Below are 60948 nucleotides of genomic sequence, written 5' to 3'. Positions count from 1 at the left end.
CATGTCTTGTAGTTACTAATGCAATAGACAAATAGCAATTAGGGAAACACATAATGAATGGTTAAAAAATGGGGCCAAAACTTTGACAGAGGGACCCGCTGTCCGGATTGTGGTCGAGAGGCAGATCTGCTCTCCGATTCTAGATCTACTTCGCTGTTAATTGTATTGTATCAACTCTTACTATATCCGCGTTTTGAAAATCGGAAACCGGTTAGAAATGAGAGGTTTGCTGATTCTGTATCGGCTGTGAATCAGCAAAAACATTATTTTTTAAAGTAAACTGTATATGTACAATAATTACAAAGACGTTAAAGTATTTACAATATAATACAACAAGAAACAATGTGTGACATGTAGAACTCTTATGACGACCCGTGAATCCATTTGATTTCCCAATATTTGATAGAATTCATCCCGATTTTAACAACACTGCAATTGCAGTGCAGTGCATATACCAAATAGGAGAAAAAGGGACTAATGGTTCTCGGCCCGTCTCTACACCATATTTTCTCAACTGAAACCATGCATGATGCTCTTGGGGTCGAAAAGTAAAAGGTTATCTACCCATTCCCTTGAACTGAGGTCTTTGAAGATATATAGAAGGCGACAACATGATCCTTCTTGGGAACCTCTAACATTTAAGTTAGAACAATCAAATACAAAATTAAAGGACGCAAACAAATGATAAAGAACACAAAAATGAGTAAAAGGCAAAACAAGGTGAAAAATTTTAAGACCAAAGCATATAAATATGGTAGCTTGAATGGCATGTTTATTGATATTGAGTATGGAAAAACAATCAAAAAACGGGAAAATCGACTAAGAAGCGAAAACAGATCATTTCGGCGCGCCTTTCACATTCTGTAACCACACTGATCATCTGCTCACAAGGAAACTTACATACAGTTATGTTTCCTCAAGCTTCCATCTCTCAAGTTCTAAGCCCTCCGGCCCGGGAACTTGCTTATATATAGGGGTGTCAGTTTTCCGTTCAACTATATAGAAGTTTTCAGTAACTACGATCAAAATTTCAACAATTCCGTTCACACCTAAGGCTGCGGACTCATGGCGGCGATTCCATAATGCACTTCCATAGAGGTTTGCCATGTGTCTTTCTACCTCCTGTGCAAGTCAACCTTGTTAAATTTTCTTTTTCCAATTGTGAATGAGCCGAAGGGGACAACATCAAAGAAAATTAAGCTCACGCAGTACAAATAAAATGACGGAGATAAGACCTAATCTCGAGTCTTCATTCTTCATACTTAGATGTTGACATCAATGAGTTTCTCTTAATTTTTCTTTGTTTCGGTCTGCAATTGGATGAACGAGTTAACTGATTAGAAGTTTTGCGATGATGGTAGTCTGAAGTAGTGACAGTGGGTAGCCATGAAGGCGAATAAGAAACTTGCAGCAAGAAAACGGAGACGATATGAAACAATGCACGAGCGCTTTCATTAACGTATTAGAGAATTAATTGATCCTTCTTCCAACTTGATGAGGATATACGTCGGCCATCTGGACAAGGAAGAAGAAAGAAAAGTGAACGAAATTAAAGAAAGCGAAATCTGAATTATTTCATCAATCCAATCGATTACAAGCCCGGCACCAAACGGTTGCATCCATTTCCAACTGGTTCATAGAAACAAGACAAATGGGTTGAGCCCCCACTGCATAGAGCAAAATCTTGTACAAAGATTGTTGCTTAGTATGCATGTGAGAAACTAATATTGCATATCAAAGTGGGGCAACCAAAAGAACGCAGATTCATCACTCCATGTACGCACACAGGCCGGGGATTATACGTTGCCAGCTCTAAGTCCATCTGCAAAATCGCATTCTTGAGTGGATCTGACATCCTCTTCTTACAAACATGCTTGCTAAAGGTGTTCTTGTTCTGAAAATTAGAATTTTAAGAATCCAGACTATTGGATTTACGAAGGAAAAAAATGCCCATAATATTGTAGATTTAGATCATATTCTAGTGAGACTTCAACTTGAGTATATATCTAATTTGAAAATGACCGTGATATAGTTGAAGAAGTGATGCACAAGTGTGATTCTTGGGCGAATTTAAGATACGAGAATAGGTTCAGAAAAGCAACTACAGGGGAGATGGGGACAGGTAGGGTGCATGTTGGTCAATGGGGACATGCAAAGTCAGTCTGGATTATATGCTTTGTCGTGCATCCTCTCCCATCTGATTCGTTCTACAGGAAAATGATTTCAACACTGGCTTCCATTGTACACATGTTTGTGGGAAACTGCACTGGCAGCAACGGTGATACTGAAGAAAGAAGAGATATGTGGTGACTACAACAGAACCAACAGATGCAAGCGCCATATCGTGAATCGGATCTGATGGAGGTGGAGGCAAAATTTTAATTTGATGAGATCTAGAGGCATAGACATGTAAATTTTTGGTTGAGAAGGAAAACTGATGATACTCGGTGTGCAGTTTTACAACGATTAATGCACAACTGTAATGCTTAGCGTGAACTTAAGATATTTTTCTTGTTCTTTGATAACAAATCAAACCACACGGGCCTACCTATTCCTTGATGATCATAAACGTCGAGGGGCCTATCTTATATGTGAACTATGTGCTTGCGTACACAGAATCTTTGATAGAGGATAATAGATACTGATGTTGATGAGAATATTGTTCAACCGAATTGATATTATGCATGGCCAAATCCATCCTTACTAGCAGGAGGAGCATCACATAATTATGTCTTTGAAGACTTGAAGTTAAGGGACTACTGATCGAGCATTTTTGTTGGCTGTCTGTTAGAGCATCTTAAGCGGACTGCCATCTTGGTCATGATCAGGACAGCCCACCAAACACCGTCTATCCAAACAAGGGTTTGCCGGTCCTGCAATATTGGCAGCTGTGTTCGGTAAATTGTAAACGGATCAGATATATCTAATTACTGATTCTTTTCTTTTCTGAATTTGTTTAGCTACAAGAGATCCTGATTTTATATTGAATTTTCTGATGGTGTCCCACTCTCTACCCAGATCCCAAAATAGCCCTGGACCCTGGTGTAGGGAAAAGAAGGAGGAGGGGCTTCGACCTCTTCGGAGTAGTATCTCCCCTAATTCCAATTACTAGTAATCAGGCTGAAGCATAGTATGCAGTTCGATGACTGAATTCAAATCTGAGTTCGATGCCTGAGCAACTGAAATCTGATCGAATTACATACAAGTGTCAGTTCTTACTTGTTACATTTGTTGGACCGAACCAGTTCGAAAAAATACAGTCTGCAAAGAATCCGATTAGTTCGAACTTGGTAATAATACACATTTCAACTCATTGATCCGAAATGATAACCATCAAAATGTGGCTAAGTTTGAAGGAGGAAGAGGCCAAGGTTTGGAGATGAATCAATTGGTTGTTGGTGTTTATGGGGATGATTATGAAGGGGAGGGAAGAATTATTATGGGGACATGACAAGTCACACTTTGTTCTTATATGCATTGGTATTTCTCCCCCTCCCCTTCATTCAACATACTAATGATTCCCTTTATGACTTTTTGTTCCAACATAATTGGGGCTTTAATTTGTTGCTTGGGGTCTTTCATAGAAGCGCAATAACGATCCAAAAGGACAGTCAGTATCAGAGAAACACCTACGGTACATCCCATAACTATTGGAACCTCAAAACTTAAAAGGCGTTGAGCGTCTAGCTGGTGTGAAAAAGAGATTTCTTTTCTCGGCGGCAGTCAAAAGTTGCTCCTCTGCTCTTTCTCGCGTACTACTGAAAAGGTGTCTACTTTCTCTCTAAGCGAGTAAAAAATTTGATAGATTGGATGTAACACATTTAGGTTTTACCAATGTAGAAAATGTAAAAGCCATTGCAGGGGCGTGTATAAATCATGCATCAAATATCTGAACGAGTGAAGGACTGTAAATTTTGCTAGAATATCATCCATGTCACCTTTGTTGCGTATATCAGATCTATCCTTAGGTAATTCATTGCCAAGAGAGTCCTCATCCATGTTGTCAGTGATGAGTTTAGGGGCGGATTGGTAACTGTAACACATTGTCACGGTCCCATTAATCTCCAATAAAAAATAAGATAGATTCATGAAATACTGTAATATTGGATGGATCTGCTCCATTTTTTAGGGGCAGTTTCACGTGGCAGTGATGGTATGTTATTGAACACTCCCTTATGGAACAAATGTCTTCATTACATGAAAGATTTTAGCAACAGAATTGGTCCAGGATATTTGAGGTTTTAAGAGAAGTTGGTCAGAGACATAGATATTGGATAAAAATGAATGGGTTCTCATATAAGTTTCCTGAACTTGAATTCTGTTTCTTCTGATCCAGTTTGGTGATCCAAACAACTAAAAACAGTTCTCTTTCAGCCACTTAAGGTCCAGATCCAACATCAACAACAGCTGACCCATATTTCTTTTGAACAAATTGACTGTTCTTTGCATTAAATTATTGGTAGTTACTTGTTGGTACCTTTTCCTTTCAATTTCCCAAGCTTCAAGGGCGATCCCCCTATTGTATTCACTGCCTCAAAACCTGCTTCGTCAGTTGCCTTGGACTGCCACTATTCTAATTACCAGAAGCAGTGGCATATCTTGTGTGGGCAATGGCCCGCACCAATCCCACTTGAATTGTTTATTTATATAGAAATAATATCTCATGTCCTTTTACTTATTTACATGTGGACTGCCCTCTAAAGTTTGCAATTTAAAGTTTATTACCTCTCCTTCAGATATTTCAAGCTCCGGCATTGACTGGAAGCCCTTTGTCTTTGTTGCTATCTAATGGGCGAACTGTTTTTCAGGGAAAAGAACAGATGGTCGCTATTCCTCGGAAAGCAACTTCTAATAGTTCTATTCGAATCTTGACCGACAGATCATGTTAGCAGAAGCATTATGATTTTTAGGTTCTAAAGGGACAAAGTCATGGTAGGAATGATGGTGATGCATTATTAAGTACAAATTGAAGCATCATGTCTCTTCATAGTTTTCCAATGTTCTGTAACTGTAAATTGTTAGCGCGTAGCAATACGAAGGTGCTTACGTTTCATTTTCTTCTTATTTTTCTAATGTTTACTTGGTAAATAAATCCAAATGAGAGAGAGAGAGAGAGAGAGAGAGAGAGAGAGAGTTTTTAGCATGATATATTACAGTTACGGATCTTCAATAGCTCGTTGGCAACACATTCTCCGCTCAACTCTGTTCTGAAAGAGAGAATTCACGTAGTCGACCCGACTAATAAATCTCTTCCCATTAAAATTTAAGCATGCATGATACTGACCATCAAGCCTTACAAAAGAGAAGAAGTTTTACAACAAATAGCGCAACGTCGATATGTGTTCTCTGTGTTAATTTTAACATGCAAAGAGTGCGTACATATTTTTTAATTTGTTTCAAGGTATGTTCATGTTAATAAAAAAGGTAACTCTTTACTCTTTTAGTTTTGCCCCTATGAGTTTCTCTTTCCTTTGTTTCGGTTTAAGGGCATTTTCATCTTTTGCCCCCGTTACTTATTTGAATCTGCATTATATATGCAATTCAATATGTTTTGTACCCATGGATTGGCGTGCGTGGGCTCCTTCGTGTGTTTATTCCTAAAATTATGTGAATTATTTTTTTATTAACTTGTAAAAGTGATGACCCTTATGGGGCTCAAAAGAACAAATGGCGCTCATGACTGGACCAAAAACAATCAATGGGACTATAATAATAACGAAGAAAATTGTTCTACACGGCATTTGAACATGTCAAAGAAGCACTGGTACAAATAGTGTTGTCACCAACCATTTGAATAAAAGCCGAAACACCTTGATGTTAAAATATTTGAATGAGAATAACTCTTGATCAAGAAATAACCGAACATAAAGACTTTCGAAATATGTAGACTTAGCAAATATAAAGACTATGTAGATTGATTATGAGACGTACCACTTAATTGATATTCAACTATCAGCCAGCAGCCGCCTATGTACGATCACAAGACCACAGACTTTATCAAAAATGACTATGGAATAAACTAGCTTCACATTTATAATATCTGACCTTAACAATATCTGATCCATGAAACCTGAAAGAATAACAAATGAAGGAAACCCTAATATGTATAGATTTTGCGGCTTTTACCAAGCTGGATTCATTTTTATCTTGGATTCTTAGAAACATATCCCGACCTCGATGCTGAATTGAATCTGATCAGTATGGCTAATACGAATTGAAACTGAAAATGCACAAGACTAGTTTAGAATAGATAAGATGACCTTGATTTTACATAGATGCAGATTTGCCTGGGATTCTAGAGAAGAATTATATATGGTTCGGTCTCTGCCTCTCTCTCTCTCCCCTCCCAATTGAAACGACGGAAATGAAGAAAATGATGAAGCTGAGATTTTGGCACCTCGCCTTCTGGAATTTAACTGAAGAAGAAGTGGGATTCTATTTCGATCCATGCTGGCAACGGTATCACGTGGACTTGCTCCCTACCGTCTTCTTGCGGCAGCCCCTACTCCAGTACTGTATAAAAGGCCATGCAAGCCACCACCTTCATCCACAACCAACCTCAGCCTCTCCCTCTTTCTCTCTCAGTCTCTCTCTGATCTGTTCGCCGCTCCCCAATATACATCCCTCTCTCTAGATCTTTTACAATATGGGGAGCATCGCCGAACTCCCAATGGCAGAGAAGGCCAGCGGTGTGGCAACGGTGATGGCCATCGGCACCGCGTCGCCGACGCAGGTGGTCGACCAAAGCACCTACGCCGACAAGTACTTCAAGCTCACCGACTCCGATCATATGGTCGGCCTCAAGGACAAGTTCAAGAGACTCTGTAATTAATTTGACTCCACTTTCCCGGCTGCTTTAGACCTTATATATACAACTTTCCATTGCCAATTACTTACATAGACATGGTGCTCAACTGTTTGATCTCAGACAAGAGAAAAGTAGAAAAAAAACGATGCTGATGATGCATGCCATCTTTTAACTAAGTTAAATGGACTAAGAGAGACACTGCAGCAACTGATAATAATGTTCTCAATTGGCGTTCTGCTTTAGATTTATGCTTTTTTTTTCTTTTTTTTTATAGTGTGTGTGTGCATGCAGGTGAGAAATCGATGATCAAGAAGAGACACGTCTACATGAATGAAGAGATAGCGGAGAAGAACCCCAATGTTAGGGCCTACATGGCTCCCTCCCTGGATGCTCGTCACGATGTCATCATCCCGGAGGTGCCCCGGTTGGGGAAGGAGGCAGCTGTGAAGGCGATCGCCGAGTGGGGGCAGCCTGCCTCCAGCATCACCCACCTCATCTTTTGCGCCACCGGCGGCGTTGACCTTCCCGGCGCCGACTTCCATGTCTCCAGGATGCTGGGGCTGCAGCCCTCGGTCAAGCGTTACATGCTTTACCAGCAGGGCTGCTTTGCGGGGGGCACGGTGCTGCGGCTGGCGAAGGACCTAGCGGAGAACAACAAGGGTGCGAGGGTGCTGGTCATAAACTCCGAGCTCATCGCCCTCATCGCTTTCCGTGGACCCAGCCTCACTCACCTCGACAACCTGGTGGGTCAAGCCATGTTCGGCGATGGTGCTGCTGCGCTCATCGTGGGCGCTGACCCTGTCCCCACGCTCGAGAAACCCATCTTCGAGATCTCATGGACGGGGCAGACCATCCTGCCGGAGTGCAGCACTGCCATAAGGGCCCACCTGCGGGAGAGTGGGATGACCTTCCACCTTCGGCCGGAGGTGCCGGCGCTGATAGCAGGTGGCCTGGACAAGATCCTGACCGAGGCATTCCACCCGCTGGGCATCTCAGACTGGAACTCCATCTTCTGGATACCGCACCCAGGTGGCCCTGCCATCTTGGACCAGGTGCAGGAGACACTGAGGCTTAAGAACGAAAGGCTGAGCACCACGAGGGAGGTGCTGAGCCAGCACGGCAACATGTCCAGTGCCTCGGTGTTGTTCATCCTGGACGAGATGAGGAGGAAGTCGAAGAAGGAAGGGCTGCCCACCACCGGGGAAGGGCTCGACTACGGTGTCCTCTTTGGCTTCGGCCCCGGCATCACCGTGGAGACCGTCGTCCTACGCAGCATTCCCATCGACGCCTAGACGTATGCAGGAATCCCTACGTCGGTCTATATTAACCTGCCATGTGATATTCTCCCAAAAATAATGCCTCTAGGATTTCGTTGCGGTCTTCGAGTGCTCTGCCTGCTCCAAGATTTGGCTTCTTCCTTTTGAATTTGTTACAAGGGTTTGGTTTGGTTGGTTGTGTAACTACTTCTTGTGCTCAAGATCTCGTTTCTCTATATATATGTGTTGTTCATGGGTGCATCATTTGGTACATCTCCGTGAATGAATAAAATGGAAAGAAAAAAATTAAATTTTATAAAAATTTGCCAAGTTTTACTTCGATGGCCTGCTTCTTGAAATTCTCCGGTTGGATCGGCTTCTGTCTGGGAGCAAAACTAAATTCTCTTGGTTTTCATGACCTCTGACTTGAGAAAATGTTCTTGGCGCCAACAGGATGATAGGAGCTGGGAGCAGCTATGAATTAATTCGGGCCTGCAGCCAAAGGGATCGGCCAATTCGGCCATATATTGACCAGTATATCAATAACACAATGTTGGAAAATTAATTTCATTCAGTATAAAAAGTATCCAGTGATGAAATTTTGAAATGTTAAATAAAATCTTTGTAATTACAAATACACCCATCATCCATCCAAAAGAGGGGTTGGTGTAAGGGACAGGAAAGGGAATATACAGGAGATGCAGATGATCAGTTTCCGTCAACTTTGTTCTGCAAAAGTAAAAACATTGATATGCTAAGTTGAATAATTTAAGAGAGGCATCATCCTTAGTCAATGAAATCTTGTCTTCAATGGTATATTGATGCATGGAAAAGTGGGCCTTCTTTTTTCTTATCTTTATTGAGTGGTAGAATGAAATACTCGAGTGGTAGAATTAAATACTCTTACAAATACACCCATTCAACCCAGGTCCCTCAACATGTGCACTTTCTTTTTAGTTTATGGTTTTTTTCTTTAAATCTTTTTTAGGATAATTTTGTCATTCCAAAATAGTTTGAGCTTCACCAGTTTAATCCTGATATAGGAGTGCTTGTTCTGGCGTTCTTATGGATTGAACCAGCTGTAAAGCGACCAAGGATGCATAATCTTGCTGGCGTAAAATAAAGTAGAAAAAAAGATAGGTTTATTTATAATTTTCAAGGTCATTTGAGGCTTTTCGAGACAATTAATTTACTACTACCTCAAATAGTAAGTGTCAAAATGATACTTTGAACTTTTGCCGGACGAGGGAGGCCGTTTTCCATGTCAGGACAGTCAGCACTAGAACATTGAACTTTTGAAAGCAAGCTTAATATCCTTTCTTTGTGTACTTTACTTACGTACATCTTAGATTCATCTATAAATATGAGTCCTACGCAAGAATAATTCAATTGATGTGAAAATAAGGATATAAAAGAGCGTGTCATTAGAAGAGAAATTGTCCTAAATTGAAATGATCAAGTACTTAGCATTGAAATAAATTTTCTATGGTGTTTTGCTATGCTAGCATTTTGATATCCATGCACCTTTTAACAGGAGGAGTATGTTTGTCTTTTTATATGATCATTTTTTCTTGTTCTTTTGTTCTAATAAAAGGGTTCTCATTAAATTTTCATGTCTGATTCTGCTTATTGGGATCCAAACCCACACTGAAGTTAAAAAGATGGAGGCAATGTCTCGCCGGTGATTGCCCCAGATCACGCCGGGCCAACGAAAAAGTCCGCCATCCGCTTGCCGATGCCATCGAAGTCTTTTAGCAGCTTTTGGGGGAGATGTACTTAACTTGGGGTGGCGCCGTTCGTCCGGGTTAGGGTGGACTTAGTCGCCAGGGAGCGGACTCGACTTTCCGCCGTCTTGTTGTTAGCGGTTGAAAAAAAAAAAGGCAGGGGTTCTCTTAATTTCAGACGCACGCGCATCTCTCCGTTCCCCTTTGTATGTCGGTCTTACACCATGGAGCAGCCATCATCTTCTTGACGCTGTGAAGATTCATGCTTCAGCGACCTTTCATTGCAGACATCCACAGGTACAAACTTGACGCCGTTCTTTCACTCGCTCTCTCTCTCCCACTCTCTCGTTCCCCCTTATCTGTACCCAAAATGCACCGCTCCTGATATTGTAGCTCGATTTTTGCATGTTTGAAGTTGTGCTGATGTCTGCTTGTTTTTTTGGCCGTTTCTCTGTGTTCCTGCTTTCCCTTTTCCTCGTTCCAGGTTCATGCACAGAATGTGTTTTAACTGCCCATCCAAATCATTTGCCCTATGCGCTGCTTCTGCATTCCTTGAGCTTCTTATTAAATTCTCAGTGCTCACATCCTGCTGAATCAGGCAGCGTTTGATGTCTGGTTGCACCAAGCTTTTTCTTACCAAATTTTCTCTTGTTGACTGTCTAATCCCAGGATGTGTTCAACCTGCTTCCCAATTTGAATGCTAATGAGTTGATCAAGGCATTCTCCGTGAAGACAAATGATATGATGCTTGTGATCTACCTCTCATCCCTCATTCGACAAATTTAGGTTTATGACAGATTCTTTGGCCAGAACACGAGACAGCCGAAGATGTGAACCCTATGCCAATTCCTGCAGTAGCAGGAAGCTAAGCTGTTCAGCCTTAGTCTAGATGTGTTACTGTTATTTTCTGCAGCAAAGTGCTAGTCCACAATTGCATTTAGTGCCGAAGTTGGCTGCTGCATATTGGTGTTGGCTCTTGTGAGAATTTTGTATTGATCTTTACTTCAGAAACTACGCCCTCATGCAACTTGCCACCAGAACCAACATCTGAGTGCTTCGATGACTAGTTGATTCTATTAGAATCTTGACGCTTTTGGATGCCCTCTTGAGATATACTGGTGGTGGAAGTATGAATAAATGAATACAGGGATCACATGAGTTTATGGCTGTAATCCGGTTTGTATCTTCCTCTGCTAGACTGGCACGTGATACATGATAGATAAATGCTTTTAATGATCTTATGCAGGTTACTCTTTTCATTTTGAAGTTTCCACTTCTTTGTACTATAGTAAACAAGATGTTCTACTGAGTTGCTTTGATGTATGCAACAACAGAGTTTGGTACTTGGCTGACCAAGAAGTCTTTTGATATCCAGCTTTTGTTATGAAACCATGATAGGATATCATTTTCAATTTCAACAGAGGTTGGCGCAAAGAACATCAATGCAAAGGATTTCTTAACTATTTCACATGTTCCATATTAGTCTTGAGGCATTTATCCTTCTTTGCCCGAGAAAACCAATGGGTTTTAAATCTTTGGAATCTAGATTGCTGCTGAGACTGTCTTAGAGGACATGTAGTCAGTTTTTGGTACATAAGTCTGATTTGGATCAGATTTACATATGGCTTAAAAGTCATAAATCGGATTTGGGTGGATTATATAACTTAAAAGTCGGGCTCGAATATAACGTAAAAGTTGGATTCGGATACAGATGTAACTTAAAAGGCGGATTCGGATCAGATAGAGATATAACTTAAAAGTCGGATTCAGATTGAATTCGGATATAATTTAAAAGTCGGATTCGGATCGGATATAACTGAAAAATTAGATTCGGATCGGATTCAGATATAGATTTTAAAGCTGGATTCGGATATGATATAAATTTTTTTCATCCGAATATATAAATATCCAGAAAATCGGATATGGTAAAAGGTATATCTGATCCAAATCTAATTGGTTGACATCCCTACACGCCAGTACACCATTCTTCCTTTGTGAAAGAAACCCGACGAGTCAAGCTCGAGCCCATCTAGCTCATAACTCATGGTCTAATTGAGCTTGAGCTCACCCTGTGAAGCTCAACTTCAGCTCGAAACCGAGCAAAAATTATGTTCCAGCTAGAGCTCGACTTGGCTCATGTTCACGATAACATAACTAGTTGGACTGAAGGAGTGGGGATCCTGTTCGTGTGGGCGCTATTTCTCAGAATGCAAACCATATGAATGATGCTTAATGGCCAGGCCACCCAGGTTCCTCTGAAGTAGCCTTGAACCATGGGAGCTGATTCGAAGGGAGAGGGGCTTTGGCCTGCCCATCTCAAGCACTAAACTTTCTTTATATTTCTGTAGCTAAAGAGTGTATGTTAATAATGTTTGAGAAAAGCATAAGTCCATAAGTTCTTGGATAATGGAAAAGTTTTCTGAGGTCAGATTGGATCCAATGCATAAGTCCAATGTGTGTGTGTGTGCTGGGGGAGCTGGGCAACATGTTACTGAATCCCAGAAAACCGAATCAGAATAACAGAATCGTTTTTGAATGACCGGCGAATAGTCATTTTGATATTTATAAATCAAAAACAAAAGGGAAAAATAGATAATAACAATTTGAGAAGATTGAAAACAAATTGGGAAGACAATTGAAATGCCAAAGGCCACACGTGGCTCCCCATAAGAAAACCTCATTCATTTTTTTCCTTATTCTTTGTTTGTTAGGTGCAACAAGAGAGTCGATTATCAACCTAATGCATGTGTAAGACTCACCAAACAACATGATCACACCCTTTGAGTTTCCAATTATTTATGAACGCATCAATATCATATAAAGAACAAAATAGAATAACAAACAATTTATTAAATTATCCTGTGCCTGAATACATAACTGCCTGCCCATTTCCAGCTTCCGCCAAACTTTCTCTCAACCACACAATCTGGGGAACTTTCACCATCAAAGAAATACTCCCCAACTTCGTATAACTATACTTCTTTATCACAAGCCATGTGACTCGTTCTTGCACTCTCAACTTGCAAAGGCAAACAAGATATTATATTACCAAAAGGAGAAGAAAAATGAAGAACACGGACACACGAAAGAGAAAAATATAGACCAGGTCCGGTCCCCTCCGTTTCACATTTAGGCGCTGATTGGCACGCTGTGCAGGACGACCGTCTCGACCGTGAGCCCTGGTCCGAACCCAAAGAGAACACCCCACTCGAGCCCTTCCCCGGTCGTGGCCGCGCCCTCCTCTTTCGACTTCCTCCTCATCTCGTCCATTATGAACAGCACACAGGCGCTGGACATGTTCCCGTACTCGCTCAGCACGTGTCTGGTAGCTCGCATCTTCTCGGTCTTGAGCTTCAGCTTCTCCTCGACCTGGTCCAGGATGGCCGGACCGCCGGGGTGCGCGATCCAGAACAAGGAGTTCCAGTCCGAGATGCCGAGCGGGTCGAACGCCTCGACCAGGCTCTTCTCGATGTTCTTCGATATGAGCCCAGGCACGTCCTTGAGAAGGTGGAAGGTCAAGCCCACTTCCCGCAGGTGGCCGTCTATGGCCCCGTGGCTGTCTGGCAGGATGGTCTGCCCGGTCCAGACCAGCTCGAAAATGGGCCTCTCCACGTTAGGGACTGGATCCGCGCCGACGATGATCGCAGCCGCTCCGTCGCCGAAGAGCGCCTGACCGACAAGACTGTCGAGGTGGGCGTCGCTTGGGCCGCGGAACGTGACGGCGGTGATCTCGGAGCATATGACCAGCACCCTAGCACCCCTGTTGTTCTCCGCCAGGTCCTTGGCCACGCGGAGGACCGTGCCGCCGGCGAAGCAGCCCTGCTGGTACATCATCACCCGCTTGACCGAGGGGCGCAGGCCCAGGAGCTTGGTCACTTGGTAGTCGGCACCGGGCATGTCCACCCCGCTGGTGGTGCAGAAGATGAGGTGGGTGATCTTGGACTTGGGCTGCCCCCATTCCTTGATGGCCTTGGCCGCAGCCTCCTTCCCCAGCCGGGGCACCTCCACCACCACCATGTCCTGGCGTGCGTCCAGTGACGGGGCCATGTAGGCGCAGACGTTGGGGTTTTCCTTCAGTATCTCTTCCGTCAAGTACATGTACCTCTTCTTTATCATTGATTTCTCACCTGCACACCCACTTGCACGTCAGAGGACACATAATTGAAAAATATGTACATCTTCATTATGCATACATGAACAAGTTTGTACATTTGTGTATGACTTGAAAGTCTCACGGTTTATATTCTCAGATCTTTACCATATTGTATGTATCTATATGTTACAGATGCATCTCAGATATTAAATCAACTTCTCTAAAAGAGGAAAAGCGACCAACTCGAGTCCTTTCAGTCACTTGTAGGCACATTAACATACATACAAGAGGCCGAGAAGCTAAATTCCCTTCCCTAAGGCGTACGCAGATGGCAACCAGAGAGAGAAGTAGACCAAGTTGGCTACTGAACTCGGTTTAAATACTCGGCTAGAAAAGCGGGGAAGATGGGGGGCTTACACATTCTCGTGAACTTCTCCTTCAGTTCGGTCTTGTGCTCGCTGTTGGTGATCCTGAAGTAGTAGTCAGGGTACGTGCTCTGGTCGACTGCATTCGGCGGCGTGGCGGTTCCGATGGCGAGCACGGTGGCTGGACCCTCGGCCCTCTGTGCCCTTCGGATCTCCTCAACGCTCACCATCCTGTAGCTGTAGAGGCTCGGAAGCGAAGGGGGAGGCTGCCTCCGGAAACTGCAGGTGGTGGTGAAGAAGAAGAAGGAGCTGCTGCCTCAAGGTTGCTGTGAGAGTGAGGCTGAGGGCGTGCTATTTATAAAAGAGAGAAAGAGAGAAAGGGGTAGTTGTGTTGGAGGAAAGGTAAAATAGGGAGAAGGAGCGTAGTTGAGGTAGATGAGAGACCACGTGCTCAGCCAACTTAAATGTGCTCAACTAAGTGTGCAGCGTCGGCCACTTAAATGTGGTCTATGTGGGGCATTGGCTTCACGGAACCCATTTTTTGAAACTTTACTTTAGTATGGAAACTTGGTTTAATTATATGAGGTAGCTCCGTCAAATTCAAATTCAAATTAATGTTTTATAGTCAATTGATAATTTGTTAACTATATATTTAGTGCCCCATAAAAAATTTCGATTTCTGACCTTAACAAGAATAAATTATTTTCGGCTTTTACAAAGCCTGATCATATTTATCTTTGATAGACATGGCTGCATCATTTCGGTGCATCTTCATGAACCAACAAATGGAAAAAGAAAACTCAATTTCTGCAAAAAAGATCTGGCAACAAAACATAATTATCTTGGTTTCCTCTAACTTGTTCCTAACTTCAAATAATTGATCTTGTTATGCATACGTCGGTGATGTTTGCAAGTGCACCCGTCAGTCTGCCTACCATTTTCGCATTTGACTTCAGGTTGCAGCACCGGGTAACAAAATTCTTGTAATTAACGGAGAATTGACAAACGAAGGTGGCAGGCATTTTGATGTTAATATATTTGATTTGGATCAGATTTTTAAAATGACATCTGATTGGAATCAGATATACATAATAGATTCATCGGATTTAGTTTTAAATAAACATCTTATATTCAATGCTTTGAAAATCGATTTGGATAGAAAGATTTCAGTTTTGGATTCAGATATGACCTTTTGTTCATATTTGAATCTCAATTTAAATTCAAAGATGTGAATATACGCAAATACAGATATGGTTAAAGGTATATTTAATTTGAACCTCACATGTTGGAAGATGCAGCAGTTACCCTTATGTTCTAGAATTCAATAAATAAAATATTCAAATTTTACTTTCGTTCAGGTTGAGTAACCATTGAACGTGAGAAGCAACCCCCAGAATTCACAAAACCAGAAACTTGCATCCTTGATCGTTCGACCGTCCATTTCTATGACATCTCCAAACAGTTTTAGATCCAAGGTAAGGTTGGGCGCTGGGGCTGGTAGCCGGTGGGTACCAAGTAAAGGTTGAGCATTGGGCTGGGTGGCCGGTGGGTACTCGGTATCCAGCTCGACTCGGGCTCAGGCTCGGTCCCAAAAAAAAAGGCTCCAGACCGGCCTGATAATTTATTGGGCTGTCTCAGTTGGGTCGGATAAACTTGGGTGGGCTCGATAATTGTTTAAGTATTTATTTTATTAATTTATATATATATAATATTTTATTATAATTAATTACATTTATATATTATTTTATATTAAAAGTATATTTTTTAATTTAATCGAATCTTGCCGGAGTTTTAATGGTCGGACGAGCCCATGCCCAGGTTTCAAGTTCCGGCTCGAGGCAAGCTGGTTCAAGTTTCGGATGTACAGCTTCGAGCATGTAGAGAATATATATATATATATATATATATATATATATATATATATATCTAAATGGTGAGTCTTGAGCAGACATGGAAGATGCAGAGGGCTGAGAGTCCGGCAGGCGGGGTGGCCATTGGAACGGCCAACCCTCCCAATGTCATCGAGCAGAGCACGTATCCTCACTGCTACTTCAAGGTCACCAACTCAGAGCACATGACCGTGCCCAAGGAGAAGTTCACGAAAATATGTAAATTTTACATTGTTCTCTCACCATAACCCACTATATATCATATATATATATATATACCATTTCTACCAATGCGGTACGGATCAGACGAATAAACGAACGACGGCATTGAGTTTGTCCGATGATAGTAAAAAAGAAAAGTCCCCAAAAAAATGTGAGAATAAATGTGTTAAGTGTGTCATCTAAAAGTAGTTTAATAAGTCTCAGAATGAAATGTTAACCATCTATGGTGACTTCCTTTAATAATTTCATATGACTGACGATATAACTTTAAGAGTCGTTTGGTAGTTGGAATGTTTAGTGACTAGTTTAAGATTTGGGTCATAGAAGAATAAAACTCGGTGTCCATGAATTTGCTCCAATTTTTTTTAAACAAGAACATGAAAGTTTCTATTTACCAAATTTTTTTATTTTAACAAAGACGGTCATTTCTTTCTGAAATACATCTTTACTTGTAGAAAGATAGAAAATAAGAAAATTTCATATTTTCATATTTTATGTATGCTATTAGAAAATAGTCTGTAGATTAAGTATAAAAAAATTATGATCTTTCCCTACAGTCTACAACCTCTTCTGCTCTTTTCTTCTTCCAATCTCTGTTTCCAATCACTGTGAAGACTAAGCCATGTCGATAAAAAGAATGTCCATAAACGTCGGTAAAACTTCTTCCAAACATCTGTGAACTAATTGTCAGTGAACACTATAATCGGCATTTCCACTACACACATGGGCGCAGATTGTGTTCACCGACACATGCTGAACATAGTTAAATATACTATTAGCGACGTGCCGACGTCTGTCAGCCATCGGTAATAGTATTAGCAACGATCACATAAATGATGTTGGTGATGATGCTCACTAACGTTTAATGAACGTTGATAAAAGTTTATTACCGACAATAGGGGTGCACAACGAGTCGAGTTACTCGAACTCGACTCGTTTAACTCGACTCGTAAGTGTAAACGAGCTGCTTCATTAGTTAAACGAGTCGAGCTCGAGTTCACTTTGCGAACTCGTTAAAGCTCGACTCGGCTCGATTAACATACTGGTTTTAAAAAAACCGGTTCAACTGTCTCACTTCACTAGTCACGACTCACTTCTTCTCAAGCGGGAACGGGAAAGGGTTTTTTTTCGTTCTAGGGTTTGTTTCGTTCTCCCTCTCTCTCTCTCTCCGACTCCGACTCTCCCTCTCTGGCCTCTCGCATCGGTGTCTCCGACTTCTCCTTCTCCACCTATGCTCCCGCCCTGTTTCACTGCTTCACTGTGCTTCTTCTCCGCCTGTGCTCTACGCTCCTGCTGCCCTGCGTCAATGTGCTCTCCGCCTCTCCGCTTCTCCAGTGAGTCATTGATATCCAACTCAAAGGCAGTGCATCCTGCGCCGAAGGTCGCCTCTCTCTCTCTCTCTCTCTTTTTCTGTCTCTCTCTCTCTTTCTTGGTTGCTCTATGACTCGTAATGTCTAAACCCGTGTTTGATGGGCCATTCTCTCCTTCTCTGGTGTTCTGTAGCTGCTCCGGAGACCTGTCGCCGTTCTGGTGACCTGCTGGCTGCTGCTTTGATCAACATTCTTTCAGGTACCTTCCTTCGAGCCCCTACCTGTCTCTCTCTTTCTCACACACACAGTAACACAAGTGCATATTATATTACGTACGTATTCTTACTCATCTTTTTTCTTTTCTTCCTCCTTTCTCTACTTCTTCCTCCTGTTCTTTCCTTCTTTCACTGATTTATATACTGTTGTGCTGTTTATATCTTTTAGTGTATTGTTTGTGCTGTTTATGTCTTTTAGTGTATTGTTTGTGCTGTTTATATCTTTTAGTGTATCTTCTAGTGTTTTCTTCAAAAACTGAAACATTGGTTTGCTTTCAATGCTTGTTTCTTGTCAGAAACTGAGCATATTGCCCAGATCAGGGGGGGCATTGGGTTTTATTCCCAATGTACTAGGGCTTCTTTTTGGAGATGCTACAAGTCTGCAACCACTGTGCCTGTAAATTTTGATTGTCCTGCTTCCATCTTTTAATCCTCTATTATGTTTTACTCTTTTGAAACATCATGTTTATCTTTTGGGAACTGAGATTACATATGTGCATAAGTGAACATGGAAAGCCCTTGTATATTTGACTAATAAGAGAGACTCGTTCAAGGCCTTTTTTGATAGGAAAATCTGCTTAAACTTTGGGCTTTTACTTTTCAGAGAGGAATTCTCTCCTTCAAAACAGACAATCATCCAGACGTTGGTCACCAGCGTTTGAGAAGTTTTTTTTTTTAGTGTTGTTTTGTTTTAAACTTGCTTTATGTGGTTCGACAGACTTAAAAGACTAGGCCATTTGTCATATTTTAATTAAAAAAATTATCTGTCCATGAGCTTAAATAATCATAAAGATGAATATCAGAATATGTGTAGGAGCAGGGAATAAAGATAAAAGGTAAAAGGCCCGTTTTCTTCTTCAATTTCATTCATTACGTTACGTAGTAGTAGAAGAAACCTTTCCTTTAAGATTGAGAGTTAACCGATAGGTTGCCCAACTTGTACTAAAAAGAGAATCTAGATTAATTGCATCCACATGGTTTCTTGCCGAGAATCAATTGACTTTTTTATCTTGAGTATGTGAGTAGGAAGAGTATTTTATCTTTTGTATTTCTGTCGCTAAAGAGTGGATGTTAATGTTTGAGAGAAGCAGCAGCATCGTCCATACTACTTGCTCCAGCTCTCTAGGGTTCCACCCAATTAAGAGCTGGGTTTCTCAAGTTGACACAAACGACCTGGAAATGTAAAATATTAGATACAGACTAGATTCGCTTAGATCCCAATATGTTTAAACTTTCTCGTTCAGATCTTGGTCTGGTTCCATAGACCTTCAAACTCTGGATTCAGATCCAGATACAGACCCGCATACCGAATTTGAAATCCGTCAACCAACCTTATAAAATTCCTTAACCAGGTGCCTACTTTGTCATCTGCATAATGCACGTCTACCATGAGAAAATTTTAGTGACAATGGAAAATTTTTGTGAGGTCTGGTTTCAGAAAAGTCCATTAGTGCTTGGATAATGGAAAATTTTTGTGAGGTCTGATTGGATCCAATGCATTAGTCGTGAGTCGAATAGAACCTGGGGTTCAGTACCCGAATGAGTCGTCCGGCTGCAATTTTGAACCAAATGGAGGAGAGGCTGAAGTTGAAGGCCGACAGCGTCTAGGCATGTGCCGGGCGAGACCGGCAACATGTCCAGTGCTTACAATTTCAACATACGCTTGGGACCGGATTGGAGGGTGCTTGGTCGCAGGTGAACACTCAAACATAAACCAAATACTCCACATAAGCAGCAAATGACGACAGAGAGTAAAGGATTATACAAATTCTAGACACGATGAAAGACTACCACGCATGTTATTATTTTTCTTCTGCCCAATATATTTATTGGAAAAATTATTGCTGAATCTCAGAAATTCGAAATTTTTCGAATGACCAGCGAATAGTCATTTTGATAGTTATAAGCAAAAACCAGAGGGAAAAATAAATAATAATAATTAGAGAAGATTGAAAACAAATTGGAAACACAATAAAATGCCAAGGACAACACGCGTTCCCCATAAGAAAACGTCATTCATTTTATTCCTTATTCTTTATTTATTATTAGGTGCAACATGGGAGATGTTTATGAACCCAAGGCATGTGCAAGATTCACCAAACAGCTTGATCACACCCTATAGACCTGCTCCGTTCCATATTCAGGCGCTGATCGGCACGCTGTGCAGCACGACGGTCTCGACCGTGAGCCCTGGTCCGAACCCAAAGAGAACACCCCACTCGAGCCCTTCCCCGGTGGTGGCCGCCCCTTCCTCCTTCGACTTCCTCCTCATCTCGTCCATTACGAACAGCACGCAGGCGCTGGACATGTTCCCGTACTCACTCAACACGTGCCTGGCAGCACGCATCTTCTCGGTCTTGAGCTTCAGCTTCTCCACGACCTGGTCAAGGATGGCAGAACCGCCGGGGTGGGCGATCCAGAACAAGGAGTTCCAGTCCGAGATGCCGAGCGGGTCGAACGCCTCGACCAGGCTCTTCTCGATGTTCTTCGATATGAGCCCGGGCACGGCCTTGAGGAGGTGGAAGGTCGAGCCCACTTCGCGTAGGTGCCCTTCTATAGCCCCATGGCTGTCCGGCAGGATGGTCTGCCCCGTCCAGACCAGCTCGAAAATGGGCCTCTCCATGTCAAGGACTGGGTCTGCTCCAACGATGATTGCAGCCGCTCCGTCGCCAAAGAGCGCCTGACCGATGAGGTTGTCGTGGTGGGCGTCACTCGGCCCGTGGAACATGACAGCGGCGATCTCGGAGCATATGACCAGCACCCTAGCACCCCTGTTGTTCTCCGCCAGGTCCTTGGCCATGCGGAGGACCGTGCCGCCGGCGAAGCAGCCCAGCTGGTACATCATGACCCGCTTGACAGAGGGGCGCAGGCCCAGGAGCTTGGTCACTTGGTAGTCGGCACCGGGCATGTCCACCCCGCTGGTGGTGCAGAAGATGAGGTGGGTGATCTTGGACTTGGGCTGCCCCCATTCCTTGATGGCCTTGGCCGCAGCCTCCTTCCCCAGCCGGGGCACCTCCACCACCACCATGTCTTGCCGTGCGTCCAGTGATGGGGCCATGTAGGTGCAGATGTTTGGGTTTTCCTTCATTATCTCTTCCGTCAAGTGCATGTACCTCTTCTTTATCATTGATTTCTCACCTGCACAACAACTTGCACGTCACAGGACATATAATTGAAAAATATGTACATCTTCATTATGTATAATGAACAAGTTTGTACATTTGTGTATGACTTGAAAGCTTGACGGTTTATATTCCAAGATCTTTAGCATATTCCGGGGAAACAGATATTAACCCATTTATATGTTACAGATGCATCTCACATATTGAATCAACATCTCTAAAAGAGGAAAAGCGACCAACTCGAGTCCTTTCAGTCAGTTGTAGGCACATTAACATACATACAAGAGGCCGAGAAGCTAAGTTCCGTTCCCTAAGGCGTACGCAGATGGCAACCAGAGAGAGAAGTAGACCAAGTTGGCTACTGAACTCGGTTTAATACTCGGCTAGAAAAGCGGGGAAGATGGGGGCTTACAGATTCTCTTGAACTTCTCCTTCAGTTCGGTCTTGTGCGCGCTGTTGGTGATCCTGAAGTAGTAGTCAGGGTACGTGCTCTGGTCGACTGCATTGGTCGGAGTGGCGGTTCCGATGGCGAGCACGGTGGCAGGACCCTCGGCCCTCTGTGCCCTCCGGATCTCCTCAACGCTCACCATTCTGTTGCTCGGAAGTGCGAGGACAGGGGAAGGGGAAGCTGTCGCCAGAAACTGCAGTTGGTGGTGGAGTTGACGAAGAAGGAACTTCTCCCTCAAGGTTGCAGTGAGAGTGAGGCTGAGGGTGTGCTATTTATAAAAGAGAGAAAAGGGTAGTTGTGTTGAAGAAAGGTGACATAGGGAAGAGGCACGTAGGATAGGGCTGTTCATGAGCCAGTTGAGTCAAGTTGAGCTAGTTTAAACTGAGCTCGCACTTGACTCGAGTTTGATTTCTATTGCTTGAGCTCGACTCTTGAACTTGCTCGATTAAACTCTAGCCGTTGGCTTGAGCCAAGCCAAGCATTTCATTAAAAAATTTTATTTTTTTAAAGTAAAAGAACCTCCCACATACCAATCAATTGTACATCCATTTGAGTAATCTACTTATTTTATATATTTTCTTTCTCAAACTTAACAGAGTTTAGCAGAGCCGAGCCCACTTAACTCAAGCTTGATGCGATTAGGTTGTCGAGTTCGAGTCAAGTTTATCGAGCGAGTGAGTCGCGCTCGACTTAGCTGGACTCATTGAATATCGATAAGTGTAGGGGAGGTAGATGGGAGCCCACGTGCCCAACCAACTTAAATGTGCTCAACCAAGTGCGCAGCGTCGGCCATGCATGCCATATATAATATATGTATCTTCACAACTGGACTGGGGCGGAAGTGCAGCATATGCTTCACTTTGAAACATAGTTTTAAAACTTGGGTTTAATTATATGAAGTAACTTCACGAGATCCAAGTTAATGCTCCATAAAAAAAAAAAAAAAAAAAAAAAAAAAAAAAAAAAAATCTGTCTCAACCAGCGGCACTCAACCGCTGCCGCTGGTTCACAAGACTGACAAACTTTATTGAAAATGAATGTGGATTAAACTCATAATTTCTTACCTTTAACATGCATAAATTATTTTCGGCTTTTACAAAGCTGGATCCATATTTATCTTGGATCTGAGAAACATATCCGAACTCGACGCTTATTGGATTGGAATCTGTCGAATGTGTTCATCTGGTGCATTTCATGAACCAATAAATGGAAAAAGAAAACTCAATTTCTACAAACAAAAAAGATCTGGCAATTTCACTCTTCCTGAAATTGCAAAACAAAAAAGATCGGCATTCATGAACCAATAGAGTCCTGCTTCGTCCACCTCGCCTGGTCAACGGTCAGAAGTTGAGACGAGAGGGGGACCCACGTCCGACCCACCGGGTTGCCGTGTGGGAGCAAAATATAATTACCTTGCTTTCCTCTAACTTCTTCCGAAATGCAAATTCAGATTTAGATAGAAATGTAAAAATTGGATTTTGGTTTTGGATTCAGATACGACTTTTTTTGTTCACATTTGAATAATCCGAATTTAAATTCAAAGATGTGAATATATGAAAATGCAGATATGGTTGAAGGTATATTTAATTTGAATCCAATCCGTTGACATGCTTATCTTTCAACCATGCTGTTGGAAGATGCAACCGCTATCCTTGTGCTTTAGGATTCAGTAAATTAAATATTCAAATTTTACTTTCATTCATTCAGATTGAGCAACAAGCATTGATCGTGAGAAGCAAACATGACGGCAGAAACGTGCATCCTTGATCGCTTGACCTTCCATTTCAATGACATCTCTAAGTAGTTCTAGATTCAATATATATATATATATATATATATATTAAACAAATAGTTAAAAGCAATTTGTTGAAAGCACTCGTTAAATTAATAGACGTTTGGATCTCAACGGTGGCTGGAAGATATGTTAGTTGCATGAAAATTAATAATGAGTCAGCTTGAGATCAGCTTATTTATATGATCGTTGCTTGTGCGGGGACGCGATCGAAGAAGAAAATTTGAAGGGGCACATAGATTGTTTCAAACAACTTGAATATATTCTCCTTTATTACTAAACATTTTGGCTTTCATGACTTCCTCTCCCTATAAAAGAAAGCCAGGAGAAAGAACACCATCCATCCATCCATCCATCTCTCTCTCTCTCTCTCTCTCTCTCTCTCTCTCTCTCTAAGATGGTGAGTCTTGAACAGATATGGAAGATGCAGAGGGCTGAGAGTCCGGCAGCCGTGTTGGCCATTGGAACGGCCAACCCGCCCAATGTCATCGACCAGAGCACGTACCCCGACTTCTACTTCAAGGTCACCAACTCCGAGCACCTGACCGGCCTTAAGGAGAAGTTCACCAAAATATGTAAACTTTACATTCTTCTCTCACCATAACCATTGTTTTTTAGACAATCGCAGCCATCGTATAGCATTCATGTCTTAACATTCTTCTTGTACATACATAGCCCACTATATATCATATATATACCTGACCTAATCTTTCTTTATTTTCATTCCATATATATGATGGCTTTGATCTTTGATAAATGATTGGTAGCAAATATGTTGATATGTGATTGGGTTTTTTATTCGATATGCTTAATATGGGGCTTGTGAGTATGGATGCAGGTGGTAACTCTGGGATAAAGAAGAGGCACATGCAATTGACAGAAGAGATGTTGAAGGCAAACCCCAGCATCTGTGACCAGGCGGCTCCCTCCCTAGACGCGCGCCAAGCCATGCTGGTTAAAGAGGTGCCGCGCTTGGCGCAGGAGGCCGCGGTCAAGGCCATCGCCGAGTGGGCGCGGCCCAGGTCAAACATCACGCACCTCATCTTTTGTACCAGCAGCGGCGGGGAGCTGCCTGGTGCGGACTACCAACTGACCAACCTCTTGGGCCTGAACCCGGCAGTCAAGCGCGTCATGCTACCTCACCAGGGCTGTTTCGCCGGCAGCGCGGTCTTACGCATAGCCAAGGACTTCGCCGAGAACAACAGGGGGGCAAGGGTGTTGGTCGTATGCTGCGAGATGGTTGCAGTTACGTTCCGCGGGCCCTGCGGGACGTACCCAGACGGCCTGGTTGGTTTAGCCCTTTTTGCCGATGGAGCAGCTGCAGTCATTGTTGGCGCGGACCCAGTCCCTAACATGGAGAAGCCGATTTTCGAGCTCGCTTGGACTGGTCAGACCATTTTGCCCGACAGCGAAGGGGCTGTGGGAGGGCACCTAGGCGCGGCGGGCTTGACTTTCCATCTCCAACAGAGTGTGCCGAGCCTCATCTCGACTAACATCGAGAAGGTTTTGGCAGAGGCCTTTGACCGACTCGGGGTCTCGGACTGGAACTCCATATTCTGGATCATGCACCCTGGCGGGCCTGCCGTCTTGAACCGAGTGGAGGAGAGGCTCAAGTTGAAAGCTGAGAAGCTACGGGCGTCTAGGCGCGTGCTAAGCGAGTACGGCAACATGTCCAGTGCAACCGTGCTCTTTATCATGGACGAGGTGAGGAAGAGATCGATGGAGGATGGCGCGGCCACAACCGGAGAAGGGCTCGAGTGGGGTGTGCTCCTTGGGTTCGGACCTGGCCTCACTGTTGACACTGTCGTCCTACACAGCTTGCCTGTAAGACCTTAACCAAATGTTTTCTCTTCTCCAATATGTATTTTCTGTAAAATATATATATATATATATATATATATATATATATATATATATATATATATATATATATATATATATATATATATATATATATATATATATATATATATATATATATATATATATATATATATATATATATAGCGTCGAAAGAGACGTATATCTCCTTCCTAAAGTATCAATTGTGACAATAAATGTGTTAAGTGTGTCATGTAAAAGTAGTTTGGTAAGTCATAAATGAATATGGAATGTTTTAAAATGTCAGAATGAAATGTTAGCCATCTATAGTGACTTCCTTTAATTCTATGACTGATGATCTAACTTAAGAGTCGTTTGGTACTTGAAATATTTGGTGAATGTTTTCTAATCTATCCTAAAGATTTGGGCATTTTCATAAAACAATAAAACACCCACAAAATGGGTTCGGACCTGGCCTCACCGTTGACACCGTCGTCCTACACAGCTTACCTGTAAGACCTTAAGCATATGTTTTCTCTTCTCCAATATGTATTTTCTGTAAAATATATATATATATAACGTCGAAAGAGACGTATATCTCCTTCCTAAAGTATCAATTGTGACAATAAATGTGTTAAGTGTGTCATCTACAAGTAATTTGGTAAGTCACAAATGAATATGGAATGTTTTAAACTGTCAGAAATGAAATGTTAGCCATCTACTGACTACAGTGACTTCTTTTAATTCTATGACTAATCATCTAACTTAAGAGTCGTTTGGTAGTTGGAATATTTGGTGAATATTTTTTAATCTAACCCAAAGATTTGGGCATTTTCGTGGAACAATAAAACATTGATACGTGTCTAGTTTTGGCACCATCGAGGATGGTCGAAGGCCTGGCGGAGAGTGCTAGAGCGGAGCCGACCAACGGCGTGAGTAACAGTTGAGCACGCCGATTACCACCCGACAGGCTTATGCTCTCGTTGCCTTGTGAGGTTAGTCTCGGCAGGGAGCACCGAGAGCAGCAGGTCGCAGCATTGCGCGCGGTCGAGGTTGAACACAAGCCCAAGACACTAGCACCTATGTGCGTAGGGCCAAGTGCACGCGAGTGAGTTGCACCACAAGGCACCTTGGCATGGTTCAGGATTCGACACTTACATAACCCATTAGGCATTACAAATGTTTTCTCTTGTCCAATATGTATTTTCTGTAAAATATATATATATATATATATATATATATATATATATATATATATATATATATATATATATATATATATATATATAGCGTCGAAAGAGACGTATATCTCCTTCCTAAAGTATCAATTGTGACAATAAATGTGTTAAGTGTGTCATGTAAAAGTAGTTTGGTAAGTCATAAATGAATATGGAATGTTTTAAAATGTCAGAATGAAATGTTAGCCATCTATAATGACTTCCTTTAATTCTATGACTGATGATCTAACTTAAGAGTCGTTTGGTACTTGGAATATTTGGTGAATATTTTTTAATCTAACCCAAAGATTTGGGCATTTTCGTGGAACAATAAAACATTGATACGTGCCTAGTTTTGGCACCATCGAGGATGGCCGAAGGCCTGGTGGAGAGCGCTAGAGCAGAGCTGACCAGCGGCGTGAGTAACAGTTGAGCACGCCGATTACCACCCGACAGGCTTATGCCCTCGTTGCCTTGTGAGGTTAGCCTCGGCAAGGAGCGCCGAGAGCAACAGGTCGCAGCATTGGGGGCGGTCGAGGATGAACACAAGCCCAAGAAGTGACCTGTAGGGTCGGCCACTAGCACCTATGTGCGTAGGGCCAAGTGCACGCGAGTGAGTTGGACCACAAGGCACCTTGGCCTGGTTTAGGATTCGACACTTACAGAACCCTTGGGCATTACTTATATGGCTGTAGTGGGAGGAGTGGATGGTCGAAAAATGTAAGACTGGGTCCAGATCCATAGAGAGAGCGGGTGCAACCAAATCCATTCTAGGCACCCTTTTGCTTATGTTTATTTACTCTTTTGTACTGTCTCGGTTTGAAAATTGTTAGAATCGTTTAACTTTAAGTTCTTTATACCGTCTCGGGTTAGGAGCTAAGTGAACCGATACGCTTCTCATGTATATAAGCTTTGTAATTAGGGTTTTTGGAATTATGCTGAATGATGAAGTGATTTTCATTTGGCGTCAACTTCTTTCACCTCCCCGCGAGGGGCTTTCTCCTTCTCTTCTCATGCAATCTTGATTGTCTTCTCAATGATGGCTGGAGGATTCTCCTCACCCATGACCGGCGAGGCGACGGCTGGTTTGTTCTTCTTCAACCTCATGGCCTCCTCCATTTCAGCTTCTCCTCTCTTCTCAAGTCCCTTCTCTCAACGGCCGAAGGAAGTACGAGTGGTAGACATCAAGGTGTAGCTCAGAGCAGCATCTTGGCTTCTGCAACTCATGGTTCATACCCCAGCTAGAGCGCAAGAAGAGGTGCTTCACGGTGCAATCCTTTGCATACCCACGAAGGTTTAGAGGCTGGAAACGCGACAGGGAAGGCTGCAGCTAATGAGCACGCTAGTAGATCTGGTGTTCGACTTCCAAAGTAGCAGTACGACCATCTACGGACGAACGAACATCCACCTCCTCCTATCATGCGATAGGAGGAGAAGCTATGGCAGATCACAAAGCTGAGATCAATCCGCCCTGCTGATCATGATCTTGGGTAGCGATAGAGCCTCGGCAGTGAGGTTCTACCAAACACCCACAAAATGTTTCCATTTACAAAAAAAAAAAAATCATGCGTTCATGTTTGTTCAAAGCAGATTTGAAATACAATATTTTTTGCCTCGGGTGGGCAGGACGAGAAATATTTCACGGGGAATATTTCAGCCTACGGTATTGGAAATAGCCGAAATCTTTTTCGGCGTTTGATGCGGCGAGGGAAAAGAGTAGGGTTTTGAAAAATTTCGCTTCTCGGCAGTATTTGTCCGCGTTATCAAACGCGCAAGAGAAGCTGTGTGCATATCATGTAATTTTCCAACAAAAGACGTCCTCATGTTCGAACGTCATCAGCGTTGACCACTCCATTTTATATTTAAAAAAAAAGGGGGTAAGAAGGCAACCGAGTATAGTTGCATTTGGATCCAACGATAAACAATACCACATCTGAATCCAACCCACATTATTGGATCCATGTTCAGACTCCGGAAGCCGTCACCCGTATTGCCCTTCTATAACAACATAATTTAGGCCTCGTTTGATTAGGCCTCGTTTGATTAACAGGAAAAAAAAAACATGATAAAATTTCTCATGTTTGATGTTGGAGGAAAAAACTTTTTCCGTACAAACTTGAAAAAACCCCACGTTGTATTATTTTTCCTGTGCATCGGACGGAGCCTTAGTTATGCCATCAGTAAAAAATTTTGTTATTTTAATGAGGATGGTCATTTTTAAAAAAATATATACATTTTTTGTTGAAAAAAAATAAAAAAGTAAGTAAATTTTATGGGGCTAATGTGGGCAACTGACCACAGCAAAGAAAAGTCTACTATATAAATAAATAAGGCTGTGTACCGGGGCAGCAGCTTGTCGGGCTTTAGAACCCGAACCATAAAAAAGGGTTTAGGGTTTAGGTCAGCCCCAGTCCGACCTTAAATTGGTGGAATCAAGTTTGGCTCGACTCGTGAATCAAGTAACATAAACGTCGGTAAAACTTTTACTGACGCTTATTTCAAACATATATGAGCAATTTGTCAATGAATACTATAATCGGCATTTCCGCTGCACGCATCGGCATAGATTGTGTTCATCAACATATGCTCAACATAGTTAGGTATACTATTACCGACGTTATCAGGCATTGGTAATACTATTAGCAACGATTACACAAATGTTGGTGATGATGCTCACTGAACTTGCTTTATGTGGTTCATAGACTTAAAAGACTAGGCCATTTATCATATTTTAATTAAAAAATTTTATCAGTTCATGAGGTCAACTTCAAGAACCGACTTGGAGCGGCTACTTAGGAAGTTTGAATGAATTTATGAATAATCGTAAAGATGAATATCAGAATATGTCTACGAGCAGGGAATGAACATGAAAGTTTAAAACCCCGTTTTATTGTTCAATTTCATTTATTACGTAGTAGAATAAGACATTTCCTTTGAGATTGAGAGTTAACCGATCGGTTGCCCAACTTGTATTAAAAAGGGAAACTAGATGTCGCATCCACATGGTTTGTTGCTTCTCATAATCAATTGATTTTTTTTTTTTTTTTATCTTGTAGGAAGAGTATTTTATCTTACTCGGGCCTCTAAGGTCGCCTGTAAGGTGGAACACTGTCACTCAGACCAGCGATTGGTCGCCGGACAACTGCTGGCCGGAAACAATCAAGCTATATAACTTGGGGACTGATTGATTTTCCACTGCTTGAATACTTGAACACAAGGAGAGAGCGAGCACCCATGCCACTCAAACCAGTGACCGGTTGCCTAGCTTCCATTACTGGCCGGAGCCCATCCGATGAACTAATACCAATGATTTGGACTAATTCGTCTTGTTCATAATTGAAAAATAAACAAAGAATGCTCCTTTTTATTGTTTTAACCTATGAAATTCTAAATCAGCGTTTAACTTTTGCTAAAACTCCGAGACTCTTTTATCATACTTAATGCATGTTTAAGACTCCCCGAACTGCAAGATCACACCCTTTGAGCAATTTCTCGGGTTGCATGATGATCTTAAATTATTCAAGAATTTCCCACTACCATATACGGCACAAAGTAAAATAACACACAATTCTTTTACTGGCTGCCCATTTACAGCTTCCACCTAACTTTCTCTCAATCTCAGAAACATTTATAATAAAAGAAGTATTAATTAATGAAGGTCCCATAATTTTAGCCATTCATGACAGAAGCCATGTGACTCGTTCCTGCGCTCTTAATTTTCATAGCCAAACAAAGATATTATTAAAAAGAGAAGAAAAATGAAAAACACGGACACACTAGGTCACAATCTTTAAGAGTGGGGACAAGTAAGAGAACGATATTGAAGTACAGAGCTAACATTTACGACCAGATCGGTTCCGTCCGTTCCGTTCTTAGGCACTTATTGGCAAACTGTGCAGCACGACGGTCTCGACCGTGAGCCCTGGTCCGAACCCAAAGAGAACACCCCACTCGAGCCCTTCCCCGGTCGTGGCCGCGCCCTCCTCTTTCGACTTCCTCCTCATCTCGTCCATTATGAACAGCACACAGGCGCTGGACATGTTCCCGTACTCGCTCAGCACGTGTCTGGTAGCTCGCATCTTCTCGGTCTTGAGCTTCAGCTTCTCCTCGACCTGGTCCAGGATGGCCGGACCGCCGGGGTGCGCGATCCAGAACAAGGAGTTCCAGTCCGAGATGCCGAGCGGGTCGAACGCCTCGACCAGGCTCTTCTCGATGTTCTTCGATATGAGCCCAGGCACGTCCTTGAGAAGGTGGAAGGTCAAGCCCACTTCCCGCAGGTGGCCGTCTATGGCCCCGTGGCTGTCTGGCAGGATGGTCTGCCCGGTCCAGACCAGCTCGAAAATGGGCCTCTCCACGTTAGGGACTGGATCCGCGCCGACGATGATCGCAGCCGCTCCGTCGCCGAAGAGCGCCTGACCGACAAGACTGTCGAGGTGGGCGTCGCTTGGGCCGCGGAACGTGACGGCGGTGATCTCGGAGCATATGACCAGCACCCTAGCACCCCTGTTGTTCTCCGCCAGGTCCTTGGCCACGCGGAGGACCGTGCCGCCGGCGAAGCAGCCCTGCTGGTACATCATCACCCGCTTGACCGAGGGGCGCAGGCCCAGGAGCTTGGTCACTTGGTAGTCGGCACCGGGCATGTCCACCCCGCTGGTGGTGCAGAAGATGAGGTGGGTGATCTTGGACTTGGGCTGCCCCCATTCCTTGATGGCCTTGGCCGCAGCCTCCTTCCCCAGCCGGGGCACCTCCACCACCACCATGTCCTGGCGTGCGTCCAGTGACGGGGCCATGTAGGCGCAGACGTTGGGGTTTTCCTTCAGTATCTCTTCCGTCAAGTACATGTACCTCTTCTTTATCATTGATTTCTCACCTGCACACCCACTTGCACGTCAGAGGACACATAATTGAAAAATATGTACATCTTCATTATGCATACATGAACAAGTTTGTACATTTGTGTATGACTTGAAAGTCTCACGGTTTATATTCTCAGATCTTTACCATATTGTATGTATCTATATGTTACAGATGCATCTCAGATATTAAATCAACTTCTCTAAAAGAGGAAAAGCGACCAACTCGAGTCCTTTCAGTCACTTGTAGGCACATTAACATACATACAAGAGGCCGAGAAGCTAAATTCCCTTCCCTAAGGCGTACGCAGATGGCAACCAGAGAGAGAAGTAGACCAAGTTGGCTACTGAACTCGGTTTAAATACTCGGCTAGAAAAGCGGGGAAGATGGGGGGCTTACACATTCTCGTGAACTTCTCCTTCAGTTCGGTCTTGTGCTCGCTGTTGGTGATCCTGAAGTAGTAGTCAGGGTACGTGCTCTGGTCGACTGCATTCGGCGGCGTGGCGGTTCCGATGGCGAGCACGGTGGCTGGACCCTCGGCCCTCTGTGCCCTTCGGATCTCCTCAACGCTCACCATCCTGTAGCTGTAGAGGCTCGGAAGCGTGAGGGCGTCGGAGGCGAAGGGGGAAGCTTCCGCCGGCCGGAAACTGCAGGTGGTGGTGAAGAAGAAGAAGGAGCTGCTGCCTCAAGGCTGGAAGGGAATGAGGCGGAGGGGTTGGTATTTATAAAAAGGAGGCAGAGGTAAGGGTATTTGGGGAAAGATAAAATAGGGAAATGGCGTTCGGGGTGGTAGCTGGGAGCTCACGTGCTCACCCAACTTAAATGTGCGCAACTAAGCATGCACGGTTTATGGCTCGCACGTGACAAGCGGGTTAGTTGAACCCTCCTCCGCTAATTCACGTAAACGAAAATGTGCCTACCAATTCCTTTTCTTTTAAATGATGGTCGTTACTGTTTTAGCACAATACTTTACCATATGTGAATGTAATTAAACTAATAGTAATGAGATTAATTTTGTGAACATTCAGACATTTTCAATACATTTTGTATCATGTAAAACTAAGGGTGGTCTATATATAATCAGTGAGGATCTAAGATACTCAAACCGCATATCATGATCAACTTTTTTTTTTTTTTACATGTATGAAATTCATGCTATATTTAAAATCCTCTGTTTAGTAAACATAGTGATAATCTCCAATGTCGTGCAGTTCGCATCAATTTCACATTCAATAATATTCAAGGCTACCAAACATTACCTTATAGAAGGTACGCATAATCACAATGATATGAGTTTGGATGCACATATGCATGTGTATAATTTGTTTGATATACATATATAAGTGAGCAAAATGGACGCGGCGCTACCATACAGTAAGTCTAGTTTTTTTCAATTAATACAAGTCAATGTGTGTTAACTGTCCAAAAGAATCAAAGCCTCGTCTAAATCAAGTAGAACTGGAGCTTTTGTGGACTAGCAATTAGTTTGATTGGGAGATTTATGTGTATTTCTTAAGCCATGGTTGAATGGTGAAAGAGTAGAGCGTTCCGATTCAAAGTTTCAAACACGAAACGTCGAGGGGTGTTTGGATCGGGACGGCCAACTTAATAAAGTTCGGAAAGGCAAATTCGTGGGGCTGACTCAGTTCTACTGTTCGAGTTAGCTCAGTTCACGTGTAAAACTGTTCTTACACTGTTCACAAGTCAAGGGTTTAGGTGAAGTAGAACCTGGCTGGTCCAGAATAGTAAGACTTAGGTGCAGTAAAAATACATTAAAAATAACCCTTTAAAAAGTCTAAGATCTTACTTCATCTATAAAAATGCAACGGGACCTAACCTAACCGAGTCGGCCCCAGTCGATCCGAGTTCGAGTCACGGGTTTACCATCAACGCCGAGAAAGGTAAAGGAAAGTTGATGAAGGACAAAACGGGCATTCAATTGGCTGCGTTAATATGAAAGGTACACGCTTAGCCGCTTAGGGTTAGGTGCTTTGTATGGCAATGGCAACCGCCACCTGAAGGGGGCAAATGAGCGGGCCCTATGCTTCGGATCGCGGGTCTAGAATGACCTGGACCCGAGAAAGAGGTTTGGTGGGGGGGGGGGGGGGGTAGTTAGGGAGGGGCGTGGGCGTGGTGCCGCCACGTCAATGCTGCCGCTGTCTCCGCCTGGTTCATTGAGTGGAGCCGCACGAATCATCAACCAGGTGAAAGGAACGGTCCATACCCGAGATGGGTGGGTTTTTTTAATTTTAACAAATAATAATATTTAAAAATTACAGGCATATACTTCAAATGCATAAAACAATTTTTCATGAAGAAAGAAGTTCTGCGTGTTCGAGGACAGCATATGGAGTCCTGTGTTCGGCCGCAGTCATGTGAGGGGTATTTTCCATTTATTTTTTTTTTAAATTGTGGTTTCGCCAAAAACCTACATCTTACAAAGCCAACTAAATAAAATGGTTCAATAACAAATTGCCACCTATGTTACATGGGTGTGAGTTATGAACACGACAATTTTGAAAATTTTGGATATGCATATACGACAATTTTGAAAAATTTTGGATATGCATATACGATAATTTTGAAAATTTTGGATACACGGATACAATATATTTTATATTCTCAAAAATGATAAAATAAAAAAAACATTAAAAGTTAATAGTTCACTCTTACAATATCGTAAAAAAGTTTGTTTTATCACAAAAACGTTGAGTATTTGAAAAGATTGTTCATAAAAATAATTGGATGCATCACAAAAAAAATGATAATATAAAAAAAAACATTAAATTAATACTTTATTTTTTGGCATGTTCTACCCACGTCCCGTATCCGGATACGCGTGTCTGCATATTGGATATGGGTACGTGGGCAAATCCTACTTATCCGTATGACAGAGATTGTCACCATATGCATAAAAAGTTCAAACAAAAGAAGATAAGGGACAAATGCCTCTCGGTTCAATAGTAAGTAGTTACACATGCTTGTGCATGTTTCAATAGTAAGTAGTTACACATGCTTGTGCATGTAACCAGCTTTGAGCTAAAAGGACAATTTATTGCTTATGAACATAATAAGAGTGAAGACATGAAAACTCTCAATATTGTCTGTCAATGGAGGAAGAGCTTCCACTCTTAACATAACTTATCTTCCCTCGGTAAGTTAGAATGTGTACCAACCTCTAATTTATGATTGATGTGGAGAGTTTCTTTCATAAAAACCTCAGTCTTAAATTACCACGACAAATGTTCGATTCTTAAACTTATAAACAGTTAGCATAGATAAGCCTATTATAACATTGAGGATGATTTTGGATGTACATAAAAATGGAGGGACATTTTCGGGCTTATAGGATTTCAATTACATATGGAATAAAAATTATTTTTATATCATTTTTTTAATGTTTTGGGATATGAAACCATAACTACACTTGCAAAAACGGAAAACTTATTATTTATGTAATAATGCGTACTAAATGATAAAATAGTCTTTTTCTTCACTACCCGTTTCATATTTTGACTCCAATGATCCTAACAACCTTATTTTTATGGTTTTGTCTTTTCATAATCAGAAAGACCTTATTATTAGATATACAATTGATGGGACATGAGTGAAGCTGAAGCCACACATTATCACTAATCATATCGACCGGCTTTTCAAATAACATATATATATATATACTTATTAAATCCTCATCTCCTCTCACTTAATGCTACCAATGTACGGTGCTGAAAAGTTTCTTGTGGCATTGATTACCTCGCCTAATAAAATGACATTTTATTATTTGTCAGGTGGCGCTTAATTCCCTGCATCAAATAAGTAAGCTATACTTCTACCTTTTAATCAACATTGAGCATTTTAAGAGGTCGTTTGGTAGTAGATGTGCTGCCATTGTTTTATAAATTTATCTCAAAAATTTAAGCAGATTCATAAAAAAACAATAGAATTAAATGTTCATAAATCTGTCACAATAGACTTTGCTTTATATTGTTCCTTTTGGGTGTAGAAATAAAAAGTAGCAATTTAAAGATTACATAAAGGAAAGAAGCAAAAGGCAGTGAATTGAACAAACCGGCGCTCAAGCAAAGGCTCTAAAATCAGTAATAGTGTTTGGCTTTGATTCATAAGGTGAAAACAGACAGCAAATAAATGTAGAAGAACCACGTAAGCTGCCTCTCTCATGGAAAAGAGATCTACTGAGTAGCATATTTTCGAATGTCAAAAAACTAATTATTTGAACGTATTTTTCATACTTAAAAACATCAAAATAAACATAACAAACATCGTTTTTGGCATTTTATAAACAGAAAGAACCAAACTGCTGGCCTTATATCTTATTTACACAATAAAGAATGTGTTTTTTTATGTGGATCTGTAACATTATAGTTAGAAAGTTTACATTTATATAATCGTTCTTGGAAGAAAATGAAAGAGAAAAGTGAGTCGAATGGGTGGGATTGGTCGGACTGATAAAAAATTCTGACTTGTCTCGATGCTGTTCTGTTGCAGAGCTAACGAGACTGGTCGGGCTGGATCCATGCGGAACCCGGCTTGTTGTATAGCACCGGAAGGGGGGGACGTTATCCTCTCCTAGCTCCACGTGTGGCTTTGCTGCTCTGACTCCACTGGCCGGCCGGCCCACCGATTGCTGCCGGCCCATCGATTCCACCGCCGGTGCTCCCCGTCTCCGCCAATGACGTCCATGGCGGGGCTTCACGCGGTTGCAATCACACGACCCATCCCGCGAGCTTCCATCCGTGGTGGACTCTTCTGTTCCTTTCTTCGCCGTTTCATCTGTTTCCATTCCTGAAACCTTGGCCACTAATCCTTGATGGCATACTATTGGTTTCTCCGGTACAGGGGAAAGGAAGACCTCTGGGGAAGTAAGGGAGGATTGGAGGGAGAAGTCGAGACCCATTAGGCCAGGTGGTGTTTATCCTGCTAAGGATCACTGCAGGTTCTTGGTTTCTCCTTTTTCCGCCCTCCTTTTGTTCTGTTTCTTTTCTATGGTTCGTTTCCTTGGTGGTTTCTGTATCAGTTTCTCAGTGTTGTTTGATGGTGTTGTTTGCTTTTTTATCTGCAGCCGTTGTGGACTATGTGATACTTACTACATTGCCCATGTCAAGAACGCTTGCGCTTTCTTGGGAGATGGCATGTCGAGGATCGAGGTAGTTTTCGTCATCTCGTCTCCGACAGGCTAGTTCCTTTGTTTCTTTCATGGTATAAGAATATATTTATACATATGATCGTCTGTGACGGATTTCATGGAGACATTAAGAACTTGTCGGCTTTGGTGGATGCAATAGCATATATAGCTACTTATATGTATTCTAAATGTTGTTGTATTTCTGCAATTTAGTGCTTTCTGGTAGGAGGTACCCTAACTACAGCTTGTTAAAACAAGTTAGCTGCTCTTGGTGTTCTGCCACCCTATTTGCTGCTCCCCTTCAGGCCTTCACCTTCTAATGTCTTTCTTAAATTTTGTAGGCTTTGGAGCCTTCTGTTCATGGTAGAGGAAGGAACTTGGACTCATTAGATGACGTCTATTTTGGAGTGCATGAGAAGATGTTGTATGCTAAAAAGATGGCGCCCGTTGAAGGTATTCAATTTTTTTTTTTCCATGTAAAAAATTTCGCATCTTATGGTGACAATGATTTACTTACTGAACAACTAGATATGTGCTACGTTTCTAGAACTTCCTTCAATTTATTTGGGATTTATGATATGACTTCTCAAGGCATTTGGTGTAAAAGATAGTGGTAATGGAAGTCTGAATCGTGTTCCACCATGGTAGAACCAGGACTGACAAAAGTACTGGACGGATAAAGTGATTTAAGAGTAACTAAAGCATGATTTTAGGAACTTACAGAGGAGCCATTTTCTTCATTTGACCATATCAAGTGCATATATAAGGAGAATATTTTGGGCCATTTCAGTTACAAATATGTAACTTTATGTCCTCCCTATTAGATCTTATTTCGCACAATAAAGCTTGAGGAATAGGATAAGCATTCGGTCTTTGTATTTTATCACTTTGATGTTTAAGCAGAGATAATTTATATTAAAATACCGTAGCTATTTCTAATGAACAAGTTAATTATTTTTTCCCTATCACCATTCACTAGAATTGGCTTCTGTTGATGGTTTTGCAGGAGCCCAATGGACCGGCATTGTCACAACAATTGCAATTGAAATGTTGAAAGCAAACCTGGTTGATGCTGTAATTTGTGTGCAGAGGTATGCATACAAAGAATTAAGTTCATTCAGGAGTAACTGATTTTTGGACCTTCTTTTGGTTCTTCTGTTAGTATTGGAGATATGACTCGGTACTTCAACTTCAATTTAATGCAGTGACCCAGATGATAGATTGAGCCCGAGGCCCATTTTAGCCAGGTGATCACAACCTTGTTGGAGTTTTATGCTGCTAGTTTTCTGGCTACTAGTTGTTTAGATTAGAAGTAACCTTTTTCATATTCCTGTGATTTTATTACAATCTGTCTTAACATTTTATTAAACGTGCTTAACCATTGTGCAATGGTTTCACTGTTTCCAAATATAGGACACCTGATGAAGTTCTTGCAGCAAAGGGAGTCAAGCCAACATTATCTCCCAATCTGAACACCCTTGCCCTAGTTGAGGTGACTGTTCTGATAAAACATAACGATCATTGCTATTGTTGATGTTGAATTTTATTTCTCATTTTCTCATAAGGCATTGCCCCTTTGAGGACCTTGGTTCAACAGTCTTTTATTTTGTTTAACTAATGTCAGATAAAAATTAGTGCCTGCTGTTTTTTTTGAGTTCATGTGCATTCCTTTCCATTTTCTTCTCCTTTGCTTTTTCCCTAAAGAGTGACATTAACTGCTTTGATGTATTTGCTGTATAGGCAGCAGGTGTGAAACGTCTACTTTTCTGTGGTGTGGGTTGCCAAGTACAAGGTTTGCTGTCTTCCTACCTGCTACTTGTACGCACAACTTGTGATTCCTTGTAACTTCTATTATTGTAATGCAGAGTCATTTCTGAAACTGCAGCATTGCGATCAGTAGAGCACCATTTGAATTTAGACAAGCTTTATGTACTCGGCACCAACTGTGGTGAGTGAGGAGTCACTTTACAATGTAGTCAGGAGTTGGATTATTTTGTGTAATCAAGTTCACAAATGCTTTGTCTAACAAGTTGCTAAGCCAATAGTTGTTCTAGAGTGGAGCATAATAGTTAAAGATTGGTTGGATCATGTGAGTAACTTTGAACAGATTGACCAAGTGTCACTTGGAAGTGGCTCCAATGCCATCTGTTGAGTCATTACATCTTACAAAGCCTTATCCTTAATGAAACTTTTCTGGAGACAATTCTATTCTGAACAAAAATTTTCTGCTTTTAGTTGATAATGGAACCCGTGAAGGGCTGCAAAAGTTTCTACAAGCTGCAAGCAGAGAGCCTGAGACTGTTCTTCATTATGAATTTATGCAAGACTACAAGGTACTTTGGCCTCTTAAAAAGAGACGCTTGCTTTTGAATCTCTTACTTGGCATTTATTATTCTGATCTCTAAATTACATGTGTCTAGATACTTGAATCCAGGAGTTACTGGTATCATCTCTTTTCCATAAATTTGGTTCGTGTCTATGGAATTTGCAAACACATTCTTTAGAAGAAAGGTTTTACACTGGAATTGAACTAAAATGTTACTGGCAGAATGTTAGCCATGTCTGAGGTCATTTGCCTTATGGTTGGAGTGGCCAAACACCATAACTTGAGTTTCAAAGTGTCACACGGCTTTTTCAATTTGACTTTAGAACAGCATTATAGTGACAAATCTGACACCATTTTGCTATTATTGATGTCCCTGCTGTCTGTTTCCAATATTAAATGATTGTTTACTTCAGATGTTCTTTGGAGAAATCAAAACTCTTACTTGCTTAGAAAATTGTTCAATTAAAAATTCTGTCTTATGTACAAGGAACATCTGTATTTGATTTTATTGTTCATCTACTTTGTGTCTTTATTTTACAAAGTATCAAAATTTGAGGCCTCCAATATGTTCGTAAAAAAGGGCATGAAGTCCAAAATTACAACCACGGTCGAATATCACCTCCAGTCAGCCGCTTATATGTATAGTGAAAAGTTTGACCTTGTTCCACATCATAATTGAGATATATATATATTGTTTCTAAAATCATCAAGACAGAATCCTTAAAAGAACTGTTGCTTCGGAGAATATCTCCTTTTGTACTGTTTGGCCACTTGTGTGGTTTCATGTTCTATGCAATTTCCTGTTTTCCTCCATAAACAGTGAACGAAGAAGTGTTTTACACTCTTAGTACATATTCCTGTTAAAGCACCTTGGGAGTAAAAATCCGTTTTTTACTAGACTCACGAGTCACAAGTTTGTTATGCAATGCTAATGGGTTGTCCGTTTCCTGCAGAGAGAAGTCATTTAGCATCTCTAAATGTAAAGCAGTAAAGGCATCTGTCTAAGATGCTGCAAGTTAAAGAGTAGCAAGTTGCACTATTCAACCAATAGCCAATAACTAAATGATTCAAATCTCATATTTCTAAAATATTAATCCTCTAGTAACCAAATATCTTGCATGTACATCAAAATCCTAGATATTGTATTACTAGTGGATAGTTAATTGTAAATTCCATACTGAAATTTTAAGTGCCCTGTGAACAGGTCCACCTGAAGCATTTGGATGGCCATATCGAGGAGGTATAAAAGTTTGCACCTATTTGTTTACAATATAGGGTAGAATATTCTTTTTTCTCCTTTTTATTTTTTTAATATTTGTTATTTTAGTACTTCCATTTCATCTTAGACTTCATGTGATTTCTAAAACAGGTACCTTATTTCTGTCTTCCAGCTAATGAATTGGTCGATGTAATAGCATCTTCTTGCTATAGGTAAGTTTCCCATTCTTCTATGAATATATTTCCCTGAAATTATTTAAAGCTTTATAAACAGTTGCTGAATACTTTGGAGCCTTGGTTGGTAAAGAATGCCTCAGATATTTTGGTTTCATCTTTCTTTCCCTTAATTGTCTGCATATAGATTTATCTTTATCATTTGATATTTTCTGGCTTTCCTTGGCAGAACTTTTTTATTTTCTTTGCCATATGACCTTATAGTGAGCTTTTCCATCAAGAGTTGTTGCTCCAGCTACTACTTGGGGCAATCAATGGTTGGCAATTCTCTCGATCCAGCCAAGATCTAACCCCTCACACTTAAATATCCCTCCTCATTTTCTTGATAGAAGTGATTTTTTGTTGGATGATGGTTGAAAGATATGACAAATAGATCAAATGAGCTCGGCCACGTTTCAAAAGACATATATTAACATGCCTGTAAGATCAGTCTGTGCATCATGGTTTTGTTGAACTCCATCTCAAACTCAATTTACTTTAAGCAATTTCTCTTCTATCATCTTCTTGTATGCCTTTCATTCAGATATTATGTGTGAGCACCACCCTAACCTACAACTACGAAATAGACTTGCTTGTTAAAGCAATCGTAGTCTCAAAAGATTCAGGTTTCCTGCTCGTCTTTTCTAGAATTTTTCCTCCCATAGTGGATGCCCTTAGATGATGAACTGCAGCTCGTACTCATCAAGGATACTGTTCATAGTTGATATATGCCTAACCTTTTGTATCCTTTTACAGCCTTTTTTGTTGATAAGTTTGTGATAATTGCCAGAAGAATTCTGTGTATCTTTTGAGTTTTGACCGACTTGTCTCCCATGTTTCATTTTCTGTTCCTAACATGTTTGCTTCTTGGTGATGTGCAGTTGCTTTGATTACACTAATGCCCTAGCGGTAAGTTCTTATCTGATCAGTAATTGAAAAAAACTGCATTGGCATGATAGAAATTGTTTTAGCATTTTTTTTTCCTTTTATAATCAGGTCTTCTATTTTCTTTCATGGATAATTGTGAAAGAATATGGATAGATTAGGGCTATCGCACAATCATGTTGGAAAAGGTCCTTGACATGTGGCATAGCAACAATAAAATATAATAGTGTTGCTGCACGTGATAGCATAATGCATAGTTATTTTGTTTAACACTGTGCAAATTACTCTTGTAATTTGAAATGCTGATTCCTCCTTTTCTTGATTGTGCCTTAGTATTGGAACAGATGAAGTTGCAGTTAGTGCATCTACAGTACGTGGAAAAAAATAAGCCGATTCATTGTTGCAGTTATAGCTTCTCTTCAAGCAACAAATCTTAAGTAGGAAATTTAGGACTTTGCACAGTGTATACGTTTTAGGTAGGGATCAGAAGCAAAAGTTTGACAAGATAGTAGGAAAAATGAAAAATGACTTCTCAACTATTGCTTCATCACCAAAGAAATCTGTTGTCTTATGCTTTCTGTCAACAGTTCACTATGAAATTTACCTACAGAAACTTGTTACACATGATTCAATTTAGCTCTGCAGAATAGTACGTTTATTCACCAAGTGTGAAGAATAAAAGAGAACCACAATTTGGAACTAAGCAAAATACTTTAAAAAAGGATGGTTAAAAAAATGACCATTGGAAGGTACATCTGAGCATTGAAACTTGCAAAATTGTTTGATTTAGTTACTCAACTAATCCTCATCATAGTGATTTAGTTACTCAACTTGGAAGTATTCTGTCATCTTGGAAATAATTTGACTTACGTAGGTGTGTTGCGTATACCTTTTCAAGTTCGGATTTTAAACATGCAGGACTTGGTAGTGGGGTACATGGGAGTACCAAAGTATTCAGGTGTTAGTATGTCACAGCATCCGCAATATATCACTGTTAGGTGTGTTGTACAGACCTTCTTCCGCTTTGCATTTTCCGTTCTTATGGTCGTGATGATAGAAGGTTTAGTTTTATTTACAGAAATGAACGAGGAAGAGAAATGCTTCGCTTAGTGGAAAATCTTTTGGAGACCTCTCCTACAATCAGCAGCGTGCGTTTCAGAATCTACTTTATGTATCACCTTCTAATCATGTTATCCGACTCTCTTTTTGTCTCTCATTTGACAAATTCTATCCGTTAACCTTCAGGGCAACCGACAACCATATGTGATGGAAACTGTCAAGGCAGATGACCAGGCCAAATCAGGTTTGTATTGTACTCTCAAATACTTTCCACTTGCTATAGAGTCGAAGCTAGTGATTACCCAAACGCCACCCAAGTGCCATAGGACTAGCAGCTAGTTCACCAAGGTATTGCTTGCTTCGCTCGACACATTTTCTTCGGTGTATTTTTTCCAAGCATAAAAGTGCCTTCAAAAATTATTTACGAGAATCTGAGAAGGGTAGCCCACGTTTTAACAGGTAAGCGAGTCTCAGATTCTCAACCAAGGACCCGAGTTCTCGTACTTCATGAACCATTTGTTGTATTTTGCTACTTTAGCATAGCCGCTTACATTTCCTTTCAGGCCTGCAAATGTTCTCTCTGACTTGGCTGACCTCTGTTATGAGACTTTCTTTTCTGAGCTGCGTAGTTTCAAACTATATGTTGCACGAGGTTGCATCGCTGTATCATCTACAGTTTACTGTATATCTATACATCAAACATTTGCAGGGAAGGTTTACTGTTTGACATCTATTTACTTTGTTAACCATGACTCCTAACATTCGCAGGGAAGGCATCTCCTCCTGCTCCAAAGTTTGTTGGTGATCTGATTGCCTTTATCCTTAATCTGGTTAGTGACTCTTTCATTAACCACCTAGATTAATTCACTACACTAAGTACCATATTCTCAATTTATACATGTTATTGTATACAAAAAATCTTGCAGATCGGACCAAAAGGTCTTGAATTTGCACGTTACTCGTTGGACTACCACACCATCCGCAACTTCCTACATGTATACCGTACATGGGGAGAACGCAGGTAAGTAACAACTTGGTTTGTACTTGGCGCCACAGCTCTTTTTAATTTGTTCTTTGTGCTGCGCCATACAGAGCAGAGCGGCACATGCCATCGTATGCAAAAAGGCTTATAGACATGTACAACAAGAACGGCCAGATTGATTCGTTGCTTTCAAACAAGTAGTGTTGAAAACCCGACACTTCGGCAGGCGTTCATCCAGCACCGTACACTTCAGACGTCGTTAATTGAAGGCTAAATATGCTTAGCGCCTAGTTGGCTGCAAAATGCGCAAAATCCCCCATGCAAGGTCCTATCCTATAGACGCATCATCTGTATATCTGTGAAGTAGCAGAAACACTTCGTTGCATGGGGGTCTGCCAACTGCCAAGTGATAAAAAATATCTGGCTGGCGTCAAAATCTCCAGTATGATCCTGTAAACTAGCATACTTTGGCATCGAGCAGGTGTTTAAATTAATGGTATGATAAGTTGCACGAACGACCAGTAAATATGAAAAGACCGATGTGAGCTTGCTTAACAAAAAGTATATTGTTGTTCACAAATATATTAAAGATCGATTGTTTGACAATCAATCTGATGAATCCATCCGAATTAGTTCAATTTTCTGACAGAGTGCACTTTCATGTATTTTGTTTGAATGGGTGCATTGGGGAAGAGGGATAAAGAATCTTTCCATCGGCCTCGTTCACCTCAATGGCAAAAAAGAAGATTCTGGAAAAAGTAATATAAAGCGTCTCTCTCTGTAATATAAAGCATCTCTCTCTCTCTCTCTCTCTATGACAGGTTATTGTGGAAAACCAGTTTGTCCCATCTCAAACTATTGAAGGTAAGGTTCTGTAGCTACAAGAAGATGATGCACATACATCTGCTATAGGATGAGTGGAAACAGCCACCATGTGGGCAGCATGTATGAACTATATTCCTCTGAAGGACGTGTGCACAAGATGCAAACAATTCTCATTTCCTCAAGCTCAAAATACGCATTAAGCTGCGGCCTTCTATGTACACCAGCCCAACTGCGTGGATTCAAAGCCCATCAGCTCCTCCCCATTTCCCCACTCAAAGGACGTTGGAAGCTGCTGGTCCTCCATCGATGGCAAGCTCTCAGGGCACGACAACCAGCCGGCCGTCATCTCGTCCAAAGAAAACCGAACCGCGTCGTTGCTGCTCCATAGCTCACCTTCTCCTTCGTCATCTCTAAACGCTTCCGTGGCGAACTCAGGAAAACTAGCCTGTGAAGTGGCGCTGGTCCCGTTGGTCGTGTTGCTGGCAGCGGTGGTGGTTGTTTCTGAGCCACTGCAGCCTCCGCGGCCTTGTGAATTGCCTGAATTCCGAGGCTTAACGCTTCGGCGCAAAGAAGGTGATGAAGACAGGGAGTTGTGAGCAATCTCCTGTTGGTAAGGAAGCTCTGTGGTGATAACACAGGACTCAGGAAGGTTCAGCACCGCACAATCACCGTAGAGCTTGCGGGCTGCGGCATCATAGGCCAAGGCAGCCTGGTGGGAGGTGTCAAAGGTGCCGAGCCACAGGCGTGATCCTCTGTTGGGCTCACGTATCTCAGCTACCCACTTGCCCCAAGTCCTCTGCCTCACACCCCTGTAGTGGCAAAGTGCATTTTCAGGCCCTCCTTTGCCCTTCATACACCCTTTTCTTGAGCACCTATGGTTGGTTTTCTTCACTGGTTTGGCCTCTCCATTCTCCATGGCGTAGATGTGAAGTGGGTGGTAGGTGCTTTTCTGCCTAAACCTCTGGTGTTTGGAAGATACTCAAAAGAGGGGCATCACATCCAAACACAGAAAGCAGAGGTTTCCAAAGGGACGAAGAAGCTGACATGACTAATGGCAAGTAGTTACTGTTATACTACGGTTGATATATAAAGGAATAGTTTTACTGGTTCAGGTGGATTGCTAACCACGTGACACAGTTTGCACACATGGCTGGTGGACGATTTGCATGGATAACTGTAAGTTTCTACGTGGCTTGAAGTTGCCGGTTAGGCGCTTAACTGCTCTGCATCTCTTTCTCTCTCCAGTGCTGTACAGACAGTGCCAGAAAATGGAGGTGGCATGCTCCCACGATGTAGGGGATGGCCCTTCTGAACCTTGAGACGTGGCTTTCTGCTGCAGCACGAACGTATACTGTATAATATGAGTGAGGACGACGAGCGAAGACTTGTTTGCAGACGCTTGGCTTCTGGAGGTGGTCTTGATTGGATGTGGCAGATCCAGGAGCCACCTCGTGAATAACATTGGTGTTTTGATTGTGCGTGGAAATTTGGAGAGGCCAGGCAATTGATTGTCCTTATTGGGAAGTATCACCATTATGCTTTCCGGCCGTGACGTGCGATGCAGGAAGAAGATTCATTCTATACGGTTCTCTGATAATTTTGAAGGCAGTAATCCTTACTTGTCGCTAATGGCCAGGAGTCTTTGCAGGAGTACGACGGTTCAAGTGTTGTCCTTTGAACGAAAGCTTCGGACATCGTGATTTACATGCACAGTATTTGCCCCGCTTGTTTTTCACTCACAGTGGAAAGTTTATAGTTCAGTTAGTGTTCTTTGATTTGTTGACTCAAATTCTCCTTTTTCAGGATTTACGATGGGCTAAATCAAACGATAAAGATTGCATCAGCTACGTGTAAGATCTGATAGGCTTGAAGCGTGTATATTTTTCAGGCCCGAACAAAAATAAATGCGTTCGGCCTCTCTTTTGTATGACATATGTGTCGATCGGGTTAGACGAGCAATACATGAAGGCCCCCAGACGCGAACTTTCCACATGATATCCTATAAGTTTTCCAAGTATTGGTTGAGATGAGGCCTGAAAAACCCTTGGCCTTAGTCTTTGCTTCGGCCTTGTAGCAGCCAACGTGTAAATAAAATAATAAAGATGATAATTACCTCTGTATTTTTAAATATCTGTATATTTACAACTATCGTACAGGCCAAAACTGTGAGATGGCACCGATGTCGATGTTTACAATACTGGCAGACGATATTTTGAGACGAGAAGTTTTCAAACTTGGGAGACTTCTCCGAGCAAATATGATGAGACTCCCACGCACAAGTTGGGGGTTAATGGCTTTGAGCAGCTGCCCACTTGTGAGAGGCTGAGGGCCCTTAATTTCTGAAAGACCCAACATGCAAAAATTGTTCAGCAGTAAGGTAAACCAACATGCTCACACCGATTAATTCAATTCACTTTTAGATTAATTTCTTACTCAGTTGTCAACATTCATGTCCTTGGAACATGTTTAAGAGCATGGAAGATGACGTCTGAGATAAAATTTTGAGGGAAAAGAAGGTTTGTTTAGCATGGTCAAGTGGAAGATAACATCGTGTTCAAGCAGAGAAAGCAGTGGCGGAGTCAGAAACATAAGAGTATCACTATATAAATTCAAAAGAGAAAAATAATGGGCTGGTGTGGGCAGTGACTCCAGCACTGGTAGGAAGTGTTGTGTAATCCACACACTGCATCTGTCTTGAACATCTATCCTGTTTGTTCTTCTCTACCGTTTAAGCACCCTTTTAATCTGTTCATTGCTTGCCGCCGATATCCCCTTTTTGAGTTTCACCTCAACACTGATCATGATCCTCTAGATTTAGTGAAGATCTAGATTCGTTTAAGGACACCTTAGTACTTATTTAGCAATCACCCTTCTATAAAGGGAGTTTGGTGAGAACATTGTGCTTTTAGAATGCATTTTTTTAATAACACGTGTTTCAACAACATTATATTATTGTTCCAAGGAAATGATTTAGTTACGTCTGGCGTTTAGTTGCTAGAAAGTTAGCTTGTTCTTATCTTTGTGTATTATTGTTTTTTTTAATATCCTTTTTTTTTTGTTAATAAAAGGGCTCGGAGGGCCCTTTCTTCCCGCAGGTTGCGTCGGAATGAGCAGCAGGAAATACGGGATCACGGCGTTGTCCCTTTGATATAGATGGAGGCGGTCACATGTGCCCTTCCTCCTTAAACTTCCAAGTTTTTTAATGAAGATAAATTTTGAAATTTCTCCGTGCCAATCAAACACCATCCGACGATTGACCGGCATTTTGGTTTATTGAGAAAACTAGACACTATGGGAGTTCCTTTATTAGAAGTATTTCTCAGATGAACTTTATTCTCAGTCGAGTCTCAAGAAAGTTACTGAAATTCTTTAACAAGTATTTGTTCGGCTCTGTCTACTCGTAGAGTAGGATGATATGAACTAAGACCGCACTAACTGTTGATGACAAAATATTTAGATTTTAGTTAATTTTCTTATGTTTTTCTTCTTTTTAGAAGTGTGATGAAGAAAAGTTCTGCCAATTTATCATAAATCATGTGTTTCAAATGGACATTTTAACAACCCTTGAAAAGCAAACGGAATATTCAGTTTCAGCCTCCACTCATTCATTCCATCTAGTTAAAAACTAGTGTCCCATTTATTTTAAGGGGTTAGTGCAATAGATGGGACAAAGGTTGGTAGGCAGTCATCGTTTTGAATATCGAGACCTCAACTTCTTTAAAGGAATACATCAATATATAAGTTCAAACACTAAAAACAATAATAGTATCTTGAAAAATGAAGGGAATGATAGAATGCTTCAACCCTCTTGTTATTAGATAATAAAGATGAGCACCAACAAAAAACTATGTCCTCCTCTTGTTATTAGATAATAAAGATGAGCACCCATAATAAAGATGAACACCCAACAAAAAAACTATGTCCCCCTCTTGTTATTAGATAATAAAGATGAGCACCCATAATAAAGATGAACACCCAACAAAAAAACTATGTCCCCCTCTTGTTATTAGATAATAAAGATGAGCACCCATAATAAAGATGAACACCCAACAAAAAAACTATGTCCCCCTCTTGTTATTAGATAATAAAGATGAGCACCCATAATAAAGATGAACACCCAACAAAAAAACTATGTCCCATTTAGTTAGTATGTCTTTTGTTAGTGATGTGCTCTTATTGGCTCACGCCCTCAATCTAGCGGTACCAGCGGTGGGGGTGCATACGGATTCAGTTCAGTATCCCAATCCATTTCATCCGTTGGCTAGAATGAGAGTTTTAGACTTTAGATTGACAGTTTGCGTGGATCCAAACCGGATTTGAAGCCGACCCTAAACTTGTGGAGTGGGAAGAGCTGTGCCAAAGGGCGGACGCCCCCACGGAGTGACGGAGGACGTTCGTGGTTGTGTTTCAGGCTTTCAGCGTATCTCCTATTCTCTGTCTCCTGCAGCTCGTGTGTCTCTCTTTCTATACTGTAGCTCAAGTGAGAAGGCTGTTGTTTCTCTCACTACACCGAGAGAGAGAGATGGCTTCCTCTGCTGTGACCTCAACCTCTACTTGCTTCATCAAGGTATGGTTTCTCTCTTTCTCCTGATTGAACAATTGGACTTCTTCATATTTTTCTATTCTCGTGCAGAAAGAAATGGATCTCTCGTCGGCCGTCTCTCAAGTTCCTTCTTTTGGCTCCAGTCTGAAGATGGGTTCCAGGAGGAGAATTGTACGACCCGTTCACGCCGTCATGGCTCCGCCGCAGCCGCAGCAGCGGCCTCCTGTGTCTACTGGCTCGGTAAGGCGTTAGACGATGGTTATTAGTCTGTGTTCCCATGGATTGATTTCGTTTTTGATTGGTGGGTTTGGTTTAGGTGAAGCACGAGATGACGACGACGGAGAAGATACTGGCGAGGGCGTCGGAGAGGGCGAAGATCGAGCCCGGGGAGAACGTCTGGGTTAATGTTGACGTGCTCATGACCCATGACGTCTGCGGTCCTGGAACCATTGGTATCTTCAAGAAGGAATTCGGCGAAAATGCGAGGGTACCCATGCTTCGCTATTAGATATTAGTTTTCGATCGCTGCCACCCGGACCATTTCCTTTGGCCATTTTCCTTGATTCGTCACCTGTGGCTTTTTGTGTGAGACCATGAACCAGCAAGTTTTTGTTATGGGCAGGCTTGAACTGGGTCTTCGTGGCTTTTTGGTCATCATATCTGTTCCAATTCTGTTGGATTTAAGCTCAGAGAATTCGAAATTTTCGTTGTGAAATTTCGGGCCTTTAAAATTGCAGTGAACATGTCTGCTAATTGATAGGCAATTAGAGTGAGGCCCGTTTTACTTTCTTTTTGTTGGTTTCTGCTTATTCAGGTTACCATCCTTGTTGATCACCGATATTGATGGTCTACATTTCTTGATCTTACTTAGTTCAATAACTTATCTGTTAATATCGTGCATTCAGTGAATTGGGGATCATTAATTTCATAATCGGAAATTTCAGGTATGGGACCGTGAAAAGATAGTTATCATACCGGATCACTATATATTCACGAATGATGAACGTGCAAATCGTAACGTGGACATATTGAGAGATTTCTGCTTGGAACAGAACATCAAGTACTTCTACGATATCACTGATCGTGGAAATTTTCAGGCAAATTTTCTTATTCAATTTGTGTTGTCTACTCTCCTGTGTGATAACGAGGAGATATCGGGCTTCCTCTGGCATGGCTTTTGAACTTTGACGGTGGCTGCTTAACAGGCAAATCCTGATTACAAAGGTGTTTGTCATATCGCCCTTGCTGAAGAAGGACACTGCAGGCCTGGAGAGGTAATCCATCTGACTGTTTTTTCCTTATTAAATGTATAAAGATATTCTATCATGATCCTATTTGAGCATTATACCTTGTTTTTAGGTTCTGCTTGGGACGGATTCTCATACATGCAATGCTGGTGCATTTGGGATGTTTGCAACTGGTATTGGGAACACAGATGCTGGGTTTGTAATGGGGACTGGGAAGCTTCTTTTAAAGGTAGTGTTCAGTGTTTCATGGATTTCAGTGAGTGGTTGCCCATCTCTCTGATCCTCTTATTGGATATATATATATATATATATATATATATATATATATATATATATATATATATATATATATATATATATATATTGTTGTGTCTGTTTAATATTTAGAAAGGAAAAATACATATCCATGTGATTTGCATTCCTTTACTCATTTATCTTTTTCTTCTACTGTGGATCCATTGAGTATCTTTTATCTATAAAGGGACATTATAGTTTGTAATTTATAGAATCATGGCCATATCCTCATCTGACAAAGCATGCCACTTAAACTTGGCATTGCAATCCATGTGTGGATAAAGTTTTCAGTGGGGTAAGTTAGAGGCTAGCTGACTCGCAGTGTGGTGAAAATGGAGAAGTTGATACATGGATCCAAATTAAAGTGACACAACTGGTGTTACCAACTAAACACTCAAAATTGAATTTTGTTCATATCTGGTGGTCTTACCTAGTATTCCAGCTTTCTAATCAGAGAAATACCAAAAACTGGATAGTCATCCTTCAATTGGCCCCACGTTTCATATGTACATGATTGGGCTCAACAGAGCAGTTTAATTTGGTTGCGATACTAACATGAACAGTTAGTGTGAACGATAGGAATCACTAGTTGCCTATAGAGGCCAAAGTGGAAACTAGTCAGTGGCTGTTCTTCAAGGAACTGCAGTTGTCCACATGAGCGTCTTAACGCCACAAAGTGGTCTCAGCGTCTTGAATTTTGGATTTTGCTAGTTCATTGTCATTTCACTTGCATATGCCATCCCTCTATGAGTAGTCTGTCATTTTACAGATGTTGAGGTCCGTAATCCAACTGCTTGAGAAAGATGTTTAAGATGGACAGAAATTGCTGAAAGCACTCAGGCTCATTTAACCCTTTTCTATGGATTGAAGTGGCACAATTGGCTATTATCATCTTCTCATTCTTGTCCTTTTCCTCATCTTCTCATATTCATCTTTATTTTTGCTCTCTTTTATGCAAGTATCATTGCAAGTGCAAATATCAGCAAGTATGTTGTGTATGCATTGATAGGCTACTTTCAGGTACCACAAACTTTGAGGTTTGTTTTGGATGGAGAGATGCCAAATTTTTTGCTTGCCAAGGATTTGATCTTGCAGGTACAATTAATGTCAATGGTGTTATGGGTTTTTAATCTTCACTTCCGTGGATCTTTCTTTTCCCCAATGAGCATGACCAACAGCACCATTTTCTTATATTGTTTGCTTTAGCCACAATCCCATGGATATTCCACTATGAAGTTAGCTGTTTAGGCAGTTTGTTTTCGACCTATCTTCAAAGGGGTGATTCTTTATGTGCAGATTATAGGTGAGATCACAGTGGCAGGTGCTACATATAAATCCATGGAGTTCACTGGCTCAGCCGTTGAAGCATTAACTGTAATCACCACCCACTCCTGGTTATTTCACATATCTATGCATGTAGCTGTTTCTGTTTGTGCATGGACATGCAACACCTAACGTCTCGAGTTTTTGAGCTTGATGCTTATTTTTCATCATACATAGTAACTTATTATTACGGAAACTTGTCTTTTGTTTCTAAAAGATGGAAGAAAGAATGACACTGTGCAATATGGTGGTTGAAGCTGGAGGTAAGAATGGTGTTGTTCCTGCTGACCAAACTACATTCAACTACCTCAAGGTAACTTTAAAAACCTCTCTTGTCAGGTAGAAGATGTGATTCAGCAAAGAAATATCTAATTCTTTTCCATTTCTTTTCCTGGAAAAAAGACTTTGGAGTGTTTTGACAAACACAGAATTCTGGCTTTTCTAATTATTTATATCTAATACTTTTCCATCTCTTTTCTTGGAAAAGAGTTGGAATGTTTGACACATATGGATAAAATTCTGGCTTTTCTAATTATTTGAGAAGACGTGGGAAACTTTCATGGTGCTATTGATAGTGGACGGGTATTTCCATCATGTTAAATCAAGCCAGAGATGTTCTAGTATCTTGCTTTGCAAAATCTTGTTGAAAATCCTCAGCAGTTTGGGAATTTATTAATTACTGAGGAGGTCTTTTTTTTATAGTAGCATTAGCTTATCCTGAATAGTTGACATACTTTTGTTGCCCAGGGTAAGACTTTCAAGGAGTTTGAACCTGTTTACAGTGATCAAAATGCAAGGTGATATGTCTGCATTCATGCACCTTTGGAATTTGTCAACTAGAATTTTAAGCTGCTAGTTCTCATTGATGAGGCTTGTTGTGTTATTCAGTTAATTGCATGTGTGTAAACGATGAACCTCTTAGGTTTCACGCTCTTGAGAATAACCCTGTTAATTTACCTCCTCTGTTTTGGTTAGTTTGAAATTTAGAATTTGGTTCAGTATTTCCTTCCTAGGTTGTCCTTGCTTTTATTGAGATATTGAATTTGTGTTCTGAAAATCTGATGACCTACATGTTTTGCAAAGCCACTGTATTTCTTGGTCTGAGAAACAGATGCGCTGTTCATAAAAATGTGGGAAGTGGCACTCAGGGTGTCACGTTGAGGTATTCATGGGAATCAATGATTGTCACAAGTATCATTTTGGGTTTTGATTGGTGAGATTTTGCTTGGGTATTAAATGGGAAGTTTGTTTTGCTTTGGAAAATCTCAGGAATTCGAAAGTTTTAAGTATAAAAAATATTTTTTTTTACTGATTTCTTATGAAAGCATTGATAACAATTCAAAAGTTATTAAAATATTAGAAGAAACAAAAAGGAAATTAAATATATTTAAAAAAATTCTGAAGAAAGGAAAGCTCAAAGCTGTTATAAAATCATAAAACACAATAAATATTCTATTTCATTTTGGCAAATTTTTCAAAAAATTGCCATGTTTTCGCTTTTTGTTTTTCTTTACTTCCCCCCTTTTCACATGTTTTTGAGAAAACCGGTGATATTTGTGACAATAGAATCAATTAGGGCAGCTTAGGGGCTTAAACAATGGGAAGAAAACCTTCTGAAATCGAATATAGTTTTTACCTTTTTTAGAGAGCAACGGCAGTGAACTTCATGTGGCTAATAAGCAAAACTTGTGTTTGTTGGGAGGTGAAACTACAAAGGAAATGCCATTGTCCTTACTACACATATATTTTATAAACTCTAACAATGAAAGTTAAAAATAGCGAGTCTCTTTAGCCTGATCAGATAAAAAATAGTGGGATTCAGTTTTTTTTCCCTTCAAATTTGTCAAATGGAAGAAGACTTGTCTTCACGTTTATTAAGGATCATTGTCTGGTATTCACTTAACAGCCTATGCTTTAACCTTGTTGTATATAGCTGGAGGATATGAGAGTCGTATCATAGGTTTACATTGTTTGTTTTGTCGAGGCATGTTAGAATTGGATTATCAAGGTTTTTTTAGGTCCCTGTCCACTCATTAAGCAGGCTATTTCATTGCACATTTCCGTCGTTTCTATTTACAGGATCACTGGATAATTCATCTTATTTCATTTAACTTCATCTGATGGTCCATAATTGTCTTGATTTGCTTGACCAATTCATGTGTGGCTACGTAGTTTTCCTTCAAATGGGAAGATGAAAACATGATTTTATTTATATCTTTGGCTGTGATTTGGATTCCCCTCAGAAAGGGAAAAAGAAGTGTGTTCCTAGATTTCTTTTCCTGTATTAAATATGCAAAAATTTTTAAGGCCCTACCTAATAGATATTGATCTGCAGATACCTTCAAGAGTATAGGTTTGACGTATCCAAATTGGAACCTGTTGTCGCAAAGGTTATTTATCCTATCCTACATCTTGTTTATCTAAGCTTCCAACTGCAGTATCATTCAGTTACCTTCCAACCTGATTTATCCATGGGAATTTTCACTTAAGATGAGAAAAAACATTACTTATTATTCTTATGCTAATTACAGCCTCATTCTCCTGATAACCGTGCATTGGCAAGAGAGTGCAAGGATGTCAAAATAGACAGAGTATACATTGGGTCCTGTACTGGTGGCAAGACTGAGGACTTTATGGCTGCAGCGAAGCTCTTCTTGGCTTCTGTAAGTGCTGGTTTATTTGATGTAGCTGTCATTCGGTATTTCTCTCCTCTGCCTTAATGTTATTTAAACAAAGCTGGAGTTGTAATGACTGCATGAAAATGTTCTCCTTCCTTTCTTGTCTTCTCTGGTACAGCTGTATGCATTGCCTTTCTTTGTAAGACCTCTACTGTAAGCTGTTACTTCTTTCTTTTAGGGCCCATTTGATGGCTGGAAAAGTGGAAACAGAAACAAGTTTCCAGAAATTTATTTCTGGAATTGATGAATGGGAAATAAAATTCCATTTTTCCAAAACCATGTTGTGTTTGTTAAGTTGGATTTATATTTCTGAAAGCAAATTTCATCGTTTGATGAAAAAAAGTTGGAATTGGTGCAAACGAAGGGGAAAGAGGAAGAAGGAAGGGGAAAGAGGAAGAAGGGAAGGAGGGAGGAAGAAGGGACACGGAAGAAGAAAGACGACGGACGATGCCCTTTCCCCTTTGTTCTTCCTCTTTCTTCCTCTTTCCCCTTCGTTCCCTTCTTCCTCTTTCCCCTTTCTTCCCTCCTTCCTCTTTCCCCTTCGTTCTTCCTCCTTCCCCTTTGTTCCCTTCTTCCTCTTTCCCCTTTCTTCCCTTCTTCCTCTTTCCCCTTCGTTCTTCCTCCTTCTTCCTCTTTCCCCTTCCTTCTTCCTCTTTCCCCTTCGTTCTTCCTCCTTCTTCTTCTTTCCCCTTCGTTCTTCCTCCTTCTTCTTCTTTCCCCTTCGTTCTTCCTCCTTCTTCTTCTTTCCCCTTCGTTCTTCCTTTTTCTTCCTCTTACCCCTTCCGCTGCTAGACGCTGCACTGGTGAGGAGATGCCCAATCAAGCAGCTGGTGAGAACGCTGTGCAGGAGGAAGACGATGCTGGGCGTGAGGAGAGGAAGACGATGCTGGGCGTGAGGAGAGGAAGACGACGATGGTGGTGGGCGTGAGGTGCTGGGCGTGAGGAGAGGAAGACGACGATGGTGGTGGGCGTGAGGTGCTGGGCGTGAGGAGAGGAAGACGACGACGCTGCCCTATCGGGCAGAAAAAAAAACCAGGAAATATCTTTCCATCCCGCTAGGTAGAAAGATGTTTCCGGAAATATATTTTCGGATTCTCTTCCAACAGTCGATTTTTTTTTCCCCATGTTTGATAACATGGAAAAATTTTAAAAATTTGAAATAAATTTCCTGTTGAACAGTATATTTCCTGTGAAGCAAACGCTCCCTTATCATTGATACAATTTTTTTGGCACTTATGTCCATGCCCTTTGAGATACGCAATGTTCTTGTGTTGCCATAGTGTCTATTCTTATCACAAATTGGAGAGGACTGCTTTCATCATTTTATATGCTTCCTGGAATCCGCCTCTTGCTTCATTTGACTTTTTTTCCTTGCAATGTTAGCTTAGGTTGACCTTTTCCTTCTTTAGGAGAAAGAAGAAAAAGTGTGTAAAAAGATGTAGCCGAAGTAGAAAGTGGAAACGCTGGAGATCTTGAGCATGCATCATATGCTAAGGCTCCATTGTGATCAGGCTTGTTCTTTTGGAGCCAGTCACCTTTAGTTTTGAGTTTGTCCATTTACTGACACACATTATATCTACTTGGGTCTGTTCTTTTACTGTGTCCACAAAGATCCTTTAATTTATTTGCAAAAAGGTTACTGTCTTTCAGCAATGAAGGCCAACAACTTTAACTTGAGAGACGTTTTAAACTTGAGAATACTTTTCTTTTAGTGGGTTTATGTGGCTAACTCTGATACCATTCCATTCATTTGTCGGTGTTGTAATTTTGTCCCGATGAACTAGAGTTCTGGCTACATCTCATTTTTTTTGTGGTTTTATGTAATATGTGATGGCATTATGTCTACAATGCACATCAAGATCTGTTTCCCTGCTATTTTTTCCTAGGGATTAACCATGAAATGTTTTGCCAACAGGGCAAAAAGGTTAAGGTGCCAACTTTTCTTGTTCCTGCAACTCAGAAGGTTGGACACAATTACACTATTATCTTACATAATCTTCTCTCTTTTGAAAAGCTTGAAGGTGTTTTCTGAAGTGAAAAATGATATGATATGCAGGTTTGGATGGATGTATATACTCTTGAGGTCCCAGGTTCTGGTGGTAAGACGTGCTCTCAGATCTTTGAAGAAGCTGGCTGTGATACTCCGGCTAGTCCCAATTGTGGTGCTTGTTTAGGTGGACCTCGTGATACCTATGCTAGGATGAATGAACCTCAGGTCAGCCAGCTTGCCTTACAAATACATGCTTGTTTTCTTAAGTACACCACTAGTGTATTTTCTTTTCTTTAATCCTTTTCTCTTGGTTGTTATTATATTGTTACTGCTACTGCTATTTCTTGTATCTGGGTTTAGAGTCCCTCTTTGTCTAGTTCAAATGGAAACAGAGGGAAGTGTAGCATTGTGAAACACACACATGTGGTTTTACATCATTCTTAACAGTTCAAGTCATAAATCTCAATTATGGAACTTTTTGGCCATAGAATATATCAATTGATTTAAAAAATTGTGTTTCCCCTAAGAAAATGGTGGGTGTGTTGGAAGAGTAAGAAAAAATGTCTCAGAAAAATCTTGGCTTCTGGTAATTGTAAGATTTTTTACGTGTATGACTTATGATCATATTGCACACAAACTGACCAACATCATTCATGTGGAACAAGATGCCTTCCAATTCCTAACTGAGAGACCTCATATCCCCCTGTATTTCACACTTCAAATTTGGTAAAATGCATTTTCTGATCATTTACTTTTGAGTCTGAAAGTCAAATTTTCCTAAAATAACTGCTTTGCTATGTGACACGGGTATGTGTAATTTTCCCAGGTACCCGTGTTGGTACGTGGGTACGGCTGCCTTTTAAAACATTTAAAATTATATTTTCAAACTTAATTTTTTCTCTAATGGTGAGATTTTTAAGCAGGTTTTTCAACGGTGAGATTTTTCTCAGGCATAATATAGCAAAGTTGAAAATCTCACCATTTATGCCAGAGAAAAATTGTATTTCTTGAGCAGGATTTTCAACTTTTTTCATTTTATCATTTTTGAAAATATAAAATTTGCAGTACCCGCGTACCCACAATTTTCGAAATTGCCGTGTCCGAACTCGTACTGCCATACCCGAACCTGCACCCATGTGACATAGCTGCTTTGTTATTATTTCCTTTGCTGGTATATTCCAATTGAGATTGGCAGATATCTGTTTGTTGACAAAATTATATTAAGGCTTGACATGATTGGAATGTTGAGTGACCACTTTTCTTTTAAATGACCTCAAAATCCCACTTTGAAAGTATGGTATTATTGTAAGAATTGCAGCATTTTCTGATGCCGAAGGGTTACAAATTGTTTGGCTGCACAAAGTTCACTATGGAGGATATCCTCTTGGCAGCGTGGAGCCAAAATTAGCTTTTCTGAACTCTGCTTTTTCTTCTGTTCACTACAGTAGTGCTCTTCTTGTAGAATGGCACACCACTGAATGATGTCTAGATAGCTTAATTTTCCATGCAGTTAAAAAATTTAACGTGCTTATTTTCACCTTATGCATTATCTTGAGATGGCATGTGCTGTTGAAGCTATTCTGGAGTCACTGAAGTCTTTCTGAACAATGATTATCTGATCACTTTGTTGAGCAGGTGTGTGTATCTACCACCAACCGTAACTTCCCGGGGAGAATGGGGCACAAGGAAGGCCAAATTTATTTGGCATCACCGTTCACTGCAGCAGCATCTGCATTGACTGGATATGTTACCGACCCTAGACAGTTTTTGCAATGAGCACTATAACCAGCGTAAAGCCTCTAATGGTTGGTGGTGAACGAGGTAATGATTTTGCTGTTATTCATGACCAGCTGCATCAATCTACATGTGAGCAAAGGGAGAACCTTTGTTGGGGTTGGGAAATAAGGTCGTCAGGTTATTTACCGTGACGTGAAGGTTGCTATTATAATTTATAGTCCAGGGTTTTCATTCTTGAAATGTAGCACTGTGTATTAGGGGTCTTTTCATAATATTTGGCATTTCTGTTGTAGGATTACCTGACATTATTTCAATGACAGAGCTCTCAGCATTCAGTTATTCTGGACTCTCAGTCAGTTTTTGATCCAATCAAAAGGGGAAGCATTTTTTCTGGCTTTTTTTCAAAGTAACAGAGCTTCCATGCTGTTGCTTTCTGATGGCTCTCTTTGAACTAAATACAGCAAAGAAGACATTGTTCCGGTTCAGAACAAGTGTTTCAGCAACGTTCCCCCTTGCACACGTCATTTGGTCTTATCTTCCAATTTAGACTTGAGTTGCTGATTAATTAGGCTGATACAAAACTTGTTTTACTTTCTTGTCTTTTGCCTTTTATTTTATGTGTCATCCTTAACGTTGTGTGTTCGCAACACAATAAATCAGTTCCAACCTAAACAAAAAGGAGGAATGATAAGCATTGAAAATGAAAAAAGGAAAATGATTTTCTCCGGCTTAATCTGATTAGAATTTTCAACGCTCTTTCTTTTATAACTACGGGTGCATGCTGGGAAGAGGAGCCCACCAAAACAGAACTCTTGGAAACGTCTTAACTTGTTCTGTTTTGTCATATTATGATGAACTACGAGAAGAATTGCAATTAAGCGTCTTCAGAACATTAAAAAAAGGAAGAACGTGCATAGCAACACAAGAACGATGAGAATCTGACTCGGAAAGCATCCGAGGCCTAAGATTTGGACGGAAGCACCATCTTCTCTGCCAATGCAGACAACAAACGGTTGAAGTTCAAAAGCGATTAAAAATTGGCACGTTTCGTTAATTCTTATTCAAATTTTAGAGTGGTCTTATTTCTTTTGAGATATTTTGGCGCTTATTTCATTTTCATGGTTGTTTTCCGAGCCATATTTTTCACATCAGAATCACCCAACGTTTTTAACACGTTAAAAGACAACCAATTCCATATATAGCACTGACGATCTATAACCCCGATCTCCGTTAAAAGCCCCTTCCTTCTCCCGGCGAGAAAACCTCACCAGCACTACCGAGAACCTAGCGGCTCAGCAGCAGTAGCTACTGTCCGCCATGACTGCAGCAGCCTGCTTGACATCGTCCTTCACCGTGACACCCACCACGCAGCATCGCCACCACTATCTTTGTAGACCCCATTCTCTCTCTATCAGAGCCTCCTCCTCTCCTGTTGCTCCGCCACCACAAAGGTCATAAACGCCGCCATCGCCGGCAGAGAACCTTAACAAGTACAGCAGCAGAATCGCCCAACCCAAGTCCCAGAGAGGGTCTCGGGCCTTCTTGTGTGGCGTCGGCCACGCTGACGACGATATGAACAAGCCTCAAGCGGGGAGAGCGCCTGTTTGGTACGAGGGGAAAACTTGCAACATGCACCTGCTTCAGCTCGCAGAGGCCGTGAAGGAAGGATTGAGGAAAGCCGAGATTCGGTTCCAACACCGTCGGCGTGATAGAACATTCAGCTCGCAGAGGCCGTGAAGGAAGGATTGAGTTCGTTTGAACAGGATGGAAATCAGAATGCTTGCATAGCTTTTATACGCTTGACTTTATATGTGGCTGCAAATCAGAACGCTTGGCTAGCTTTTAGGAGCTTGAGCCCGCAGACTCTGTTATGGCAGTGCAGTTACCTAACGTATGGTTGGTTTCCAGGAAGGCAATCGAATTGTTTGGAAGAGTTTGCAAAAGATGCTTGTTTCAGCATTATCATTCGTAAACAGTTCGACCAGAACCTAAACCAATTCCCCCAGTTCCTGCCTCAACCACCATGATGTATGAAAGTCCCACCAGGTCCATTTGTGCTGATGGTGCTATAGTTTAGCGACACAAGGAACAAGAGTCAAGCGACATAATGCTACGCTAGCCCAAAGTGCTAGGTTCCAACAGATCTTTTCGCAGTAATCCAAGAACATCTTTGCTTTTTTCAGTAACCAGTTTTTTCCAGATTCTCCACAACTTCCAGTCATGACGAATAATCTGTGCTTTCTGCTAGTATTGAAAAATCCATCTTTGCCATTTACTTGATATTCCAAACGAGTCTTTGAGGTAAAATTTCAGTTAGAACGATCCTCTTTCAGTGAAGTTAAGGAAAGAGAAAGAAAGAGTTAATATGACTGCATACACGTATTCTTCGAATGAACCCATTTTGCTATATGACAACTATGAGAAGCTGTTAAGCATGGTTAACGTAACCAGTAACCAACCAAGTTTTTGTCATAAAAAATAGTAAAGGTGAGGGAAGAATTTGTCGATCACACAGCAAGGAAGAAAAGAATGTCTCAATTGCCACTGGATCAGGGATGAATGTGGACAAAAAAATTCTTTCAGAATTTCAGGAAAGGGATGCAACAAGGCGACCAATGTTTTTCGGTATAGAAGTGTTTGTCTTCTGAGAATCGATGAACTAAGCGAGGAATTCTGTTCATCATTACGTTATCAGACAAGTGACAAAAAAACCACCACATTGAGAACATGAGGATATTCAAGCATATAATCATGACGACACATGACATGGCCAATGTAAAACCAACCTGCGGAACGGTCTGATATGAAAAAGAAACAGCTTTTGCGACAATTCGTTTATCTGAATTTGAGGATCCAAGCTGGTGCCGTCGTCATCGTTAGGTCACAATAAAAGCAGAACAAAGACTTCTAAAACCAATAAGATAGTTAAGCTTAAGTTGATGATCGCCCCACATGACCTAAGAAGAACGAAGCTGCCCAATTTCTGAATACTAAAGATATAGCTTTGACACATTATACCTGCTGACTTTTTCCTACTCATGGACGCGTGTAACATAGTCAAGTATTAGAGATTGACAAGCCTTTTGGGTCATGATATCGCTTGCATTCTATTAGCCTGAAGGTCTTCTCCCGCCACAAGTGGTTCCACAAGCATCAGATGCAAAGAGATTGCAATCAGTAGGCAGTCGAAACCTGTGTTGATCTATCAGTCCAAGGTTTTCCTGCTTGAAGAAAAACGACAGCTTTCATCTGCAGGTGCTACTTCTCAAGCACGCCGTTTAGAGCTCAA

General features: G+C 41.2%; 7 protein-coding genes across 9 annotated transcripts; 4 read left to right on the top strand and 3 right to left on the bottom strand.

Moving 5' to 3' along the window:
* Positions 1-6545: 6545 nt before the first annotated feature.
* Positions 6546-8403, top strand: LOC116266355 (chalcone synthase 6-4-like). Its single transcript, XM_031647530.2, has 2 exons — positions 6546-6824; positions 7100-8403. The coding sequence occupies exons 1-2, from the start codon at positions 6647-6649 to the stop codon at positions 8098-8100; spliced, it is 1179 nt and encodes a 392-aa protein (XP_031503390.1). The 5' UTR covers positions 6546-6646; the 3' UTR covers positions 8101-8403.
* A 4215-nt stretch (positions 8404-12618) lies between these two features.
* On the bottom strand, positions 12619-31904 carry LOC116265292 (uncharacterized). Its single transcript, XM_050080726.1, has 6 exons — positions 31596-31904; positions 30218-31212; positions 21477-21780; positions 20101-21080; positions 14299-14563; positions 12619-13915 (listed from the first exon to the last, which is right to left on the bottom strand). Exons 1-6 carry the CDS (start codon positions 31771-31773, stop codon positions 12918-12920), a joined length of 3720 nt encoding a protein of 1239 aa, XP_049936683.1. The 5' UTR covers positions 31774-31904; the 3' UTR covers positions 12619-12917.
* On the bottom strand, positions 20068-21683 carry LOC116266356 (chalcone synthase). The gene is made up of 2 exons (XM_031647531.2): positions 21477-21683; positions 20068-21080 (listed from the first exon to the last, which is right to left on the bottom strand). The coding sequence occupies exons 1-2, from the start codon at positions 21652-21654 to the stop codon at positions 20083-20085; spliced, it is 1176 nt and encodes a 391-aa protein (XP_031503391.1). The 5' UTR covers positions 21655-21683; the 3' UTR covers positions 20068-20082.
* LOC116266357 (chalcone synthase 4-like) lies at positions 23702-25140 on the top strand. The gene is made up of 2 exons (XM_031647532.2): positions 23702-23879; positions 24143-25140. Exons 1-2 carry the CDS (start codon positions 23702-23704, stop codon positions 25138-25140), a joined length of 1176 nt encoding a protein of 391 aa, XP_031503392.1.
* A 3744-nt stretch (positions 31905-35648) lies between the features above and the next one.
* Positions 35649-43665, top strand: LOC116266353 (7-hydroxymethyl chlorophyll a reductase, chloroplastic). The gene is made up of 19 exons (XM_031647529.1): positions 35649-35953; positions 36054-36150; positions 36277-36361; positions 36681-36792; positions 37346-37430; positions 37545-37586; positions 37753-37831; positions 38080-38131; positions 38225-38287; positions 38575-38672; positions 39870-39905; positions 40035-40096; positions 40978-41005; positions 41900-41979; positions 42060-42129; positions 42227-42284; positions 42809-42870; positions 42967-43061; positions 43133-43665. Exons 1-19 carry the CDS (start codon positions 35887-35889, stop codon positions 43221-43223), a joined length of 1362 nt encoding a protein of 453 aa, XP_031503389.1. The 5' UTR covers positions 35649-35886; the 3' UTR covers positions 43224-43665.
* Positions 43666-43815: 150 nt separating this feature from the next.
* Positions 43816-45918, bottom strand: LOC116266359 (dehydration-responsive element-binding protein 2D-like). Its single transcript, XM_031647534.2, has one exon. The coding sequence runs from the start codon at positions 44761-44763 to the stop codon at positions 44059-44061; it is 705 nt and encodes a 234-aa protein (XP_031503394.1). The 5' UTR covers positions 44764-45918; the 3' UTR covers positions 43816-44058.
* Positions 45919-48153: 2235 nt separating this feature from the next.
* LOC116265712 (3-isopropylmalate dehydratase large subunit, chloroplastic) lies at positions 48154-58339 on the top strand. Of its 3 annotated transcripts, none has more exons than XM_031646531.2 (16): positions 48154-48414; positions 48481-48630; positions 48707-48877; positions 49335-49487; positions 49596-49664; positions 49750-49866; positions 50952-51026; positions 51228-51305; positions 51472-51567; positions 52002-52051; positions 53590-53644; positions 53786-53917; positions 55848-55895; positions 55989-56147; positions 57558-57743; positions 57980-58339. In XM_031646531.2, the coding sequence occupies exons 1-15, from the start codon at positions 48370-48372 to the stop codon at positions 57696-57698; spliced, it is 1539 nt and encodes a 512-aa protein (XP_031502391.1). In that variant the 5' UTR covers positions 48154-48369; the 3' UTR covers positions 57699-57743; positions 57980-58339. The 3 variants fall into 3 exon arrangements, with proteins under 3 accessions (XP_031502391.1, XP_031502390.1, XP_031502389.1); XM_031646530.2 differs by having other exon boundaries at positions 57953-58339; XM_031646529.2 differs by lacking the exon at positions 57980-58339 and having other exon boundaries at positions 57558-57946.
* Positions 58340-60948: the final 2609 nt, after the last annotated feature.

This window comes from Nymphaea colorata, chromosome 12 (assembly GCF_008831285.2).
Source record: "Nymphaea colorata isolate Beijing-Zhang1983 chromosome 12, ASM883128v2, whole genome shotgun sequence".
Taxonomy (NCBI): domain Eukaryota; kingdom Viridiplantae; phylum Streptophyta; class Magnoliopsida; order Nymphaeales; family Nymphaeaceae; genus Nymphaea; species Nymphaea colorata.
This window is presented reverse-complemented; position numbering and strand designations above follow the sequence as displayed.

Bases quoted from the DNA above. Each gene is read 5' to 3' on its own strand.
- LOC116266355 (XM_031647530.2), top strand. From the start codon at position 6,647: ATGGGGAGCATCGCCGAACTCCCAATGGCAGAGAAGGCCAGCGGTGTG. The intron at 6,825-7,099 runs GTAATTAATTTG...GTGTGCATGCAG, and splicing joins GGACAAGTTCAAGAGACTCT to GTGAGAAATCGATGATCAAG.
- LOC116266356 (XM_031647531.2), bottom strand. From the start codon at position 21,654: ATGGTGAGCGTTGAGGAGATCCGGAGGGCACAGAGGGCCGAGGGTCCT. The intron at 21,081-21,476 runs GTAAGCCCCCAT...GTTGTTGTGCAG, and splicing joins GGAGAAGTTCAAGAGAATCT to GTGAGAAATCAATGATAAAG.
- LOC116266357 (XM_031647532.2), top strand. From the start codon at position 23,702: ATGGTGAGTCTTGAACAGATATGGAAGATGCAGAGGGCTGAGAGTCCG. The intron at 23,880-24,142 runs GTAAACTTTACA...GTATGGATGCAG, and splicing joins GGAGAAGTTCACCAAAATAT to GTGGTAACTCTGGGATAAAG.
- LOC116265292 (XM_050080726.1), bottom strand. From the start codon at position 31,773: ATGGTGAGCGTTGAGGAGATCCGAAGGGCACAGAGGGCCGAGGGTCCA. The intron at 21,781-30,217 runs TAAGAACGGAAC...TTTTATAAATAG, and splicing joins ACAGTTTGCCAATAAGTGCC to CACACCCTCAGCCTCACTCT. The intron at 14,564-20,100 runs GTGCCGATCAGC...CAGCAACCTTGA, and splicing joins AGACCGTCGTGCTGCACAGC to GGCAGCAGCTCCTTCTTCTT.
- LOC116266353 (XM_031647529.1), top strand. From the start codon at position 35,887: ATGACGTCCATGGCGGGGCTTCACGCGGTTGCAATCACACGACCCATC. The intron at 39,906-40,034 runs GTATAAAAGTTT...TTTCTAAAACAG, and splicing joins TGGATGGCCATATCGAGGAG to GTACCTTATTTCTGTCTTCC. The intron at 43,062-43,132 runs GTAAGTAACAAC...TGCGCCATACAG, and splicing joins CGTACATGGGGAGAACGCAG to AGCAGAGCGGCACATGCCAT.
- LOC116266359 (XM_031647534.2), bottom strand. From the start codon at position 44,763: ATGGAGAATGGAGAGGCCAAACCAGTGAAGAAAACCAACCATAGGTGC.
- LOC116265712 (XM_031646531.2), top strand. From the start codon at position 48,370: ATGGCTTCCTCTGCTGTGACCTCAACCTCTACTTGCTTCATCAAG. The intron at 49,867-50,951 runs GTAGTGTTCAGT...GGCTACTTTCAG, and splicing joins CTGGGAAGCTTCTTTTAAAG to GTACCACAAACTTTGAGGTT. The intron at 51,306-51,471 runs GTAATCACCACC...TGTTTCTAAAAG, and splicing joins CAGCCGTTGAAGCATTAACT to ATGGAAGAAAGAATGACACT.